This window comes from Rutidosis leptorrhynchoides, chromosome 2 (assembly GCF_046630445.1).
Source record: "Rutidosis leptorrhynchoides isolate AG116_Rl617_1_P2 chromosome 2, CSIRO_AGI_Rlap_v1, whole genome shotgun sequence".
In the NCBI taxonomy this organism is placed as follows: domain Eukaryota; kingdom Viridiplantae; phylum Streptophyta; class Magnoliopsida; order Asterales; family Asteraceae; genus Rutidosis; species Rutidosis leptorrhynchoides.
Window position 1 is genome coordinate 506,623,035 of NC_092334.1, and position 72,089 is coordinate 506,695,123.

Sequence of the window (72,089 nt, forward strand, 5' to 3'; positions counted from 1 at the left end):
ATCTACAGATATCTAGGACTCTTTGAATGTCTATAACATTAACAACTTTTTTTTTCATCGTTTTGTAGAACAACAGCACTGCATATTTTCACAAAATGTACAGAGAATTTAATGGGAACTTTCAACTCTAATTAGGTTGTATTCTCGAGTTTTTCTTTTAGCGGAAAAGAGTGGAGAAGAAAGGGGATGAGAGTGTTTTACTATCCTTCCCAATCCGTCCAGATATGGGCGGAGAGTTTTGGTGACAAAATCTAAAGGTACTATCCTTCCTGATCATCTCCTCTCCTCTCATTTCCGCTGAAATTTAAAACTCGAGAATCGCTGTTATTTTTTAATCTATGTCTCCTCTCCTTTCCATCCTAAATAAATCTCGAGAATAGTAAAACGAGCACAGCAAAACAGGCAAACTTGGTCATTATGTAAGAAAGATGGTTAGAAAGCATACCCTTTGTGCATACGCATTAATCAAGGCATTATACATGGTCGTTGACGGCTTCATACCAGCAGATTTCATCACTTCCAAACACTCAATTGCATCAGTATACCTCCCAGACTTACCATACACATCAATCAACGTAGTATACGTAACAACATTAGGCAACAAACCTTCACCTTGCATCTTCCCCAACAATCCCTTCACTTCATCCCATTTCTGCTGCAACCCAAACGTATTAATCATTATATTATAAGTCGTCGTACAAGGCAAACATCCACTTTGCAACATTTCATCAAACAACTCCCCTGCTTTCTTATAATCCCCTGATTTACAGTAACAATCAATAAGCGTATTCCAAGTAACCGTATCAGGATCAATCCCTTCACTTTTCATCCTTTCTAACGTCGCAGTTACATGCTCAATAACATTATACTTCCCAAACGTATCAATCATAACATTATAAAACTGCCTATCTGGTTTCACACCACATTTTTGCATCTCTTTCAAAACCTTAAATGACTTCTGCCATTCACCCCTATCACGATAACTAGCTAAAATCCTACTAAAAACAAACGAATTAGGTTTCACACCTTTAACTTCCATCTCTTTCAGCACAATTCTCGCACTCTCCCACCTCCCAGCATTCCCATATGCATCGATCAAAAGACTATATGTATGCTCATCCGGCAAAACACCGTTCTTTTCCATCTCAGTTACTATCATCTCTGCATCTTTTAAACTACCATTTTTAACATAACCTTTCAATACAGCGTTATAAGCTCGAGTTCTAGGTATCCCTCCACCTTCTTTAATTTCTTCAAAAACTGCTTCCACTTCTTCCGCACGGCCTAAATTCCCTAACTGTGAAATCAAAGAAACTACAGTCGACGTTCGTGGATTCATTCCTTTACCTTGGATCACACCTAAAAAGTACATAGCTCTATCTACATTACCTGCTTTAGCAAAACCTAAAACTAAATCATTCAACAACTGTCCGTCTAATTCGATACTATCCGTTATCATTTCATCATACAGTTTCTCTAACAACACTGAATCAATGAGATTACTTCTAACTAACGACTGAATGATTAAACTATAATTAACAAAATCAGATTGATAACCGTCACACCTCATTTTATTCATTAGATTAATTGCTTTCTCGAATTCGTTATTACGTGCACACGCGCCAATTAACGCGTTATAAGTTAACGGAGTTAGGGTTTGTTTTTGCGATAAGAGGAAGGCATCGTATAGTTTCTCGGCGCGTCCGAGAGCGTGAATTAAAATTGAGTACAATAATTCGTATTTGAAGCATAAATTGTGTTTCTGAAGCCATGTAACGAGTGCGTATGCGGTTTCAAATGATGAATTTGAAGGCGAGGAAGTTAAGGCTTTGAGAAGTGAGTGCCATAACGGAGCTGGTACAACTCGGTATGACTCAGCGAGACGTAACTCGGTGAGGTCGAGTGAGTTGGATGAGGTTGATGATGAAATGGATGGTGACGTGGAGAGGAAGTGAAGGAGAGGGGAGAAATCGTAGAGGCGGTTAGGGAAGTGTGAAACGACGTCGGACTGAGTAATTGTGTCGTTTTCGGATAAGAAAGGGGAAGATGATGAATGGAGAGATGAGTGGGTAACGTGGAAGGTGTTGGTGGGAAAGAGTGGCGGTTGATGGTGGTTGTGGTGGCGGAGGAAACGGCTGGTGGTGGATAAGGGTGGAGGGAGAAGAAGAGTGTTCATTTTAATATTTTTCAGAAATTTTCAGGTTGTTTGAAAGCTGTTGTGTTTTGGTGGCTGGAAAAACAAGCAGAGAAGAAAAATCTATAGTAATATTTACATATATGGTTCCTATAGTATAGTTTATTAAGCTTAAAGATCCAAAATGTTAGAATTGCTTTTCAAACAAATGAAATAAAAAATCAAATGTTACTAATATGTTAGCAACTTTGAGAGGTTCCGTCATACTGTCGTAAATTTACTTTGTGAATTAACTTCGTCTATCGAATTTTTTGACGGGAAAACAAAGAGATAACCTAACAAAGGAATCTAAGAAACTGAAAAACTACATGACCAAGGCAACGCCCGACGGACAAGAAACAAAACTAAAACACTAGAAACAAGGATAAAAACAACCAACCCCGATCAAACAGAATAGCGTGAAAAACTAAAAAACTGGAACTGATTCCATAAAGAAAAGACCCCAAACGACACACGGGACAAAAAATGTGTATATTAAAAGATTAGGTGTTAGGAATATTGTCATAGTACCATTAAGCCATTAGAAAACAATAGTAAAATATGTATTATTTGGAGTGCATGATGAGTTTGTCACATGATATATTGCTTGATGATTGTAGTTCTTGTGGAGGCCGTTAAGAATATGAGAAAGAGGACGAAGTTGCGAAGTGTTGAATGAGCAAGATTGTGAAAAGAAGCAGTTGAAGGATGATCGGGAAAGATGCGTCAACAAGTGAGAGAAATATCACGAAGAACATAAATATCAGATGGCGGGAATGAATGAGTGATTTAGCATTTTTTTTATTTTATTTGTCCTTGGAGTCAAGATACCAATACTAATTTCTAACTTTTGAGATCAACTGCATACAAGTACTTTATAAAACACTCAAAAAAACACGCATTTTTTATTTATTTATCAAAAGTTACAAATGAACCCGCTCAATACTCATCAATTTATATCCAATGTCGTCTCACTGGAAGATTATCAAAGGAAAGTAATCCTCACACACTACTTTTTGATCCATACACACCTAATTGGCTATTATACCCTTACTTATGTTTAGAATAATAATAGAAGTTTAATTCCCTAGATAAATGTATGGATATAATTGTAAATTTATGGTATAAAAGTGTATATGGATCAAAAAGTGGTATGTGAGAATCACCTCTCATTATCAAATACGCCGCACAACCTTCGCCTTTCCACGAATTAGTTTTTCTTAATTTATTTAAAATTATATAAATACATAGAATTGTTATGTTTTTCAATTTACTTTTGGCGTCGATGTTATTCATGATGTTATTCATGGTGCAAGGATGTGATTAAAGAATGATTGTTCTTGTTGTGATGAGTTCCGAATGAATTTCCGTGCTCATAAGGCTTCACGAATTTTTATGAAGACAAAAATATGGCTGTCAACAGTAAGACGACCGCTAAGCCGACTAGCTCTCTATGACCTCTTTAGACTCTTGTATTGGGAAAAGAACTAAAGATGATTGAAGATAGACATAAATGTCGTGTGAATCAAATCAAATCAAATTAAAACTAAAATACAAATAATAAGGTAACTCAAATTGTCTAGTGCGCAAATTATTGTTAAATTAATGAGATATACCGGTTTTGATTGGTCGTAGTGAAAGATGTTATTTGTAACGACCCGACTTTTTCGACTTGCTTTTGTGCTTTGTGCTTTCACGAAACTGCGTATATGTGCTTACTGAGCTAGTTTATGCTCTGGGATCTTATTTAACGATTAATTACTTTCATTAATACCTTACAACGTGCTAGTAAGTGTGTAATCACTTAACTTGATCCCCGAAAGCTTTTACGACCGTTGGTGTCACTTGACGTTTGAAACGAGCTATGTATTTCGGTACACGTTTAACTTTGGTCATAATCGGAATACGAAACACTAATTGTTATTTTATAATAACAATTACTTGGGTTTTTGGATGCTTAATTACGCTTAGTAATTTACTAGAGCACACCAATTAGTCTTGTTGGACTTTCTACCTTGTTGGACTTTAGCCCACCCTACACTAGCTAGTGGACTATTTAATTAGCCCAATTTAAATAGGTTAGTGACCCATATTAATGAAAGACAAATGCCCATTTATTAGAGGGAACATACTAGCATTTTTGTTAAGCATTATCCTTAATGTTGCATGGGATCCTAACATAAGCACCTACTTTAGACAACCATTAACCAAAAAGCAAAAGTTTGTCCCCCTTGTCCCCCCCCCCACCAACCCACGACCACCATCACCCTCCCACCTCCTCACCACCTATAAATACAAGCCTTATTTCACTCATTTTACACTTGATCTCATTTGCAATTTACATACACTTACTCTCTAATTCTCTCTCTAGTCTTTCTCACTCTAAAAAGTGTAAGTTTTTGATTTTTCTTCTTCTTCTTCTTCCCTTCATCTACACGACATCATCATCATCGTTTTATGGATCTAGCTTTTAGCTTTTGATCTTGTTATATCTTATAGATTCAAACTTGGGTTTGAATCCTTCAAGAACATGAAAGATTCAAGCTTTCTAGCTTGGAATCTTCATTTACTTGTTAGATCTAGTTGTAATTTATTTGTTTTGTTATAAAGATCAAAACTTGTGTTTATGGTCTTCATGTATCTTAAAGATCCAAGCTTTATGCTTCAAGATCTTCAAGAACACTAAAGATTCAAGCTTTTTAGCTTAGGGTTTCATTATTATGTTAAAGATCTTAGCTTTCTAGCTTATGGTCTCATTAATCTTGTAAAGATCCAAGCTTTCTAGCTTAGGGTTTTCTTAATACTTGGGATCTAAGTTATTATTGTAGATATCACTTACTTGAAACCTTTTTGTGTTTGTTGTGATGATAAAGATCAAGTCTTCATCATCACATATTGTAACGACCCTGAATTTTCCAGCGTTTAATTATTAATAATTTATTATTAATGCTTGTGTTTTAATAAACGTGTTCTTATACGTGTTACTTGTTACCGTATTTAACTTTTCATGGTCCGACTCGTCTTTGTGACACACGTACTTTACACGAATAATATTTCGAATATTATTTACGTTCATGATTATTTATTATTAATCATTTTAATTAACTAATGTTACTAGTTAATTACTTGGGCTTTGTTTAATTATTTATTACATACTTACATACTTGGGCTTTATAAATGTACATGGACTTGGAAGCCCACCCTACTCCTCTTAATGGATTAATTAGGAGCCCATTTGTTACTAGTAACTTATTAAGGCTTAACTTAGATTAATTAGTAAATGGAATCTAGTTACATGTATACTTACATCATTTTCTAACACCATTTAACTTTAATACCACTTCAAGCTTACACCATTCTCCCATGTTTGAAAGTTTGCTTTTGACCTTGCCCCATTTGGCACTCTTGGCCGTGAACTTCAATGTGGAGGAGGGAGGTTTTGTTTTCAATTTTTGGTTACTTATTACTAGTGTATTACTTCACTTTTACACACACTTCATTTTACTTCTCATTTTCTCTCATCTTTTCTCTCTACTTTGTAAGTAACAAGCTTGCTTTTCTTTCTTTTTTCTCCACCAAAACCGAACCACATCATCATCATTTACTTGTCTTTGTTTGTTGTTTAATTACTTGTTGTTGTTTGTTGTTGTTAAAGATCAAGTTCTCTAACTTGTATCTTCATGTAATCTTGGTTACTTCCATCTTTTCTTTGATGAAGAACCAAGAACAAGAATCTAAACTTTCTAGTTTATGGTTCTACTCTTAAATGTTGTAAAGATTTGAAGTTCATAAGTTTTCATAATCATACATGTGTTCATGTTTTGTAGACTTAAATCCTAAGATCCAAACTTTGATTTGAATCTTCCTAAGTATGAAACAAACATGAACATAATACTTGTACTTTAGTTTATTTCTTTCTTTTGTAAGTACTTTAAAGTTGTGATGTTGTTAATTTGGTCAAGTATTACTAGTTAATCTTGATCTCATATTTCTTGAAACTAAAAGTTAACTTTATAAGTTCAAGAACATGGAAGTATAACTTTCTAGTTATAACTTCATATACTTATGTTGGATTTAAGTTTCTATAGCTTATGGTCTTCTAAATTTGTTGTAAATAAGAGCTTACAAGCTTACATACATTTTACAAGTTGAAAATCTAAGTTTCATAACTTATGGTTTCATTAAAGTGTAGATCCAAGTTTTGTAACATAGGATCTAACTTAAGAACACTAGATCTAGACTTTCTAGTCTAGGATCTTTAAGATCTAGCTAAGATCTAAGTTCTACAACTTATGATCTTGATTATTTATTTTACTTTCAAGTTTGTAGCTTAATATTACTAGTAGAACTCATGTATGTATTGGATCTAAGATCTTGATGTAACTTTGGTTCATCAAACTACATACAACTCTTAAGTGAGTTGTGCTACATATCATAGACTTAAACTAGTGTTATGATGGTCAAACCTTGGTTAAAATGATGCAAACCTATCAACGAGTTGTACACTTGAAGCTATACGCATCAAGGATGAGAACCGTGATGAGCATCAAGTACCAAGAACCTACCGGAACACCTTTACTTACTGTTTTTGGAACTGATCAGACCACTTGGGATACTGGAAAGTTTATTTTCAGTTAGTTCGGTTCGATTAGATAATTTTCCGTTTAGACCTCGTCTTAATCCGAGTTACGGTTTAGGATCTATGGCCTCCCGAAAGTCACTACACCCTATTAACGTTGTGCTAAAATTTCTGACCTACTCGCACTTAAACCGGCACCACGGTCAAAGGAAGACGATTTTGGTTCTGGAAATTGGTCAGTACCTAGGGGACTCATATCCGGAGCCATGGCCACTGGTCTCACCTCATTTCAGTTTGTATAGAGGCCGTGGCGACTGAACGAAGTCAGCCTTTATTTCAAACCCTAGTCTTGACTTAAAACTTACTTTACACTTTATGTTTAATGATGAATGATGATGGCACTTAAGACCTAATTTACATACTTTTAAACCTTTGGGAACGATTTACTGACTTAGTAACTTTTGACTTAGGTTGAGGACCTTCCGGACCAACCACTTGCTTACTATTCCCGCGTATCGACTTTTACTACTTTTCACTGTGAGTTATAGCATCCCTTTTTACTTTAACTATTTTGGGAACTGAGAATACATGCGCATTTTACGTTTTACATACTAGGCATGAGTACTTAAACTTTATATATGTGTGGGTTATACAATGGCATAAACTTTCCCCTTAGCTCGGTAACGTTTAGTCATCGGTCTTTGGAACCGGTGAAAGCGAATCTTAGATATGGATCCATAGGGTTTGACATCCCCACTCGGGCTTGTAGCGCTAGCATTTAACGGGTGTTTAATACTTCATAAATTTACGCACTCGCCAAGTGTACTTTTAGGGGGTGTTATTTATGTTAAGTTAGTTACCAAGTGCCCACGGTTATACATATACTTTTCATACTGTTTTGAAACGCTGTTGAAGCACTGAAATCTCGTGGCCTACCTTACATTACTGTTATACTTAAACTATAGGTCACCAACCTTTGTATTGACGTTTTTAAGCATGTTTTTCTCAGGTGCTTAAGGTTTGCTTGCTTACGCTGTAGTTGTCATGCTTCGTAGACTCACGCTGCGCTTATTAGAGATGTCACCGCATGAAACGTTTAACTTGCACTCAAACAATGTTAATTTTGAAACAATGTATTTGTAACGACCTATGGGTCACGCACTATTATTCTTTCTTGCTATTCGTAGAAGCATACTTTCGGATGTTAAACACTTGACGTTGGTTAAAACGTCACCTTTTATCATGAATGCAAACTCTTTTTGAAACAGCATATAGTATTTGACCTTGTAATGATCCTGTTGTTGATGATTCGTACACGATGGTTTTGTACGAGGCGTCACATTTGGTATCAGAGCATTGGTTGTAGGGAATTAGGTTGCATTAGTGAGTCTGGACCGACCCGAGTAGGATTCACTAATAGGACTAATCTACAACTTGCTTGTTTACTTGTTTCTGCGGAACTTGCTGCATGCTGCTGCTTACTTTTACTGCTATATGCCGTATGCTACTACATGATTTCACTACTGCATGCTATTATCTGCTTTCAATTGCATGATACTTGTCGTTATTGTCATGCTACTTACTGCTATAGATGATCTAGACTGTCGTAGTTACTTTGCCTAATACGTGCTTGCTTTATGACTTACTGACATGGAAAAAGTTATTTTTCCTTGTTCAGATATCGGATATTCCACCTGTTATCATTTTGAAGAGCGACTCAGACTCATCCGCCACCTCGCCTGCCATGGTTGCTGATTCTCAGATCCCGTCGTCGACACCCTTTACTGACTCTGGCGCTTCGTCCTCTGGAGCCAGTAGCCATGCACCCGACCCAGTGGTCACCCCAGACGGAGCCGAGGACCTACAGGAGATTCCAGCTCCACTTGTCCCAGGACCCTCGGATCCACAGCACCATTCCGGTGGTGATGTGATTCCCGTGAAACTTGGGGAAGGTCCGTTCCGTAATGAGCATAACCATTGGTGTCGACGCCTTCCTGATGGACGTCTCGTGCCGATCCCGCCTTTCAGATACCGACTGATGATGGCTGGCCGAGCAGAGCCACCCGTGCAGCCACCCCCAGATGATTCCGACGACTCATCATCCGACGACTCGTCCTCTGATGACTCCAGTGATGATGATTCCAACGAGGATCCCGAGGAAGCACTCGTGCAGCCACCCTCTACCCCATCGAAGAAGCGGTATCATTTCGACGGTACTGTTACTCCTAGGGTTAACAGAGGGAGATCGTCTGTTAACGCACATGGACTGAGGACTAGAGTTACCGCCTTTAAGCGGCTTGTGCCGTATCCTACAGATCCATTCATACGTAAGGCTCCCTGATACGCAGCATCTACTTCTGGTGCCGGACCGTCTGCACCACCCGCACCACCAGCACCACCTGCACCATCAGCACCACATGTCCCACCATCTCCCTCTGTCGAGGAACTGACGAGGGAAGTGGAGATCCTCCGTGCTCGGGTCACTGAGCTCGAGGACCAGATGTCCCACGTAATGGACATCCTACACCCACCCTCACCATAGGACATTTGTATTAGATTTCATTATGTAATCTCATTTGTAGTTTCATGTATTACTTATGTATTGTACGAAGTATGCAACTTATTATTAATGAATGGAACTTTGTGTTGTTTAATTCTTGCACGGTGTTCTATTTACGTTACTGTATGATGATTTTGTGGTATCTATATCTAGTTTCATTACTTAATAAACATGTGATGTGTTGATTCCATGTTGGTTACCATATACTGTATTATTATTTATTGAATACTGGATTTTGACTTGAGTTAAAATTTTTGTTTAGAACATCAATGGCCAACGGAAGATCAACACCCACAGCAGCCCAAATCGAGGAAATGATCACTGAACGAGTCGCCGCAACTTTAGCAGAAATGAACCCACAAGCTCCACCAGTTAACCCGCCCATTCGTAATGGGTGCACATACAAAGAGTTTCAAAGCTGCAAGCCCCACAACTTTAGTGGAACTGAGGGGCCAGTTGGGCTCACTAGGTGGTTTGAGAAATTAGAATCTGTGTTCCGCGTTAGTAACTGCTCAGAGACGAACAAAATCAAGTATGCCTCATGTACGCTGTCAGACGGCGCACTAACCTGGTGTAACACACTGGCTCAAGCAAAGGGTATTGATGAGGCGTATGCTACCCCATGGGAGGAATTCAAAGGGGCCATGATTGAAGAGTATTGCCCTAGGACAGAGATCCAAAAAATGAAGATTGAGTTTGGGCAGTTGAAGGTTGTGGGAAACGATCTCGATGGTTACAACCGTAGGTATCTAGAATTAGCCCTGATGTGTCCTACCATGGTTACCCCAGAGTTTAAGCGCATGGAAAGGTACTTGTGGGGACTTCCCAAGTCCATTAAGGGAAATGTCACCTCGTCTAAGCCACCTAACGTCCCGGAAGCAATGCGCATGGCGCACACCTTAATGAACTAAATTATCAGCGATGAATAGGAAAAGGCAAAATCCGAATCGGGTAGTAGTGATAAGCATAAGTGGGACAACAACAAGGGGAGAACCTATGATTAAACCCCCGCTAAAAGGCACAATGATGGAAGGAACCCCAATCCGAACCCTAGCTCGAACTCCAACTACAAGGGAAGTCTGCCACAGTGCAAGAGGTACTACAAGCACCATACCAGGTACTGTAATGTTTTCTGTGAAAAGTGTAAAAGGACCGGGCATATCGGCAAGGACTGCAAGATCACCACCGTGACTGGGAAGCCGAACCCTACTGGACTGAGAAAGTGCTATGAATGCGGACAAACGGGCCACTTCAGAAATGAGTGTCCCAATAAGCGAAAGGATGGTGGACCACCGCGTGGCAGAGCTTTCAACGTAAACGCAAGGGATGCCCGTGAGAACCCCGACTTGGTCACAGGTATTTTCACTATCAACAATCTATTAGCTTCTGTCCTATTTGATACTGGTGCCGATAGAAGTTATGTATGTAGACACTTTTGCTCTAAGATAAATTGGTCGTTAGTTCCTTTAAAGGAGAGTATGCTTGTAGAGGTAGCCAATGGAAAACTTGAGAAAGTTGACCAAATTAGCCGAGGAGCTATTATCAACATAGCTGGTGTGGATTTCGAGATTGACTTGATACCCATTAAATTGGGAAGCTTTGATGTTATTGTCGGTATGGACTGGTTGACCAAGATAAGGGCTGACATTATCTGTGGAGATAAAGCTCTTCGTATACCCCACGGAGACGGTGAGCCACTGATTATTTACGGAGAGAGATGTAGCTCGAAACTGAATCTCATTAGTTGCATGAAAGCGCAAAAGATCATGAAGAAAGGACGTCTTGCTGTTTTGGCACATGTGAAAATGTTAGAAACCGAAGAGAAGAGCGTGGATGATGTACGAATTGTGAACGAATTTTCCGATGTCTTTCCAGAAGAATTGCCTGGATTACCACCACCGAGAGCAGTGGAGTTTTAGATCGATATAGTGTCAGGAGCTGCACCTGTAGCTCGCACCTTATCGACTCGCACCTTCCGAAATACAAGAGTTGCAGAGCCAATTACAAGAACTGCTAGACTGTAGATTTATCCAACCAAGTTTCTCGCCTTGGGGCGCACCTGTTTTATTTGTGAAGAAGAAGGACGGATCCTTCCGCATGTGTATCGCCTACCGTGAACTCAACAAATTGACGATCAAGAATCGGTATCCCCTTCCCAGAATTGACGATCTTTTTGATCAACTGCAAGGATCAAGCGTTTACTCTAAGATCGATTTGCGATCCGGTTATCAGCAGTTGAGGGTGAAAGAGAGCGACGTGATGAAGACTGCATTCAGAACTCGTTATGGTCATTATGAGTTTCTCGTGATGTCATTCGGTTTAACCAACTCACCTGCCGTATTTATGGATCTCATGAATCGTGTATACAAGCCATACCTGGATAAGTTCATTATCGTCTTCATAGATGATATCCTTATCTACTCCAAAAGCGAAGAAGAACATGAGCAACATCTTCGTCTAGTGTTGGAACTCTTGAGACAAGAGCAACTTTATGCAAAATTCTCCAAGTGTGAGTTTTGGTTAAAGGAAGTCCAATTTCTGGGTCACGTTGTGAGTGATTAAGGTATCAAAGTTGATCCCGCAAAGATTGAAGCTATCAGCATGTGGGAAACCCCCACTACTCCGACACATATTCGCCAATTTTTAGGTCTCGCCGGTTACTACCGAAGATTTATTGAAGGTTTTTCTCTGATTGCGCGTCCTTTGACCGCGCTGACTCACAAAGGGAAGAAGTTCATTTGGGAACCCGAACAGGAATCAGCATTTCAAACCTTGAAAAAGAAGTTAACCACCGCACCTATCTTATCACTTCCTGAAGGTTGTGACAATTTCGTCGTTTATTGCGATGCATCGAAAAGTGGTTTTGGTTGTGTACTGATGCAACGCACAAAGGTTATCGCTTACGCCTCCCGACAACTGAAGATTTACGAGCGAAATCACACTACGCACGATCTTGAGCTTGGAGCCGTTGTCTTTGCATTAAAACTGTGGAGACACTACCTTTATGGAACAAAGAGCACTATTTTCACCGATCATAAAAGCCTCCAACACATCTTTGATCAGAAGCAACTGAATATGAGACAGCGTTGATGGATCGAGACACTGAACGACTATGATTGTGAACTTCATTATCACCCTGGCAAGGCCAATGTCGTAGCTGACGCTTTGAGCCGAAAGGAGAGGATGATACCTCTTCGTGTTCGGGCACTGAACATCACCATTCATTCAAACCTCAATAGCCAGATCCGAGCAGCCCAAGATGAGGCTCTCAAGGAGGAGAATATATCTCATGAATACTTGAACATTCTCGTCTCTCGATTCGAAGTTAAGGAGACTGGACTCCGATGCTATGCCGAAAGAATTTGGGTACCTCGTTATGGAGATCTACGGAGTCTTATTTTAGATGAAGCTCACAAGTCTAGATATTCGATTCATCCCGGAGCGGGTAAAATGTACCACGATCTTAAGGAACAGTATTGGTGGCCTAATCTTAAGAAGGACGTTGCAACTTATGTTGGGAAGTGTTTGACTTGCTTGAAAGTCAAGGCCGAAGATCAGAGGCCTTCTGGGTTACTTCAACAACCGAAAATCCCGCAATGGAAGTGGGAAAGGATAACAATGGATTTCATTACGAAGCTACCAAATACGGTGGGCGGATACGATACCATTTGGGTTATTGTTGACCGTCTTACCAAATCTGCATATTTCTTAGCCATGAAGGAAACTGATACGATGGAGAGACTTACTCAACTATACATCAAAGAGGTTGTATCTCGTCATGGTGTGCCCTTATCGATCATCTCAGATCGCGATCCCCGTTTTACTTCCAGATTTTGGCGTTCTTTGTAAGAAACCATGGGAACTTGTCTCGACATGAGTACTCGCATCACCCACAGACTGACGGGCAAAGGGAACGCACGATTCAGACTTAAGAGGACATGTTGCGTGCATGTGTCATTGATTTCGGAAAGGCTTGGGAAAGGCATTTACCGCTAGCCGAATTCTCTTACAACAACAGTTATCATTCGAGTATTAATGCCGCACCTATTGAAGCGTTGTATGACCGTAAATGCCGATCTCCTATTTGTTGGGCCAAAGTAGGCGAAACTCAAATCACCGGACCCGAGATAGTCCATGAAACAACTGAGAAGATTGTCCAAATTCAAGCGAGACTCAATACGACCCGTGATCGTCAAAAGAGTTATGCCGACCTTAAACGAAAAGACTTTGAATTCAACGTGGGTGACCGTGTAATGTTGAAGGTCGCACCTTAGAAAGGTGTCATCCGTTTTGGAAAACGTGGGAAGTTAAACCCGCGATACATTGGTCCTTTTGAAATCTTGGAATGTGTTGGACCCGTTGCTTACCGTTTGGATCTTCCAACTCAATTGAGCTCCGTTCATCCTACTTTTCATGTATCGATTTTGAAGAAGTGTCTTGCTGAACTGGAACATGTCATACCATTGGAGGAACTTACAATTGATGACAAACTCCACTTCGTAGAAGAGCCTGTCAAAATTATGGACCGTGAGGTCAAAACTTTGAAACACAACAAGATTCCAATCGTCCGAGTACGATGGAATGCCAAACGAGGACCTGAGTTTACCTGGGAGCGAGAGGATCAAATGATGCAGAAGTATCCTCACCTTTTTCCAACTCCTCCATCTACCTCAGCTTAAAATTTTGGGACAAAATTTTCTTTAACAGGTGGGTAATGTAACGACCCTGGATTTTCCAACTTTTAATTATTAATAATTTATTATTAATGCTTGTGTTTTAATAAACGTGTTCTTATACGTGTTACTTGTTACCGTATTTAACTTTTCATGGCCCGACTCGTCTTTGTGACACACGTACTTTACACGAATAATATTTTGAATATTATTTGAAATGTCCCGTTCTTATTGATTAAAAACGTTCCATATTAATTGATTTCGTTGCGAGGTTTTGACCTCTATATGAGACGTTTTTCAAAGACTGCATTCATTTTAAAACAAACCATAACCTTTATTTCATAGATAAAGGTTTTAAAAAGCTTTACGTAGATTATCAAATAATGATAATCTAAAATATCCTGTTTACACACGACCATTACATAATGGTTTACAATACAAATATGTTACAACAAAATAAGTTTCTTGAATGCAGTTTTTACACAATATCAAACAAGCATGGACTCCAAATCTCGTCCTTATTTAAGTATGCGACAGCAGAAGCTCTTAATAATCACCTGAGAATAAACATGCTTAAAACGTCAACAAAAATGTTGGTGAGTTATAGGTTTAACCTATATATATCAAATCATAATAATAGACCACAAGATTTCATATTTCAATACACATCCCATACATAGAGATAAAAATCATTCATATGGTGAACACCTGGTAACCGACATTAACAAGATGCATATATAAGAATATCCCCATCATTCCGGGACACCCTTCGGATATGATATAAATTTCGAAGTACTAAAGCATCCGGTTCTTTGGATGGGGTTTGTTAGGCCCAATAGATCTATCTTTAGGATTCGCGTCAATTAGGGTGTCTGTTCCCTAATTCTTAGATTACCAGACTTAATAAAAAGGGGCATATTCGATTTCGATAATTCAACCATAGAATGTAGTTTCACGTACTTGTGTCTATTTTGTAAATCATTTATAAAACCTGCATGTATTCTCATCCCAAAAATATTAGATTTTAAAAGTGGGACTATAACTCACTTTCACAGATTTTTACTTCGTCGGGAAGTAAGACTTGGCCACTGGTTAATTCACGAACCTATAACAATATATACATATATATCAAAGTATGTTCAAAATATATTTACAACACTTTTAATATATTTTGATGTTTTAAGTTTATTAAGTCAGATGTCCTCGTTAGTAACCTACAACTAGTTGTCCACAGTTAGATGTACAGAAATAAATTGATAAATATTATCTTGAATCAATCCACGACCCAGTGTATACGTATCTCAGTATTGATCACAACTCAAACTATATATATTTTGGAATCAACCTCAACCCTGTATAGCTAACTCCAACATTCACATATAGAGTGTCTATGGTTGTTCCGAAATATATATAGATGTGTCGACATGATAGGTCGAAACATTGTATACGTGTCTATGGTATCTCAAGATTACATAATATACAATACAAGTTGATTAAGTTATGGTTGGAATAGATTTGTTACCAATTTTCACGTAGCTAAAATGAGAAAAATTATCCAATCTTGTTTTACCCATAACTTCTTCATTTTAAATCCGTTTTGAGTGAATCAAATTGCTATGGTTTCATATTGAACTCTATTTTATGAATCTAAACAGAAAAAGTATAGGTTTATAGTCGGAAAAATAAGTTACAAGTCGTTTTTGTAAAGGTAGTCATTTCAGTCGAAAGAACGACGTCTAGATGACCATTTTAGAAAACATACTTTCACTTTGAGTTTAACCATAATTTTTGGATATAGTTTCATGTTCATAATAAAAATCATTTTCTCAGAATAACAACTTTTAAATCAAAGTTTATCATAGTTTTTAATTAACTAACCCAAAACAGCCCGCGGTGTTACTACGACGGCGTAAATCCAGTTTTACGGTGTTTTTCGTGTTTCCAGGTTTTAAATCATTAAGTTAGCATATCATATAGATATATAACATGTGTTTAGTTGATTTTAAAAGTCAAGTTAGAAGGATTAACTTTTGTTTGCGAACAAGTTTAGAATTAACTAAACTATGTTCTAGTGATTACAAGTTTAAACCTTCGAATAAGATAGCTTTATATGTATGAATTGAATGATGTTATGAACATCATTACTACCTTAAGTTCCTTGGATAAACCTACTGGAAAATAGAAAAATGGATCTAGCTTCAATGGATCCTTGGATGGCTCGAAGTTCTTGAAGCAAAATCATGACACGAAAACAAGTTCAAGTAAGATCATCACTTGAAATAAGATTGTTATAGTTATAGAAATTGAACCAAAGTTTGAATATGATTATTACCTTGTATTAGAATGATAACCTACTGTAAGAAACAAAGATTTCTTGAGGTTGGATGATCACCTTACAAGATTGGAAGTGAGCTAGCAAACTTGAAAGTATTCTTGATTTTATGAAACTAGAACTTTTGGAATTTATGAAGAACACTTAGAACTTGAAGATAGAACTTGAGAGAGATCAATTAGATGAAGAAAATTGAAGAATGAAAGTGTTTGTAGGTGTTTTTGGTCGTTGGTGTATGGATTAGATATAAAGGATATGTAATTTTGTTTTCATGTAAATAAGTCATGAATGATTACTAATATTTTTGTAATTTTATGAGATATTTCATGCTAGTTGCCAAATAATGGTTCCCACATGAGTTAGGTGACTCACATGGGCTGATAAGAGCTGATCATTGGAGTGTATATACCAGTAGTACATACATCTAAAAGCTGTGTATTGTACGAGTACGAATACGGGTGCATACGAGTAGAATTGTTGATGAAACTGAACGAGGATGTAATTGTAAGCATTTTTGTTAAGTAGAAGTATTTTGATAAGTGTCTTAAAGTCTTTCAAAAGTGTATGAATACATATTAAAACACTACATGTATATACATTTTAACTGAGTCGTTAAGTCATCGTTAGTCGTTACATGTAAATGTTGTTTTGAAACCTTTAGGTTAACGATCTTGTTAAATGTTGTTAACCCAATGTTTATAATATCAAAAGAGATTTTAAATTATTATATTATCATGATATTATGATGTACGAATATCTCTTAATATGATATATATACATTAAATGTCGTTACAACGATAATCGTTACATATATGTCTCGTTTCAAAATCATTAAGTTAGTAGTCTTGTTTTTACATATGTAGTTCATTGTTAATATACTTAATGATATGTTTACTTATCATAATATCATGTTAACTATATATATAACCATATATATGTCATCATATAGTTTTTACAAGTTTTAACGTTCGTGAATCACCGGTCAACTTGGGTGGTCAATTGTCTACATGAAACCTATTTCAATTAATTAAGTCTTAACAAGTTTGATTGCTTAACATGTTGGAAACATTTAATCATGTAAATATCAATCTCAATTAATATATATAAACATGGAAAAGTTCGGGTCACTACAGTACCTACCCGTTAAATAAATTTCGTCCCGAAATTTTAAGCTGTTGAAGGTGTTGACGAATCTTCTGAAAATAGATGCGGGTATTTCTTCTTCATCTGATCTTCATGCTCCCAGGTGAACTCAGGTCCTCTACGAGCATTCCATCGAACCTTAACAATTGGTATCTTGTTTTGCTTAAGTCTTTTAACCTCACGATCCATTATTTCGACGGGTTCTTCGATGAATTGAAGTTTTTCGTTGATTTGGATTTCATCTAACGGAATAGTGACATCTTCTTTAGCAAAACATTTCTTCAAATTCGAGACGTGGAAAGTGTTATGTACAGCCGCGAGTTGTTGAGGTAACTCAAGTCGGTAAGCTACTGGTCCGACACGATCAATAATCTTGAATGGTCCAATATACCTTGGATTTAATTTCCCTCGTTTACCAAATCGAACAACGCCTTTCCAAGGTGCAACTTTAAGCATGACCATCTCTCCAATTTCAAATTCTATATCTTTTCTTTTAATGTCAGCGTAGCTCTTTTGTCGACTTTGGGCGGTTTTCAACCGTTGTTGAATTTGGATGATCTTCTCGGTAGTTTCTTGTATAATCTCTGGACCCGTAATCTGTCTATCCCCCACTTCACTCCAACAAATCGGAGACCTGAACTTTCTACCATAAAGTGCTTCAAACAGCGCCATCTCAATGCTTGAATGGTAGCTGTTGTTGTAGGAAAATTCTGCTAACGGTAGATGTCGATCCCAACTGTTTCCGAAATCAATAACACATGCTCGTAGCATGTCTTCAAGCGTTTGTATCGTCCTTTCGCTCTGCCCATCAGTTTGTGGATGATAGGCAGTACTCATGTCTAGACGAGTTCCTAATGCTTGCTGTAATGTCTGCCAGAATCTTGAAATAAATCTGCCATCCCTATCAGAGATAATAGAGATTGGTATTCCATGTCTGGAGACGACTTCCTTCAAATACAGTCGTGCTAACTTCTCCATCTTGTCATCTTCTCTTATTGGCAGGAAGTGTGCTGATTTGGTGAGACGATCAACTATTACCCAAATAGTATCAAAACCACTTGCAGTCCTTGGCAATTTAGTGATTAAATCCATGGTAATGTTTTCCCATTTCCATTCCGGGATTTCGGGTTGTGAAGTAGACCTGATGGTTTCTGATGCTCAGCTTTGACCTTAGAACACGTCAAACATTCTCCTACGTATTTAGCAACATCGGCTTTCATACCCGGCCACCAAAAATATTTCCTGAGATCCTTGTACATCTTCCCCGTTCCAGGATGTATTGAGTATCTAGTTTTATGAGCTTCTCTAAGTACCATTTCTCTCATATCTCCAAATTTTGGTACCCAAATCCTTTCAGCCCTATACCGGGTTCCGTCTTCCCGAATATTAAGATGCTTCTCCGATCCTTTGGGTATTTCATCCTTTAAATTTCCCTCTTTTAAAACTCCTTGTTGCGCCTCCTTTATTTGAGTAGTAAGGTTATTATGAATCATTATATTCATAGATTTTACTCGAATGGGTTCTCTGTCCTTCCTGCTCAAGGCATCGGCTACCACATTTGCCTTCCCCGGGTGGTAACGAATCTCAAAGTCGTAATCATTCAACAATTCAATCCACCTACGCTGCCTCATATTCAGTTGTTTCTGATTAAATATGTGTTGAAGACTTTTGTGGTCGGTATATATAATACTTTTGACCCCATATAAGTAGTGCCTCCAAGTCTTTAATGCAAAAACAACCGCGCCTAATTCCAAATCATGCGTCGTATAATTTTGTTCGTGAATCTTCAATTGTCTAGACGCATAAGCAATCACCTTCGTTCGTTGCATTAATACACAACCGAGACCTTGCTTTGATGCGTCACAATAAATCACAAAATCATCATTCCCTTCAGGCAATGACAATATAGGTGCCGTAGTTAGCTTTTTCTTCAATAACTGAAACGCTTTCTCTTGTTCATCATTCCATTCAAATTTCTTCCCTTTATGCGTTAATGCAGTCAAGGGTTTTGCTATTCTGGAAAAGTCTTGTATGAACCTTCTGTAGTAACCAGCTAGTCCTAAAAACTGGCGTATGTGTTTCGGAGTTTTCGGGGTTTCCCACTTTTCAACAGTTTCTATCTTTGCCGGATCCACCTTAATACCTTCTTTGTTCACTATGTGACCGAGGAATTGAACTTCTTCCAACCAAAATGCACACTTTGAAAACTTAGCGTACAATTCTTCCTTCCTAAATACTTCTAACACCTTTCTCAAATGTTCACCGTGTTCTTGGTCATTCTTTGAGTAAATAAGTATGTCATCAATGAAAACAATGACAAACTTGTCAAGGTATGGTCCACACACTCGGTTCATAAGGTCCATGAACACAGCTGGTGCATTAGTTAAACCAAACGGCATGACCATAAACTCGTAATGACCGTAACGTGTTCTGAAAGCAGTCTTTGGAATATCATCTTCTTTCACCCGCATTTGATGATACCCGGAACGTAAGTCAATCTTTGAATAAACAGACGAGCCTTGTAGTTGATCAAATAAGTCGTCGATTCTCGGTAGTGGGTAGCGGTTCTTGATGGTAAGTTTGTTCAACTCTCGGTAGTCGATACACAACCTGAATGTACCATCTTTCTTCTTGACAAACAAAACAGGAGCTCCCCACGGTGATGTGCTTGGTCGAATGAAACCACGCTCTAAAAGTTCTTGTAATTGGCTTTGCAGTTCTTTCATCTCGCTGGGTGCGAGTCTGTAAGGAGCACGAGCTATTGGTGCAGCTCCTGGTACAAGATCTATTTGAAATTCAACGGATCGATGTGGGGGTAATCCCGGTAATTCTTTCGGAAATACATCGGGAAATTCTTTTGCAATGGGAACATCATTGATGCTCTTTTCTTCAGTTTGTACTTTCTCGACGTGTGCTAGAACAGCATAGCAACCTTTTCTTATTAGTTTTTGTGCCTTCAAATTACTAATAAGATGTAGCTTCGTGTTGCCCTTTTCTCCGTACACCATTAAGGGTTTTCCTTTTTCTCGTATAATGCGAATTGCATTTTTGTAACAGACAATCTCTGCTTTCACTTCTTTCAACCAGTCCATACCGATTATCACATCAAAACTCCCTAACTCTACTAGTATCAAATCAATCTTAAATGTTTCGCTAACCAGTTTAATTTCTCGATTCTGACATATATTATCTGCTGAAATTAATTTACCATTTGCTAATTCGAGTAAAAATTTACTATCCAAAGGCGTCAATGGGCAACTTAATTTAGCACAAAAATCTCTACTCATATAGCTTCTATCCGCACCCGAATCAAATAAAACGTAAGCAGATTTATTGTCAATAAGAAACGTACCCGTAACAAGCTCCGGGTCTTCCTGTGCCTCTGCCGCATTAATATTGAAAACTCTTCCGCGGCCTTGTCCATTCGTGTTCTCCTGGTTCGGGCAATTTCTAATAATGTGGCCCGGTTTTCCACATTTATAACAAACTACATTGGCATAGCTTGCTCCGACACTACTTGCTCCGCCATTACTCGTTCCGACACCATTTGTTCCTTTCGTTCTATTAACCCCTGGTCCGTAGACCTCACACTTCGCCTCGCTATGACCATTTCTTTTACACTTATTGCAAAATTTGGTGCAGAACCCCGAGTGATACTTTTCACACCTTTGGCATAGCTGCTTCTGATTGTTGTTGTTGTTGTTGTTGCGGTTATTATTGTTGTTGGAATGATTGTTGTAGTTGCTGTTGTTGTTATTGTTGTTGTTGTTGTTGTTGTTGGGCCGTTTGTTGTAGTAGCGATTGATGTTGCGATTGTTGGGATAATTGTTGCGATTGCTGTTGTTGTTGTATTGGTGATTCTTATCACCATTTTCCTCCCACTTTCTTTTGACTTGCTTCACATTGGCCTCTTCAGCAGTCTGTTCTTTAATTCTTTCTTCAATCTGGTTCACTAGTTTGTGAGCCATTCTACATGCCTGTTGTATGGAGGCGGGCTCGTGTGAACTTATATCTTCTTGGATTCTTTCCGGTAATCCTTTCACAAACGCGTCGATCTTCTCTTCCTCATCTTCGAATGCTCCCGGACACAATAGGCACAATTCTGTGAATCGTCTTTCGTACGTGGTAATATCAAATCCTTGGGTTCGTAACCCTCTAAGTTCTGTCTTGAGCTTATTGACCTCGGTTCTGGGACGGTACTTCTCGTTCATCAAGTGCTTGAATGCTGACCACGGTAGTGCGTACGCATCGTCTTGTCCCACTTGCTCTAGATAGGTATTCCACCATGTTAACGCAGAACCTGTGAAGGTATGCGTAGCGTACTTCACTTTGTCCTCTTCAGTACACTTACTTATGGCAAACACCGATTCGACCTTCTCGGTCCACCGTTTCAATCCGATCGGTCCTTCGGTTCCATCAAATTCCAAAGGTTTGTAGGCAGTGAATTCTTTGTAGGTGCATCCTACACGATTTCCTGTACTGCTAGATCCAAGGTTATTGTTGGTATGTAGCGCAGCCTGTACTGCGGCTATGTTTGAAGCAAGAAAGGCACGAAATTCCTCTTGGCTCATATTCAAGGTGTGTCGAGTAGTCGGTGCCATTTCCTTCAAAATAGTCAAATGAACAAGTTAATCATACAGAATATTAAGAGTAGTCAATAGTATTTCGTAGCATAATATGAACTCATTTATAAAAGCTTTTTCTTCATATTAGCGTTTTATAAGTTTAAATTCGGGTAGTACCTACCCGTTAAGTTCATACTTAGTAGCTAATATACAATTCAACTACTACAATTCTATATGAAAAACTGATTATAATAATATTTCACGTTCAAACTTTTACACAATATTTTACAAACTTACAATACCTCTTATTTTACATATAGCATGAAATATAGCACACAATAAATTTGATACAAGATGGTTGTGAAGATAATTCTAGCTAGTACACAAGTCATTCAGCAAAGGCAATAAAGACACGTAATTCATACGTCCAGAAACAAGTCATGCATTCTGGTTTTACTAGGATTACTTCCCATCCTTGGTCTTGTGGAACATAACCGTTATGGCCGTTGATAAGACAGCGTGTTGTAACGTTGTCAAAGGGACGAGGGTTACGTAATGTCCAACAGTCCCGTAACAATCTAAAAACCTCATTTCTTACCCCAATTACCGACTTCGTCACTTTTGGAAACGTTTTGTTTAATAGTTGTAGCCCGATGTTCTTGTTCTCACTTTGGTGAGAAGCGAATATTACTAATCCGTAAGCATAACATGCTTCTTTATGTTGCATGTTAGCCGCTTTTTCTAAATCACGAAGTCCAATATTCGGATATATTGAGTCAAAATAATTTCTTAACCCGTTGCGTAAAATAGCATTTGGGTTCCCCGCAATATATGCGTCAAAGTAAACACATCGTAACTTATGGGTTTCCAAATGTGATATCCCCCATCTTTCAAACGAAAGTCTCTTATAAACCAAGACATTCTTGGAACGTTCTTCGAATGTCTTACAAACTGATCTCGCCTTAAATAGTTATGCCGAGGAATTCTTGCCGACTCTAGACAAGATTTCATCAATCATGTCTCCGGGTAGGTCTCTTAAAATATTGGGTTGTCTATCCATTTTGTGTTTTTAAACTGTAAAATAGACAAGAGTTAGATTCATAAAAAAAATACTTATTAATACAAGCAATTTTTACATATATCATAAAGCATAAGAACACTATATTACATATATTACACCACACGAATACAACTATCTTATTCCGACTCGCTCGTTTCTTCTTCTTCGGTTTTGGTTCGTTTTGCCAAGTTTCTAGGGATATATGATGTTCCCCTAATACGAGCCGTCGTTGTCCACATTGGTTTAGAAAAACCTGGTGGTTTAGAGGTTCCCGGGTCATTGTTACAACTTAAGGACTTCGGGGGTTGACGATACATATAAAGTTCATCGGGGTTAGAATTAGATTTCTCTATTTTTATGCCCTTTCCCTTATTATTTTCTTTTGCCTTTTTAAATTCAGTTGGGGTAATTTCTATAACATCATTGGAATTCTCGTCGGAATCCGATTCATCGGAGAATTGGTAATCCTCCCAATATTTTGCTTCCTTGGCGGAAACACCATTGACCATAATTAACCTTGGTCGGTTGGTTGAGGATTCTCTTTTACTTAACCGTTTTATTATTTCCCCCACCGGTTCCGATTCTTCTTCCGGTTCCGATTCTTCTTCCGGTTCCGATTCTTCTTCCGGTTCCGACTCTTCTTCCGGTTCCTCTTCGGGAACTTGTGAATCAGTCCACGAATCATTCCAATTTACATTTGACTCTTCATTATTATTAGGTGAGTCAATGGGACTTGTTCTAGAGGTAGACATCTATCACATAATATCAAACACATTAAGAGATTAATATATCACATAATATTCATATGTTAAAAATATATAGTTTCCAACAAAAATGTTAAGCAATCATTTTTAAAGAAAACACGGTCGAAGTCCAGAATCACTAATGCATCCTAACAAACTCGATAAGACACACTAATGCAAATTTTCTGGTTCTCTAAGACCAACGCTCTGATACCAACTGAAATGTCCCGTTCTTATTGATTAAAAGCGTTCCATATTAATTGATTTCGTTGCGAGGTTTTGACCTCTATATGAGACGTTTTTCAAAGACTGCATTCATTTTAAAACAAACCATAACCTTTATTTCATAGATAAAGGTTTTAAAAAGCTTTACGTAGATTATCAAATAATGATAATCTAAAATATCCTGTTTACACACGACCATTACATAATGGTTTACAATACAAATATGTTACAACAAAATAAGTTTCTTGAATGCAGTTTTTACACAATATCAAACAAGCATGGACTCCAAATCTCGTCCTTATTTAAGTATGCGACAGCAGAAGCTCTTAATAATCACCTGAGAATAAACATGCTTAAAACGTCAACAAAAATGTTGGTGAGTTATAGGTTTAACCTATATATATCAAATCATAATAATAGACCACAAGATTTCATATTTCAATACACATCCCATACATAGAGATAAAAATCATTCATATGGTGAACACCTGGTAACCGACATTAACAAGATGCATATATAAGAATATCCCCATCATTCCGGGACACCCTTCGGATATGATATAAATTTCGAAGTACTAAAGCATCCGGTTCTTTGGATGGGGTTTGTTAGGCCCAATAGATCTATCTTTAGGATTCGCGTCAATTAGGGTGTCTGTTCCCTAATTCTTAGATTACCAGACTTAATAAAAAGGGGCATATTCGATTTCGATAATTCAACCATAGAATGTAGTTTCACGTACTTGTGTCTATTTTGTAAATCATTTATAAAGTCTGCATGTATTCTCATCCCAAAAATATTAGATTTTAAAAGTGGGACTATAACTCACTTTCACATATTTTTACTTCGTCGGGAAGTAAGACTTGGCCACTGGTTGATTCACGAACCTATAACAATATATACATATATATCAAAGTATGTTCAAAATATATTTACAACACTTTTAATATATTTTGATGTTTTAAGTTTATTAAGTCAGCTGTCCTCGTTAGTAACCTACAACTAGTTGTCCACAGTTAGATGTACAGAAATAAATCGATAAATATTATCTTGAATCAATCCACGACCCAGTGTATACGTATCTCAGTATTGATCACAACTCAAACTATATATATTTTGGAATCAACCTCAACCCTGTATAGCTAACTCCAACATTCACATATAGAGTGTCTATGGTTGTTCCGAAATATATATAGATGTGTCGACATGATAGGTCGAAATATTGTATACGTGTCTATGGTATCTCAAGATTACATAATATACAATACAAGTTGATTAAGTTATGGTTGGAATAGATTTGTTACCAATTTTCACGTAGCTAAAATGAGAAAAATTATCCAATCTTGTTTTACCCATAACTTCTTCATTTTAAATCCGTTTTGAGTGAATCAAATTGCTATGGTTTCATATTGAACTATATTTTATGAATCTAAACAGAAAAAGTATATGTTTATAGTCTGAAAAATAAGTTACAAGTCATTTTTGTAAAGGTAGTCATTTCAGTCGAAAGAACGACGTCTAGATGACCATTTTAGAAAACATACTTCCACTTTGAGTTTAACCATAATTTTTGGATATAGTTTCATGTTCATAATAAAAATCATTTTCTCAGAATAACAACTTTTAAATCAAAGTTTATCATAGTTTTTAATTAACTAACCCAAAACAGCCCGCGGTGTTACTACGACGGCGTAAATCCAGTTTTACGGTATTTTTCGTGTTTCCAGGTTTTAAATCATTAAGTTAGCATATCATATAGATATAGAACATGTTTTTAGTTGATTTTAAAAGTCAAGTTAGAAGGATTAACTTTTGTTTGCGAACAAGTTTAGAATTAACTAAACTATGTTCTAGTGATTACAAGTTTAAACCTTCGAATAAGATAGCTTTATATGTATGAATCGAATGATGTTATGAACATCATTACTACCTTAAGTTCCTTGGATAAACCTACTGGAAAAGAGAAAACTGGATCTAGCTTCAATGGATCCTTGGATGGCTCGAAGTTCTTGAAGCAAAATCATGACACGAAAACAAGTTCAAGTAAGATCATCACTTGAAATAAGATTGTTATAGTTATAGAAATTGAACCAAAGTTTGAATATGATTATTACCTTGTATTAGAATGATAACCTACTGTAAGAAACAAAGATTTCTTGAGGTTGGATGATCACCTTACAAGATTGGAAGTGAGCTAGCAAACTTGAAAGTATTCTTGATTTTATGAAACTAGAACTTTTGGAATTTATGAAGAACACTTAGAACTTGAAGATAGAACTTGAGAGAGATCAATTAGATGAAGAAAATTAAAGAATTAAAGTGTTTGTAGGTGTTTTTGGTCGTTGGTGTATGGATTAGATATAAAGGATATGTAATTTTGTTTTCATGTAAATAAGTCATGAATGATTACTCATATTTTTGTAATTTTATGAGATATTTCATGCTAGTTGCCAAATGATGGTTCCCACATGTGTTAGGTGACTCACATGGGCTGCTAAGAGCTGATCATTGGAGTGTATATACCAATAGTACATACATCTAAAAGTTGTGTATTGTACGAGTACGAATACGGGTGCATACGAGTAGAATTGTTGATGAAACTGAACGAGGATGTAATTGTAAGCATTTTTGTTAAGTAGAAGTATTTTGATAAGTGTCTTGAAGTCTTTCAAAAGTGTATGAATACATATTAAAACACTACATGTATATACATTTTAACTGAGTCGTTAAGTCATCGTTAGTCGTTTTGAAACCTTTAGGTTAACGATCTTGTTAAATGTTGTTAACCCAATGTTTATAATATCAAAAGAGATTTTAAATTATTATATTATCATGATATTATGATGTACGAATATCTCTTAATATGATATATATACATTAAATGTCGTTACAACGATAATCGTTACATATATGTCTCGTTTCAAAATCATTAAGTTAGTAGTCTTGTTTTTACATATGTAGTTCATTGTTAATATACTTAATGATATGTTTACTTATCATAATATCATGTTAACTATATATATAACCATATATATGTCATCATATAGTTTTTACAAGTTTTAACGTTCGTGAATCACCGGTCAACTTGGGTGGTCAATTGTCTACATGAAACCTATTTCAATTAATTAAGTCTTAACAAGTTTGATTGCTTAACATGTTGGAAACATTTAATCATGTAAATATCAATCTCAATTAATATATATAAACATGGAAAAGTTCGGGTCACTACATTATTTACGTTCATGATTATTTATTATTAATCATTTTAATTAACTAATGTTACTAGTTAATTACTTGGGCTTTGTTTAATTATTTGTTACATACTTACATACTTGGGCTTTATAAATGTACATGGACTTGGAAGCCCACCCTACTCCTCTTAATGGATTAATTAGGAGCCCATTTGTTACTAGTAACTTATTAAGGCTTAACTTAGATTAATTAGTAAATGGAATCTAGTTACATGTATACTTAAACCATTTTCCAACACCATTTAACTTTAATACCACTTCAAGCTTACACCATTCTCCCATGTTGGAAAGTTTGCTTTTGACCTTGCCCCATTTGGCACTCTTGGCCGTGAACTTCAATGGGGAGGAGGGAGGTTTTGTTTTCAATTTTTGGTTACTTATTACTAGTGTATTACTTCAATTTTACACACACTTCATTTTACTTCTCATTTTCTCTCATCTTTTCTCTCTACTTTGTAAGTAACAAGCTTGCTTTTCTTTCTTTTTTCTCCACCAAAACCGAACCACATCATCATCATTTACTTGTCTTTGTTTGTTGTTTAATTACTTGTTGTTGTTTGTTGTTGTTAAAGATCAAGTTCTCTAACTTGTATTTTCATGTAATCTTGGTTACTTCCATCTTTTCTTTGATGAAGAACCAAGAACAAGAATCTAAACTTTCTAGTTTATGGTTCTACTCTTAAATGTTGTAAAGATTTGAAGTTCATAAGTTTTCATAATCATACATGTGTTCATGTTTTGTAGACTTAAATCCTAAGATCCAAACTTTGATTTGAATCTTCCTAAGTATGAAACAAACATGAACATAATACTTGTACTTTAGTTTATTTCTTTCTTTTGTAAGTACTTTAAAGTTGTGATGTTATTAATTTGGTCAAGTATTACTAGTTAATCTTGATCTCATATTTCTTGAAACTAAAAGTTAACTTTATAAGTTCAAGAACATGGAAGTATAACTTTCTAGTTATAACTTCATATACTTATGTTGGATCTAAGTTTCTATAGCTTATGGTCTTCTAAATTTTTTGTAAATAAGAGCTTACAAGCTTACATACATTTTACAAGTTGGAAATCTAAGTTTCATAACTTATGGTTTCATTAAAGTGTAGATCCAAGTTTTGTAACTTAGGATCTAACTTAAGAACACTAGATCTAGACTTTCTAGTCTAGGATCTTTAAGATCTAGCTAAGATCTAAGTTCTACAACTTATGATCTTGATTATTTAGTTTACTTTCAAGTTTGTAGCTTAATATAACTAGTAGAACTCATGTATGTGTCTGATCTAAGATCTTGATGTAACTTTGGTTCATCAAACTACATACAACTCTTAAGTGAGTTGTGCTACATATCTTAGACTTATACTAGTGTTATGATGGTCAAACCTTGGTTAAAATGATGCAAACCTGCTGTGCGTAGGGGTGTAGTAAAAAATACTTATTATTTTTATTGCGAAATACTACAAAATATGATACAAATTACACAAGTTTTTTTTATTTATATAGATGGGATATACCGAAACCTTGCTACAACACTTATAGGTAGTGTACCTAATCGTAGAGTAGTATAGTTTTCAGTAAGTCCTGTTCGTTCCACAGGGAGCTGGCTAAGTTTAACACTATATTTTAAAAACTATATATATATATATATATATATATATATATATATATATATATATATATATATATATATATATATATATATATATATATAAGTAATATTATTATAAAAGGGGGTTTTTACCGTTTAATGACTGGTTTGTCGATTTTAAATAAAGCGTAAAGATAAATGACGATGATAGAATTTAAATTGCGATAAAGTAAATTGCAGTAATTAAAATGACAGTAAATAAAGGTACGATGAAATAAAAAATATAACAATTTTACTTATTTAAACTTCCGTAACCATGATGTTTGACGTTTTGATTTTAATTTATTACTCTGGGTTAATTGTCCTTTGTCCTGGATTATTTGAAACCTATCTGGTTTTTGTCCATAATAGTTCATCAGTCATAATTATAAAATGCTCGTCAAATTAACCTTATTCCCGAAGTCAAATATTCCAACTAATTAGGGATTCGAACTGTAACAAGGTTTTAATACTTTGTTTAATGATTACACCAGGTTATCGACTACGTATAATCCAAGGTTTTAATACTTTGTTAACAATTACACCAATTACCCTTGTATGTAATCCACCCCTGTTATATTTAGTCCATGATACATTAATTTATTCACTTGGCCATAATGAATAATAAATTACCCAATCCAATTGATTAAATTAAATGATTTGTAAAAGATGTCGTATAAACTTCACTGAATAGGACATGCATAATCATTTAATAATTATTAGATTAACTAATTTGAAGATAGGTTCGATAGGCTCCTAAGATTTGTCATTCGATTAGACAATACCCCCCATCTATTAATGGTCCATGGTCCAATGTCCACAAGTGTCGGTCTTTTGTCCATACCCTAATTATGGTACAAAGTTTAATAACCCAATCTTAATTTTTAGTCTAACATCATAATTACTTCGGCTCAAATAAGCATAATAATAACTTAGTTACGAGACATTAATTTAAAAAGGAAGAACATAGCTTACAGTGATTATTTATCGCATAGCGTTACACGGACAGAGTTCCGACTTAAAACCCGTAAAACATTTCTTACAATAACCCAATTATTATTAAACTTAAATTAAAATTAAAATTATAAATATAAATAAATATTACATATCAGAAAAGAAAGAAGTAATATGGTGTATCTAAAACTCTCGAGCAAACTGCCTTTTTATAGGATGTTGGTCTGCTACAGTAACTCATGCGGTCGTATGAGATTTTAGTGCAAATCTCATGCACTCGCATGGGCTCATGCACTCGCATGAGTTTTATGCCTATTTCCCATGCGATCGCATGGCCGTAAGATCCAGCTCACATATTTTTTGTTTACTAGTTTGTCGACGTTATTTAATATAATATATAATATATAAATAATTTATATAATTATTTAAATATTATATTATATTCTTGTGCATAGTTGACTTGTAATTTTAGCTCCGTTGCGTCGCGCGTTGATAGTTGGTTCATGTCCCGGTTCCGGATTTTTGAACGTCCTTGCGTACTATTTAATATCTTGTACTTTGCGTTTTGCGGCTTGTACTCTTATCATTTTTAGACGTTTCTCATCAATTAATTGAACCACTTGGATTGTACTTTGTACTTTTGAGCTTTTTGGTCATTTGCGTCTTCAAATCGTCGTTTTCTTCTTTTGTCTTCGCACTTATTTATTTAAACGAATATTACATAATAATAGAACAATTGCAACTAAAAGCTTTACATATTGGAAGGATATTGTGCCTAAATATATGTTTATTTGGAGCACTATCAAATATCCCCACATTTGAGCGTTATTTGTCCTCAAGCAATACATAACTTTGAAATAAAATCACACTTCACTCGAATCACTTTTTTTTATTCTCACACTTTATACATAAGTGATTTTGATACAATGGTATACACAATGATAGTAACGATGTGGTTTACAGTCCCACATGACTATGAAAATGTAGATCCTTTAAGGAAATTGGATCTTTATAAAAACATTTGATCTTTTGAAAATTCATTCTAGCTTTTACCCTAGATAAGTTTTCCGGAATAACCCTTCACCGGTGTTCGCAATTTGCTTTTGTGGGTTTTGTGGGTTTCAGATTTTAAAATTTTAGCTCAAAACTTATGGTTTTGTGTCACCCACTTGCTAACCTTGTATTAGGAAAACAACACGTCCAGTATACTTGCTCCGTATATTACCTTTCGGTAAACTACCGTCTGGTTGTAAAGGAAAGCGTTGAACAAGCAACTATTAAGGCGATGTCTAATGACATGCAGATGTTCATGGTCTAAAACGTGTCAGATACAGTTACTATCCTTTGTAGGAGCAATTGTAAAGATCACCCTATGATTTTTCGGTCTGGCACAAGGTCCTATCTTCGACCATGCTATGCAACCATCGTTCTTACGGTTGACACCCGATTTGGTTCAGGTGACCTAATGAATTCCAGGTGAATTCCTAGGATTTTACGTTCAATGGTAATGAACGCATTGAAAATAGGGTTTCAGAAAACAAATCGGTTTTAATTTTGATCAAAATATTTTCTCGTTCAAGCTCGAGTTTAGATATCATCGAATTCCATGAGTTTGTAATTCTCAATCTTTAAGGTCAATCTCAAGGATTGAGTAATATCAGGCTTAAAAGCTGATTTTTAATCTTTAAGGAGATTATCCTTTCTGGGGGTCTGATTCATTAGTCTTATCAAGCTAATTTGCACGACGCCCTCCCCATTTTACGAGATAAATCCTTCTCATGGTTAGGATAAATCTGACCACTTGGCGACCCTGTTTGATGCTGAGGTCCGTGGATTTCCTGCTGATTTTATAGATGACTTTTCTAGATTTTTCGTCAACCTACAGCTGGTCTGGACGACAACTTCCTGATCTAAATCAAGAAGCGCGTGTCTTTTTCTGAAGACTTTACTTCATTTTAATGATGGAATTGATTCATCGTGTAGATTCATCTTTTTTTTCAAATGTATTACAGTAAATCGGGTAAAACTGATTAGTTTAGTCCAAAGCAAAAGTACCTGCAATAATCTGTACCAAATATGTGATATGTGTTTTAAAGAAATTGGTAAATTCTTCCCACACTTAGCTTTTATTTATTCTTTTCTTTGCCTTTTTATTCTCTTCTATTCCATTTTAAATGAATTCAAGCGTTTTGGGTTGTTTCTCCATTTATGTTCTCTCCGATGTAACAATAATTTCGGCATTAACACCTAGTTTTATCGTTCATAAATATGTATAAACATGATTTTGAATTCATTTAGTTGAAAATTTGAAAAAATTTGGCAATTGCAATTTAACTAAGTGTAAACCCGAGAGAATTTATAACCCTTTCCCACACTTGAGATCATGCAATGCCCTCATTTGCATGAAATCAGACTATAATTATAAATTCATGAGGGTGATTAGTGTAGAAAAATGATTAAAAATACCGAGTTTGCAACATATTATTTTATATCACATTTGATAATTTGCGTCTTGTCGTCAAAATTAGTAGCTTTTGCTGAACTTAATGTCAGTCTTTGAAAGTGCGCTGTTTTACCCTGTTTTGTATATAAGATAAACTACAAACATATATATAATATATATAAAAATATATTTTTTTTTATAAAACCTTTATTTATTAAAACAATTTAAATGAATAATTTTTTTAAAATTTTGTTTCCTTTTACTTTAGGTAGTTTTTGTATGTTTACCTAGTACGTCCCTTGACAAAATTTAAAATTTGTCATTTTTAAAGCGATTGTTTTAAATGCAAAGGTTTTTTTTTGGGTTTTTTTAATTTTTCTTGTTATACTTTAGATCAATAATATTAAAAATAATGATAACAAAATTTTTCGCCCCGCCCTCGGGTAAAGCAATTTCGGTTCCATGACCTAGTCTTCAACTTACGATGAATTTTAGAAATCATTTTTTTAAACTTAATGAAATAAAGTAAATTTTGTTTTTAAATTCACACAAAACTTAAAACAAAAACATATTAATTTTATACAAAACCTACAAAACAAAAAATTCGGATTGGGGAGAGAAAACTAGTTCTTTAGTGTCTGCTAGTGGAAAAGACCAATCGGATTCCATTCTCGGAACTATACGAGAACAGAACAACTAACCCTAGACAGCATTATTTCTTTTTAGAACATTTGAATCTCCCCACACTTAGGTAGATGTGGTGTCGAAATTGCGATTAACTTCATCGTCAATTTCTTTTGGACCATAATCAACTTGCATATCTGTGACTTTTGCTTTAAGCCATTGTTCTGATTCCTGTGTAACATCCACAAATTCAACTAGTTTCGCCTTTTCTTTAGGCGATAGATTGGATACTAACCTGTTACATAACTTAAAGTTCCCCTTGGTTCTAGCATCGCGAATCCGTTTAATAAGTTTCTTCATTGAACTGTTAATAACGGAGTCATTTAATTTCGTATCAACAATGGGGTACTTTGTTATCAAGTCATCATTAGGTGTTACTTCATCTTCCCCACAATTAGGCGTTTTATTATTGTTAAGCACTACCGTTGGAGTTGGTAAAAAACATGGTTCTTACCAATCGTTTTTGTTGGTTCAACGGTTTTGGTTGGTGGAGATTTAGACTTTCGACTCACAAAGGTGATCGATTTTTCATTATTACTAAGTGTCATTCTACCCTCTCTTACATCAAATAACGCCCTGGTGGATGCTGAGAATGGTCGAACTGAAATTAGAGGAATGTTTGAGTCCTCTTCTATGTCAATGACAATAAATTCGACTAAAAAGGTTAAATTACCCACTTGAACGAATAGGTTGTCAGCAATTCCAACTGGGTGCCTAATGGTTTGATCAAAGAGTCGAACACTCATTTCCGTTGGACTTAACTCACCTACTCCTAATCTCTTATATAATGAAAGAGGCATAACACTCACACTCACACCTAAATCTGCCAGTGCATCATACATGACACAATCACTAAGTAGACAAGGAACAATAAATTCACCCGGATTACCCAACCTGGGTGGAACTTTTGGTGGAACTGTCTTCACCGGATTTATTTTTACGGTTTTTGTTTCTTGTACTTTCTTATTCTTCTTCTTCTTTCCAGAGGTATCACAAACTTTATAACCTATCACTTGCTCATACTCAACTCCTTTTCTTGGAAACGGGATGGGTGGTCTGTATGGTGCCACCACTGGCTTTACATACTCGGGTGGTGGTGGTGGTGTAACTTCTTCAATGTTACTCACATCAAAAACCTTCCTATCTTCTGGAGCTGGTTTTTCAGAATTTGTTGACACCATATTAACATTCTCATTCCGAGGATTTACTTCAGTATTACTTGGTAGCTTTCCTTGTTCCCTCTCACTCATCATGCTAGCAAGAGTACCTACGTGTTTTTCTAGATTTAAAATGGAAGCTTGTTGAGTTCTTAATGACTGATCAAACCTCTCATTTGTTTGGGTTTGATATGTTATAAATTGTATTTGAGATTCCATTAGCTTTGCCATCATTTCTTCTAGATTTGACTTTTTCTCTTCGGTTTGTTGTGGTGATTTATACAAGACAGGTCTTTGTTGATTGAAAGTGTTGTTTTGAGTTGGTTGGTTATTCGGACCTTGTTGGTTATACGAGTTATTGTTGGGTCCATTTGGATTGTAAAGAATGTTTTGATTTCGATTGAAGTTTGGCCTTGGCGGTTGATAATTATTTTGATAATTATTTCCCGACCTTTGGTTCATGTAGGAAACATTCTCACGTTGTTCCATCGTTTTCTCAATGTGACAATCTTTCGTTAAGTGTGGTCCACCGCATTGCTCACAACTGATTCGTATTGCGTGAATATGTTTATTCATCTTTTCCATTCGTCTCTCGAAAGCATCTATTTTTGCGGAAACGGAATCAAAGTCATGGCTAGAATCGGCTCTAGCCGCTTTAGATGAACGAAAGATATCTTTTTCCTGGTGCCACTCATGCGAGTGGGAGGCTGTGTTATCAATGATTTTGTAAGCTTCAGTTGTGGTTTTCTTCATAATGGAACCACCAGCTGTTATGTCGATGTCTTTTCGTGTAGCAACGTTGACACCTTGGTAGAATATTTGTACTATTTGATAAGTGTCTAAACCGTGTTGAGGACATCCTCTCAACAACTTTCCGAATCTTGTCCATGCTTCATATAAAGTTTCATTTGGCTTTTGTGTGAACGTAACAATTTCTCCTTGAAGTCTCACGGCTTTAGATGCCGAAAAGAATTGTTTAAGAAATTTTTCAACTAAAACATCCCATGTATCAATCGCCCCTTCAGGTAACGATTCTAACCAATCTTTGGCTTCTCCCTTTAAAGTCCAGGGAAACAACATGAGATAGATCTGTTCATCCTCAACTTCTCTGATTTTGAATAGAGTACAAATCCTATTAAAGGTTCGAAGATGTTCATTTGGATCTTCTTTTGGCGTACCACTATATTGGCATTGATTAGTTACCATGTGTAGAATTTGTCCTTTGATTTCATAACTGGCTCATTAATGTCTGGCTTAATAATGGCGTGACCTTGGCCCGTGCGTTTAGCTCTCATTCGGTCTTCCATACTTAGAGGTTCCAGATTTTCCATGATTGAATTTGTTGAATCTGAATCACTAGAGGATTCTGATTTAATGGTTTGTTCCTCAACAATCTCTGTTTGAATGATTGGTGATTCCGGAGGAAAGATTAATGGTTCAGGATCTCTGAATTGTCCCTGAATATCCTCCGGATTCTCAATTGTGAGGTCGGGTTCAAAAAATGGATTATCGGAAATTTCAATTTGAGTACTTGGTCGACTAAATGACGATTCTAAAGAAAAATCAACGGCGACAATATTGGCTAGATGTCTTGATCGAGTTACAGGTGGTGAACGTATGAAAGGTGGTGAACGTTTTGCTCGGTGCATTCACTGAATATCCTATTAGTTATAAAAGATAAAAATTATATAAGTTATCAAATTAATAGACTTTTCTGATTTTGCCCACGTTTCGAATAGCCAATAGATGCAGCAGGTAGCCAGGACCCTTTAAATCGGAAGCCCACAACTCGCCACTAACAAATCCAACTATTACTACGAACCAGAAAATTTTGGATGTCTATCAATTTAACCGCTTAAAATAATTTTTCGTTTTGAAATTTTAGAGATAAAAATCTATGTCCTAAAAACTAGAGCGTCGAGAAATAAGAAAGAAAAAGAGTGCGTCGAAAAATGTCGAAAAATAAAAATCGAGAAAGAAAAACGTCGAAACTTAAAATTTTAAAAACTAAATCTAAAAAGTTGCGCCTAAAGGTATTAAAGCTTAAAAGGAAATCTATATCCAAAACGACAATAACTTAAAAGGCACTAAAATATATGAACGGCGTCGCAAAATGCTAAAGGGCCCAAATCTTAATCTAAAGAAAAAGCACTTAAGAAATTTTACGGCAAAGTCTTAAAAAGTAAAAATCTACGGCAAATCTATAACTATGAAACTAATATTACGAACGATAAATATACAAATTACGATTAAATGATAAAAAGACAATTTTTAACTAAAATGATAAAAATACAATTTTTTTTATTTTTTTTATTATAAAAACTTTTTGATTAACACTTTTATATATATTTATAGATATATATATATATATATATATATATAGTATTTTTCTATGTTTTTATATAAATACAAAATATTTTTACAAAATTAGAGATAAGAAATATAGCGTAAAAATATAGCGTTTCGCCGGTTCCCCGGCAGCGGCGCCAAAAACTTGATGTGCGTAGGGGTGTAGTACAAAATACTTATTATTTTTACTGCGAAATACTACAAAATATGATACAAATTACACAGGTTTTTTTATTTATATAGATGGGATATACCTAAACCTTGCTACAACACTTATAGGCAGTGTACCTAATCGTAGAGTAGTGTAGTTTTCAGTAAGTCCGGTTCGTTCCACAGGGAGCTGGCTAAGTTTAACACTATATTTTTAAAACTATATTTGTGTATATATATATATATATATATATATATATATATATATATATATATATATATATATATATATATATATATATATATATATATATATATATAAGTAATATTATTATAAAAGGGGGTTTTTACCGTTTAATGACCGGTTTGTCGATTTTAAATAAAGCGTAAAGATAAATGACGATGATAGAATTTAAATTGCGATAAAGTAAATTGCAGTAATTAAAATGACAGTAAATAAAGGTACGATGAAATAAAAAATATAACAATTATGCTTATTTAAAATTCCGTAACCATGATGTTTGACGTTTTGATTTTAATTTATTACTCTGGGTTAATTGTCCTTTGTCCTGGATTATTTGAAACCTATCTGGTTTTTGTCCATAATAGTTCATCAGTCATAATTATAAAATGCTCGTCAAATTAACCTTATTCCCGAAGTCAAATATTCCAACTAATTAGGGATTCGAACTGTAACAAGGTTTTAATACTTTGTTTAATGATTACACCAGGTTATCGACTACGTATAATCCAAGGTTTTAATACTTTGTTAACAATTACACCAATTACCCTTGTATGTAATCCACCCCTGTTATAATTAGTCCATGATACATTAATTTATTCACTTGGCCATAATGAATAATAAATTACCCAATCCAATTGATTAAATTAAATGATTTGTAAAAGATATCATATAAACGTCACTGAATAGGACATGCATAATCATTTAATAATTATTAGATTAACTAATTTGAAGATAGGTTCGACAGGCTCCAAAGAATTGTCATTCGATTAGACAATACCCCCCATCTATTAATGGTCCATGGTCCAATGTCCACAAGTGTCGGTCTTTTGTCCATACCCTAATTATGGTACAAAGTTTAATAACCCAATCTTAATTTTTAGTCTAACATCACAATTACTTTGGCTCAAATAAGCATAATAATAACTTAGTTACGAGACATTAATTTAAAAAGAAAGAACATAGCTTACAGTGATTATTTATCGCGTAGCGTTACACGGACAGAGTTCCGACTTAAAACCCGTAAAACATTTCTTACAATAACCCAATTATTATTAAACTTAAATTAAAATTAAAATTAAAATTATAAATATATATTACATATCAGAGAAGAAAGAAGTAATATGGTGTACCTAAAACTCTCGAGCAAACTGCCTTTTTATAGGATGTTGGCCTGCTACAGTAACTCATGCGGTCGCATGAGATTTTAGTGCAAATCTCATGCACTCGCATGGGCTCATGCACTCGCATGAGTTTTATGCATATTTCCCATGCGATCGCATGGCCGTCAGATCCAGCTCACATATTTTTTGTTTGCTAGTTTGTCGACGTTATTTAATATAATATATAATATATAAATAATTTATATAATTATTTAAATATTATATTATATTCTTGTGCATAGTTGACTTGTAATTTTAGCTCCGTTGCGTCGCGCGTTGATAGTTGGTTCATGTCCCGGTTCCGAATTTTCGAACGTCCTTGCGTACTATTTAATATCTTGTACTTTGCGTTTTGCGGCTTGTACTCTTATCATTTTTGGACATTTCTCATCAATTAATTGAACCACTTGGATTGTACTTTGTACTTTTGAGCTTTTTGGTCATTTACGTCTTCAAATCGTCGTTTTCTTCTTTTGTCTTCGCACTTATTTATTTAAACGAACATTACATAAAAATAGAACAATTGCAACTAAAAGCTTTACATATTGGAAGGATATTGTGCCTAAATATATGTTCATTTGGAGCACTATCAAAACCCATCAACGAGTTGTACACTTGAAGCTATACGCATCAAGGATGAGAACCGTGATGAGCATTAAGTACCAAGAACCCACCGGAACACCTTTACTTACTGTTTCTGGAACTGATCAGACTACCTGGGCTACTGGAAAGTTGATTTTCAGTTATTTCGGTTCGAGTAGATGATTTTCCGTTTAGACCTCGTCTTAATCTGAGTTACGGTTTAGGATCTATGGCCTCCCGAAAGTCACTACACCCTATTAACGTTGTGCTAAAATTTCTGACCTACTCGCACTTAAACCGTCACCACAGTCAAACGAAGACGAGTTTGGTTCTGGAAATTGGTCAGTACCTAAAGGACTCATATACGGATCCATGGACACTGGTCTCACCTCATTTCAGTTTGTATAGAGGCCGTGGCGACTGAACGAAGTCCGCCTTTATTTCAAACCCTAGTCTTGACTTAAAACTTACTTTACACTTTATGTTTAATGATGAATAATGATGGTACTTAAGACCTAATTTGCATACTTTTAAACCTTTGGGAACGATTTACTGACTTAGTAACTTTTGACTTAGGTTGAGGACCTTCCGGACTAACCACTTGCTTACTATTCCCGCGTATCGACTTTTACTACTTTTCACTGTGAGTTATAGCATCCCTTTTTACTTTAACTATTTTGGGAACTGAGAATACATGCGTATTTTACGTTTTACATACTAGGCACGAGTACTTAAACTTTATATATGTGTGGGTTATACAACGGCATAAACTTTCCCCTTAGCTCGGTAACGTTTAGTCATCGGTCTTTGGAACCGGTGAACGCGAATCTTAGATATGGATCCATAGGGTTTGACATCCCCACTCGGGCTAGTAGCGCTAGCATTTAACGGGTATTTAATACTTCGTAAACTTACGCACTCGCCAAGTGTACTTTTAGGGGGTGTTATTTACGTTAAGTTAGTTACCAAGTGCCCACGGTTATACATATACTTTTCATACTGTTTTGAAACGCTGTTGAAGCACTGAAATCTCGTGGCCTACCTTACATTACTGTTATACTTAAACTATAGCTCACCAACCTCTGTGTTGACGTTTTTAAGCATGTTTTTCTCAGGTGCTTAAGGTTTGCTTGCTTCCGCTGTAGTTGTCATGCTTCGTAGACTCCCGCTGCGCTTATTAGAGATGTCACCGCATGAAACGTTTAACTTGCTTTCAAACAATGTTAATTTTGAAACAATGTATTTGTAACGACCTATGGGTCACGCACTATTATTCTTGCTTGCTATTCGTAGAAGCATACTTTCGGATGTTAAACATTTGATGTTGGTTAAAACGTCACCTTTTATCATGAATGCAAACTCTTTTTGAAACAGCATATAGTATTTGACCTTGTGATGATCCTGTTGTTGATGATTCATACACGATGGTTTTGTACGGGGCGTCACACATATGATATAGATGCATAAACTTGTGTAAAATGGACAAAGGTTGAAGCTTTATTGGATTTATGAAATAAATAGGCAATCTTGATGTTCAAAACTTGTAGAATGATAGATTTTACTCTTAGTTGTGTGATAATGGTTGAAACTTGGTCAAAGTGATACTAAAATATCAAAGAGTTGTACACTTGAAGCTTACAAGCATCAAGGATGAGAACCGTGATAAGCATCAAGCACCAAGAACCTCACCGGAGCACTTGTTTGCTGTTTTTCGGGGTCTGATCCAACTCCTGGGCTTCTGGAAATTGATTTTCAGATAGTTCGTTTCGAGTAGATGAATTTTCGCTTAGGCCTCAACTTAATCCGATATACGGTTTAGGATTTATAGCCTTCCAAAAGTCACTACGCCTTTGTAACGTTGTGCTGAAATTTCTGACCTACTCGCACTTAAACCATCTCCACGGTCAAATAAAGACAAATTAGGTTCTGAAAATTGGTCAGCGGTTAGAGGACTCACATACGGAGCCATAGCCACTGACTACGCATCTTTTCGATTTGTATAGAGGTCGTAACAGCTGTCCGAAGTCAGCCTTTTGTTTCGATCTCTATTCTTGTTAATCTTACCTTAGTGTTGATGAATGATGATGATAATGATGATGTTGATGATGACACTTAAACTTAATTTATTCACTTTTAACCTTTTGGGACAACATACTGACCTAGTGACCTTTTACTTAGGTTGACGACCTTTCGGACCGACTTACTACCTGCATACGTTTCGTATCGACTTTTACTGCTTATTCACTGTGAGTTATAGCTTCCCTTTACTACTTTTTACTATTTTTGGGATTGAGAATACATGTGATTTTTACGTTTTACATACTAGACACGAGTACTTAAACTTTACATATGTGTGGGTGATATAACGGCACAAAGATTCCCCTTTAGCACGGTAACGTTTAATCATTGGTTTCCTAACCATGAACGCGAATCTTAGATATGGATCCATAGGGTTTGACATCCCCACTCGGGCTAGTCGCGCTAGCATTTAACGGGTGTTTAATACTTCGAGGACGTACGCACTCGCCAAGTGTACTTTTAGGGGGTATTACTATTACGTTAAGTTAGTTACCGGGTGCCCACGGATAAGCATATACTTTATCATACTGTTTTGAAACGCTGGTTGAAGCACTGAAATCTCGTGGTCTACAATACTTTACTGATTACAAACTATAGCTCACCAACATTCGTGTTGACTTTTAAGCGTGTATTTCTCAGGTGTTTAGACGATGTTGCTTCCGCTGTTAGACTTGCTGTCTTGGTGTTATAGACTTGCTGTTATGGACCTGCTGTGTTAGATTTCCGCTGCATTACTTAGAGATGTCTCAATCATGGAAACTTTTATCTTGCATTCGTAACTTATGTTATTTTCAAATAATGACTTTGTAACGACCTTTGTGTCACGTTATCCTTTGTGTCACGTTATTTTCAAATAATGACTTTGTAACGACCTTTGCGATTGTGAGATTCCCACTTGTGACGGTTTTTGTAAAGTGTGGTATGTTATGTATAGAGATGTTCCAAAATGTCTACTTAGTGATGCTAACCCAAGGTCAAGAAAGAAGGGGAATGAGGCTTCCACTTCTAGAGATTATAAGCTTAAAGATAACATTGACGATTTGGATTACGGGGACAAAACTTGTTTATGGGTCCTCAAGGCGGAAGAGATGGCGGCTTATCGGCAATTGGGAGAGGAAATATGTCCGTGGAGGCAAGGTTGGAGATCTCGGATCTCGGGGAGATCTCGTTTGGACATTTTTTGGGAGATCTCGGCATCTCGAAAAAATCTCGGGGAAATCTCAGACGTTGACTTACGTTGACTTTTTAGTTTTTATAATATAAATATATACAAATAAATCAATATATGTATATTTATATACATTATTTAAGATTTTACAAGAAAATTCAAGAAATGAGCGAGAAAATCTGAAAAATTATGAGATTTTATGAGAAAATTCGAGAAATGAGCGAGAAATTTCGAGAAATCGTAGCTTCGACCAAGTTTGACCCCGTTGACCAAGAAATCTCAGGAGATGAATATCTCGTCTCGGCGGCCTTCCAAAAAGGAGATCTCGGAGAGATCTCGGGGAGAAATAAGGAGATTTACAACACTGCGTGGAGGCATTCGCGGCATTCAATGATATGATGACACGTTTGGCCGGGGAGAGCATGTCGGGCGATGGATCCGCTAATGTATTATCTTACAAGTTTGAGAATCGATCTGGGAAGAATTATCTAAAAGAGACGGTTAATGGAAAACTGAAAAGGGCGGGTGCTCGAGGTTGATTGTTGTGGTCCATATTATGTTCTTCGTTTGGTTTCATTGCTTGTAGTGTAACATCCCGCGTTTTTCCGTTAAATTTAATTTTAACACCGTTTTTTTTTTTTTAAACATAATCTTTCGTATTTAAATTAATAGTTTTCGTGAGTAACGTTCATTATATTCCCGCTATTTAATTTTGACATCACCCGTTTACTCGAGCGTTTTAAAAAAAATATTCGTTTGGTTAATTCCCGCACCCGCTTTGAAACATGAGGGACTTAAGTTGACAAGTGGGCAAAGTGGTGACTAGGTCAACTAGTCAACCACTTCACCTCCTCCATTCATTTCCACCAACACCTTCCACATTTCTTCCTCTTTTTCTCTCTACTTCTCTTTTATGAACATAAACACCAAAATCACAAATTCATCATCTAAATTCGGATCGGGAAGCAAACTTCAAAACAAATTACATATTCGTGATCCTCTCTTCATCCTCTACATTTTGATACCAATTTCATCAAGTTTGGGTAACATTTCTAAAACACTAAATTTCTCTAAATTCGTTTTATATACTTGAAATTGTGTTAGTTAGTGTCTATGGCTCGTGTGTAACATGAATATATGTTTTGTTTGCTCGATTTGTGGTTTGGAGTAACTAGTTTGAGTTTTTGAAATGGGTTTGCTTAATCCTTGATTTTGGATGAGTTAATGTTGTTAGATTGTTAAAGTGCATGTTTTAATTGTGTTACTAGTATCATTAGTCACGTTTTGATGTGTAGGTTGATTAAGAAAACTTCAAAAACCCGATTAATGATTTTGTGATGTTTGACTAGGGTTTGATAGTTCTTGACATGAACTTTTGATGCTTGAATGCCATGAAATGTTAATTGTTAGTGTTTAGTAGTAATGTATGCTTCATTACCCTCAAAACGGCATATCATATGTGTGAATTGGATTCCCGAAACTTAAAATGCGATTGATGAACTTGAAACTTTGAAAATGGACTTTTATTGATCACTTGATGAGATTTCGGCTATTGTAAATGATGTTTGTGATTGATGAATTGTGTTTAGTTGTATTCCTTGTAAAAATACCTTTCCGATGATATAAGATACATGTTCTAATTGTTTGCGGATCATAAAATGTGATTGTTTGTATTTTGGTTCGTGACTTGGACCATTTTTCTGCAAACTGCATGATTCCCAGGTATTGCGCGCCGCGCATTTACCCGCGCGCCGCGCAGAATCAGAGATCCCAGATGTTTGCCTTCTTGGTTGAGTTCTGACCAGAAATTGCACTTGGGTGCGCGCCGCGCAACCCAGTGCGCGCCGCGCAAAAGCCCCAGGCCACTCTCTTTTGTTTTTAAACGTCACAAAAATGTTTCCGCTTAACTAAAACTCCGTTTAACATGAAACTTGACTATTAGGCTCTTATATGACTTCTCGTCTTGGGAAAATTGTCGGATACCCGACCCGACCCCGTTGACTTTGACTTTGACCAAGTTTGACTTTTAGTCAAACTTAACCAAACGATTATACAATCGTTCTAACATACTTAACTACTTGTATCGTGCATGAAACTTGACAAATTGATTCACATGCTATATTAATCGAGTCGTAACGAGCCATAGGACTAATTGAACACATTTCACCCGACCTTGTGTCGTAACCGGTTAATTGATATAACTTACTTGTTTAGGTCAAGGCTAAGCAACTTTCATGCACACGTTTACTTTGTGAAGTACTTTTATACTCGTGCACTCGAGATGAGATCATAGTCCCACTTTCTACTCTTTTGAACTTACTTTTGGGATGAGAAAACATAAACGATTCTTTTGAACTAAGTGAACACAAGAACGGGAAAACAAACATTCTACATACGAGTTTAGAACGAAAATCCTCAATCCGATTATCATTAGTTACATCAGATGGTGTAAGCGAGAACTTATGTTATATGGCCATATGGGTTTGACAACCCTCATCTTTGACGGTTCGCTACCGTCTACGGATGAAATATATTTTCGAGAATCAGTGTTTGTTCTAGCACTATGGATGGGGTATACAACGGACGGAATGTTAAGCTTTGATAATTGGGTGCTCGTGAATATTAACTTTTAGAATGTACTATTATTCAACTTTGCAAATCTTGTGGTTCGACTTACTTTACTTTTACTCACTTACTCAAACCTATGATTTCACCAACGTTTTTGCGTTGACAGATTCTTCTATGTTTTCTCAGGTTTTCACATGGCTATTTGTTACACGCTTCCGCACTCTTTGATTACTTGATTGGAGTCTACCATGCATGCATACGCTAGGGATGGCATTTTTTTTGGATTCAAACTTTTGTCTACTTACTTACGCTATTTATAGCAACTGTGGTTTCAAACTAATTATGTCGCAAGTTATTTCATTCATACTTTATAACTTTGTAAACTTAAACTTATTGTCGATCCGTTTGTTAAACTAAACTTTGTACCTTTCAAATGAACGCGACATAATTTTGGTCAAACGAGTCTCATATAGGGACTACGACCACGCAACGGGACCTAAGTTAACGACGCCGTCAATAACGGTTTTGGTCGGGTCGTTACAAGTGGTATCAGAGCGTTGGTTGTAGGGAACTAGGGCGTGCATTAGTGTGTCTGACAGAGTCGTTAGGACGCATTAGTGAGTCTAGACTACAGCCGGATAGTTAGCCATTGCATTCTGACATACATTTGCTATAGATAGCACTTACTTGACTACCTGTGCATTATACTTGAATCATTCTTAGGAAGAATTTTTAATGGTACCCAACCTTCATCATACGAGCTCGTGTTCTGCCACCTTGGTTCGGGAACTCTGACTCCATGGTTGTTATTCACCCCGTCTCATCTTACTATTCATAAGTATTGTAAAGTCACCGTCACTACTCTAGATGAGTATCGTCATCACTGTTTATCGCTACGGTTGCGTACTACTCGTTATCATGACTCGTTACTCTTTTCGTACCTAAATACATTATTGTTTGAATCGAACCGATTTGACGTGAACAATCATTTATACACTTCCCACGGGGAAACGCTTCTTTAGAGTTGTAGAAACTCTTTCGATTTAATACGAGTCACGTTTGAAACGTCGTTACATTTTGTTCATTTTAGATTTTCGCGATGACACGAACTTGAAACTATGGAGTGATGTGGGAATGGAAGTATGAGTTAGCGTAATATAACTACACTCGATCAACGTAGTTATATTACGGTAAGACATACCAAAGTTCTAGTGACGCGTGATGGTGGTTAGACTCGATCAACCTAAACACCACCATGTGCCATGTACATGACTTCACCTTTTCAGGTTTGGACATCCGAAAACTCCGAGAATATTTATAACAACCATACCGGGGACACACCTTCAATTATTGTCAAATTATATTTATGCTTCCGAATGAATTACCGATTCCATTCGACTTCAACCGTATGTCGCACGGGTATACTAGCTCGTCCTCGCGCAGTCTTATTGACTAACTACAATTTACTCGTTATGCTCACATCGGGGCGGAAACTTCTCTTGCATCACCCTCGTACTTCCGGTTCAGGAGGTCCTTATTCTAAATTCTCAATGGAGAGCGACTCTTCACGTCATACAAGTATTCGCCGCGAGGGTGGATAGTCCTAACAATCGTTTTCAAAACCCGATAAGAACTTGCCCCGACGAACGTTTTTGAAAACCGATAAATCTTCCGCGACGCGAATTTTCTTGAGAAACTTGTCCTAGCTAACGTTTTCAATTCCTAGCAAACTTGTTCAATATGCCTTAGGGAAATGTACCCCGTTTCGGATCGAGATCCTCGTTTCACTTCTAGATTTTGGAGTACCTTACAAAAAGCCTCGGGACCGCGTTTAGACATGAGTACCGCGTACCATCCACAACCCGACGGACCGAACAAACATACGATTTAAGTCTTGAAAACCATAATACGAATTTGTATTACCAACTTCAAATTTACTTGAGAAAAGTATTTTCCTTTAACCGAATCCTCGTACTACAATGATTTTCATTCGAGTTTTAACGTCACTCCTTTTGAAACCACATGTGACCGGAAACGTCATTCTCCTTTGTCGAACCAAGTAAACGATGATCAATTCACCGGGGCCGAGGTTATTCATGAGCAACCGAGAAAATTTATTCATATTCAGGTAAAACCCTACGCGACTCGTAATCACCAAGAGCTACGCCGATGTTAGACGTAAACATTTCAAATTCCACGTGGGAAACCGCGTCACGTTAAGAGTCGCACCTTGGAAAGGTGCAATCCGTTTCGGGAAACGTAGGAAGCTAAATCCGCTATATTTCGATCCTTTAAATTCTTGGGGTGTTTTGGACCCGTCGCTAGCCGTTTAGATTTTTCCGACTCATTTTGGGTCTCCGTTTATCCTACATTCGATGTATCAACTCAAAGATGTGTTTTGCGAAACGAGAACTTGTTATCTCCTTTGATGAACTCACTATCGACGATAACCCTCACTTCCTAGGAGGACCGGTTGAAACCATAAATCGTGAAGCCAAACCTTAAAACAACATATGATCCCGACCGTCAAAATTCGTTGAAATACCCTAGGACGTACTTCTCCCTCACTCGTAGAATTGGCAACGCAAGATCTCGAGGAAGATTCAACAACTACTACTTCCAACTAAATTTCGGGACGAAATTTCTTTTGAGGCGTGGATAATGTAACATCCCGCGTTTTTCCGTTAAATTTAATTTTAACACCGTTTTTTTTTTTAAAACATAATCTTTCGTATTTAAATTAATAGTTTCCGTGAGTAACGTTCATTATATTCCCGCTATTTAATTTTGACATCACCCGTTTACTCGAGCGTTTTAAAAAAAAATATTCGTTTGGTTAATTCCCGCACCCGCTTTGAAACATGAGGGACTTAAGTTGACAAGTGGGCAAAGTGGTGACTAGGTCAACTAGTCAACCACTTCACCTCCTCCATTCATTTCCACCAACACCTTCCACATTTCTTCCTCTTTTTCTCTCTACTTCTCTTTTATGAACATAAACACCAAAATCACAAATTCATCATCTAAATTCGGATCGGGAAGCAAACTTCAAAACAAATTACATATTCGTGATCCTCTCTTCATCCTCTACATTTTGATACCAATTTCATCAAGTTTGGGTAACATTTCTAAAACACTAAATTTCTCTAAATTCGTTTTATATACTTGAAATTGTGTTAGTTAGTGTCTATGGCTCGTGTGTAACATGAATATATGTTTTGTTTGCTCGATTTGTGGTTTGGAGTAACTAGTTTGAGTTTTTGAAATGGGTTTGCTTAATCCTTGATTTTGGATGAGTTAATGTTGTTAGATTGTTAAAGTGCATGTTTTAATTGTGTTACTAGTATCATTAGTCACGTTTTGATGTGTAGGTTGATTAAGAAAACTTCAAAAACCCGATTAATGATTTTGTGATGTTTGACTAGGGTTTGATAGTTCTTGACATGAACTTTTGATGCTTGAATGCCATGAAATGTTAATTGTTAGTGTTTAGTAGTAATGTATGCTTCATTACCCTCAAAACGGCATATCATATGTGTGAATTGGATTCCCGAAACTTAAAATGCGATTGATGAACTTGAAACTTTGAAAATGGACTTTTATTGATCACTTGATGAGATTTCGGCTATTGTAAATGATGTTTGTGATTGATGAATTGTGTTTAGTTGTATTCCTTGTAAAAATACCTTTCCGATGATATAAGATACATGTTCTAATTGTTTGCGGATCATAAAATGTGATTGTTTGTATTTTGGTTCGTGACTTGGACCATTTTTCTGCAAACTGCATGATTCCCAGGTATTGCGCGCCGCGCATTTACCCGCGCGCCGCGCAGAATCAGAGATCCCAGATGTTTGCCTTCTTGGTTGAGTTCTGACCAGAAATTGCACTTGGGTGCGCGCCGCGCAACCCAGTGCGCGCCGCGCAAAAGCCCAGGCCACTCTCTTTTGTTTTTAAACGTCACAAAAATGTTTCCGCTTAACTAAAACTCCGTTTAACATGAAACTTGACTATTAGGCTCTTATATGACTTCTCGTCTTGGGAAAATTGTCGGATACCCGACCCGACCCCGTTGACTTTGACTTTGACCAAGTTTGACTTTTAGTCAAACTTAACCAAACGATTATACAATCGTTCTAACATACTTAACTACTTGTATCGTGCATGAAACTTGACAAATTGATTCACATGCTATATTAATCGAGTCGTAACGAGCCATAGGACTAATTGAACACATTTCACCCGACCTTGTGTCGTAACCGGTTAATTGATATAACTTACTTGTTTAGGTCAAGGCTAAGCAACTTTCATGCACACGTTTACTTTGTGAAGTACTTTTATACTCGTGCACTCGAGGTGAGATCATAGTCCCACTTTCTACTCTTTTGAACTTACTTTTGGGATGAGAAAACATAAACGATTCTTTTGAACTAAGTGAACACAAGAACGGGAAAACAAACATTCTACATACGAGTTTAGAACGAAAATCCTCAATCCGATTATCATTAGTTACATCAGATGGTGTAAGCGAGAACTTATGTTATATGGCCATATGGGTTTGACAACCCTCATCTTTGACGGTTCGCTACCGTCTACGGATGAAATATATTTTCGAGAATCAGTGTTTGTTCTAGCACTATGGATGGGGTATACAACGGACGGAATGTTAAGCTTTGATAATTGGGTGCTCGTGAATATTAACTTTTAGAATGTACTATTATTCAACTTTGCAAATCTTGTGGTTCGACTTACTTTACTTTTACTCACTTACTCAAACCTATGATTTCACCAACGTTTTTGCGTTGACAGATTCTTCTATGTTTTCTCAGGTTTTCACATGGCTATTTGTTACACGCTTCCGCACTCTTTGATTACTTGATTGGAGTCTACCATGCATGCATACGCTAGGGATAGCATTTTTTTTTGGATTCAAACTTTTGTCTACTTACTTACGCTATTTATAGCAACTGTGGTTTCAAACTAATTATGTCGCAAGTTATTTCATTCATACTTTATAACTTTGTAAACTTAAACTTATTGTCGATCCGTTTGCTAAACTAAACTTTGTACCTTTCAAATGAACGCGACATAATTTTGGTCAAACGAGTCTCATATAGGGACTACGACCACGCAACGGGACCTAAGTTAACGACGCCGTCAATAACGGTTTTGGTCGGGTCGTTACATGTAGTTTCATGTTATTCTCAGTTTTTGTTTGATTTGTTTGTTTGTAGTTTTTCGGGATGTTAGTGAGGCTCGTTTTTAGATAGCTTTTGTTTAGATAGTTGCTTTCTATGTGCGAGCTTCCCCATTTTCCCATGTCCTTTTGTATCTTCTGTTGAGGGCGTTTTCTTTTGGAAAACGACCTCATTTCTACATGAGTATTCGTTATTTCGCAAAAAAAAAAAAAAAAAAAAAAAAAAAAAAAAAATTAATCTCCAACTTCCCAGCCTAAAAATATTCTAATTTTCATATCCTTTTTTGTTAATGGGTTTCTGACTAGTGTCAAAACTTAATAATTCATAACTTCTACCTTATTAATATATAGAATTTACAGGCCACATATTTTTCATTAGTGTCAATTGACCCATAGCATAAGTTGTGGCTCCACCATTGGCATGACTCATAATATATGGATTATATATCGTGAAGCAACATAATACCTACGGTCCCCTAAAGCACTTCTTAAAAGCTGGATGCACAGTAACCTAAAGTATTGTGTAGCACCATAATATTGTGCATCATAAACATAATATTGTGCATCAACATTAGTAACATGCAGTTTCTATTATATGTAGCAAAATGATATTAAAAATAACATTAAACTAACAAAGTAGCATCATAACAATATCCAATCTTCAAGTACATCAAAATAACCAACATTTTACAGTCAAACATTCAATTGCATCAAAATGACAACTTTATGACCAAAGAATCAATATTGACCCAAAGAAGCAAGCTTGAACCAAACAAAATAAGAATTTGGTACAAATGGAATGTGAATTCGATATACAGAGAAGCAAAATATAAAAATATACGAGTATCATATACGAAGAGATTGACCTACGCATTTATGCGGAGTGTGATTTCGATCTATTATTGGTTGTAGAGATGACTCGCGCATTGCGGTGGGAAATCGTTTGTAGTAATACAAAGTTTGTATTGAGTATATGCTTATCGAAATTGCTACAAACCTTTTTATAAAATAAATATACTTTATAAAAGTTTAAAAATGGAGAGATGTTCTGCACGTAATCGAGATAAAAATAAGAGTATTAGCAACACTGATATCGAGTTGTAATATCATAGTACATAGCATATAAGTTGTAATGTATATATAAATCAATATATAAATCGATATATAAATCAAACTACAGTTGCAAATCAAATTATTAAACTCCATGATGAAACAAATGAAGCTGGAGTTGCAGTCAAATTGTTAAATTAAACTGCAGTTGTAATCGAAAGATTAAATCAAACTACAGTTGCTCGATTTGTTTCAAATCAATATATTAATCAGTATACTAAAACAAACTCTAATGTGAAACAAATCAAACTGCAACATCGATATATAGTTGCAGTCATATCCAAGCTTTAAACAAATCAAACAGTTGGCGTAAATAAAATACGAAGTAATAAATCAAGAAAGTCAATGACATCTTACGATATAGTTGATTCAACTTATGTGTATCCAAGCTTGCATATTTAGTTAGTATAGTGTATTTCCGAACCGTCATGAGTTAATCCATATTGGATTGGAGATATTAGAGTTTTGCTTGATACGGTTTGTTTTACGTGAATATGGAAAATTCACGATGCAACTGCAGACTTTGGTTTGGGTGCGAATTAGGCGACATGTTAGGATGAAATTATTTAACATACATTGACCAATATGCCCTACTATCATTCAAAGTAACGATATGAATTTAACGGCAGTTAACCACGGGACATAAATGAAACTAGATAATAACTTTAAGAGTCAAAATGAAAAAAAAAACTGTAGGGCTTGAGATGTAAAAAGGTTAAATTTTAAGGACCTTTGTCGTAATTAAGTCTAGTAAATAAACTAAAATAAAATTGTTTATCTGTGTGTATCGGTGGACAGTCATAGATTAGATCTTAAATTGGTCACCGCTGCGGCGCCACCACCACCACTAACGTTATTCATGGACGGTCACCGGCGGCGCCACAATCACAAACACAAGCATTTCCGTCATCTAATTCCGGCTATCTTATCTATCTCCGGCGCCATTCTCTTACTCTTTTGTTTCCTTTCACTTCTCGCCCCTTCACCTGATCACCTTCACCACTTTCCACAACACACTTCTGTAAGTCCTATTTATTCTATTTTTCACATTAAATTGAATTTACATTTTTACTTGTCTGATTGATTTTTAATTTCAGTTCAATGATAAAAATGCAACAGTTACTCCAGTCTTCAAAGTTTCGGTTAGAGTTTGAACAAATACTTTTGTTATAATAGTTGATTAATGGAGTATTAACTATTAAGTACGGATAATTTATGATTTATTTGTCCTTTTTATTTTTTATTGGATTGGATGTAGCCTAGTAGCAAGATGCTCAGTGACAGAAACTTATGGAAGACAAGTATGTCAAAATATTATTTTGGATGTAGTAATGCTAGCACTCAGTTTCCAAGTAAGTTTTTAATGTAATAATTTCAATAAAAATGTAATTTTTTTTGTATTAGTTTGGTTAAATTGGGTGTGTTGTTTGATAACAGAAGCTCAGGTAGTGACAAAGCCTAATCGATACTTGCTGATTGCTACTAGTGGAGGTTTAAACCAACAAAGAACTGGGGTGAGTCTTGATGTATATTTCAAATTGTTAGAATCGAGTAAATTATAGAACGTGTGTCGTGTCTGTTCTTGTTATTGTTGGTTGCCATTGTAACAATAGGATAACTAGACGTGCGAGTGTTTAGCAAAATCGGATATTTCAAGGAGTTAATAGTTATATAATGACCAAAGATGACATTTTTTTTTGTGAATAAATAATTCTAGAGAAGTTTTTATGAAATGGGAGTAAAAGTTTCTTAAGTTATGTTAAGAAAAAAGGTACATAAATAATGCTATATTAATCTTAGATAATTATAATTATATTGTTGGAACTGCTATTAAGTCGCATTTCCGAAAGTGTTCAATTAAAGCACTTAGATTATCAGGATATAACTAATAGAATCTGTATGGCCTAACATAGACAACGGATAGTTGAGTAAATAATTCCAAAAGGCGAGTCAATACACTGTGTAATAAGTTAAATTGATTGTTATTAAGTGTATTTTTTTTTTTTTGAAAGGCAAGCTTGCATCAACGTATCATTTATTTCAACGACACTCATCATTTGCACACACACACGCGCTTTCGGGCAGGAAACCCGAACCACACCCTGAGGATCCGACCCTTAAACCATCCCGAGGGGCAGGCGGGCCGGACCTTAGTCTCGGAGCGGGTCGGTAAAACCTTCCCTTTGGGCCACCTTCAAGGAATATATTTCAATTCCTAGAGCGGGTGACGAGGTTCGAACCCGAGACCTCTAGCCCTGCGAGTACACAAGTGTAACCGCGGTACCGCTGGACCGAAGATCCGTTGGGATTGTTATTAAGTGTATTAAGTATATCTTATTCCACAGATTACAGATGCTGTTGTTGCTGCGCGTATTCTGAATGCTACTCTTGTTGTCCCTAAGCTTGATAAGAAGTCTTTCTGGAAGGATGCAAGGTTAGTTGACGATGAATCATTCGAACATAAATAGACATTTATTAGTTGAATCATAGATGATAATGGTCTTTTATTATATTTTATTTTATTTTTTATAGTACTTTCTCAGAGATATTTGACGTCGATTGGTTTATATCATATCTATCAAAAGATGTAAAAATTATTCGAGAACTTCCTCACAAAGGAGGCAAGAAATGGTCTCCATACAGTACACGTGTGCCTAGAAAGTGTAACGAGAGATGCTATCACATTCGTGTACTCCCTTTGTTTTCCAAGAGGCGTGTACGTGTATTTTAATTTTTATTTAATTTAATTTTTATCGGTAATTATTACATATATGCCACTGACTTATCATACTTATTATTTTGGCAGGCTGTTCATCTGAGCAAGTTTGATTACAGACTTGCTAACAATTTAGAAACTGATTTTCAAAAACTTAGATGCAGAGTAAACTACCATGCATTAAAATTTACCGATCCTATAATTGATATGGGCAAAAAGTTGGTCAATCGAATGAGGAAGATGAGCAAACACTTTATTGCGCTACACCTGAGGTATGCCTTTAATGTTTCCTTACATCATCTTTTATGCGAGTAAGCATTTTATTTCATTACTTGTTGTTTTCCACGTCACTTAAAGATAATTGAATAGTTTAATTTTAATACATAACAAAGTGTATCCGAACCTCATGCCAAATTAAATTTTCATTAATACAGGTTTGAGCCTGACATGCTTGCCTTTTCGGGTTGCTATTATGGTGGAGGGGAGAAAGAAATAAAAGAACTCAGTAAAATTCGAAAAAGATGGAAAACGTTACATGTAAGTGTCTAGTTATCATGCTTGCATAAATTCTGGTCCAGGTTATGTCTTATTTCTAGTGGGGTCAAACATGTATCATCATAAATAATAAATAAGTTAGTTAAAAAAGTGTTCAAAAGTATCTCCTTTAGTTACAAAAGTGTTCAAAAGTATCCCCTTGTTGTATTATATAGCATAAAACCTCTTAAATTATACTGTTCACTATATTTGATTATATGTGAATTGGTATAACTCTTGTTAATTTGTGATCATAATTAAGACAAATTGTTTGGAAGTAATATACAATGTACATTATCCGGACAGGAAATGGGTTGCGTCAAAACTCAACCCTTCAACCATTTTGTCACCTCTTATTTTATGCATTAGTAAAGTAGTACGGAGTAGTATAGTATGTTCTTCTAAACTTGAATACGTTCTGATTCAAACGCAGTTAAAAAGGTCATAAACATCCTTAACGTCGGGACATGATGGTTTTATGATTTTGTTTGTAGATTACGGACCCAGAGAAAGAAAGGAGACAAGGGAGATGCCCATTAACCCCCGAAGAAGTTGGTTTGATGTTGAGAGCTCTCGGTTATGACAAAGATGTTCACATTTATGTGGCTTCTGGTGAAGTGTACGGTGGGGATGAGACGTTGAGTCCATTAAGGGCACTTTTCTCCAACATTCATACAAAAGACACGATAGCCAACAAACAAGAGCTTGAACCATTCTTGGCGTTCTCTTCTCGTATGGCCGCACTCGACTTTATGGTGTGTGATGAAAGTGATGTCTTTGTTACCAATAATAACGGCAACATGGCTAAAATATTGGCTGGACGGAGGTATGTTTTTCTCTCTTTTCAGTTTGCTATTTTACAAAAATTTAAATTTAAATTACTGGCTTTTGATTATAAAGTAATCCTGGAGTTCATTTGATTTACGTTTAAAGTTAAAAGGAGATTACAATAGAAATGAAAACTAGTAGATTGGAGAAAGCATATTATATTACAAAAGATGCTTAGGACACAAATTCTAACATTACGTCCGGTTTTATCAGTTATTTCCTATTTTTTTATTATACTAGTAATAACTACCAATAAGTAATCATTTTTAGTTGCATACAGGGCAGGTCCATAGTCTATTCATGCACGGGCTAACCATAAATTTTTGACGTTACAACTATCAAGTGTGACAACCAATTTAAGTTGATTTTTCCAAAATAACTGTAGTACTAAAGTTAGTGAATAATATACATATATGCGTAGACTTAATAGCACTCGTATAAGTTGATTTTCATAATATAAGTGCATATATAGATAGATATGGGTGGACTCAATAGCAGTCATTATCTTTTTGAAACATTAAAATAATTAAAATGTTTATCTTTGGTTTTCAGTAGAATTAATAATGTGTCATTGTCCAAAATGATAGTAGTATATCATAACAAACAATATATATAGCTACTTTAGTTGAAGTAATGTTCCCTGCACAAATTTTTTAGAATAGAAGATTAAAGATTCAAATGACTAGTATACAAAGTCTAGGCTTATCTTTTTTTAAATAAGAGGTTAAAAGTGATAAGCTATGCAAATTGCAAAGTATATGGTTATGAAAGTGACTTGTGCAGTGATAGGAGGTATCAAACGAAAATTTTGATTAAACCCAAGTTTGTTGCTCATCTTCTCTGCTACATCTCATTTGCAACTACCTGAACGTCAATCTAAAATATCTAAAACATGTATTTATGCATCGCACAAAATAAAGTAAGCGAGATCAGTCATCCAAAAATCAAGTTTTTGTACATAAAAAAAGTTAAATTCAGAACTCAGTGATGCCCCTTCTACATTGATGCCAAGGGCCGTCGCATGGTGGGCCCATAGCTAAGGCCGGCCATGGTTTCATACTATTTGTAACCAAGCTGATTATTGATGAGTAGTGTAAATTTACTTAAGCCTATGTATACCTTTATTTTGCTTTACTGCCAATTTTGTGATTTTGGATTATTAAATACTTCATATGTTACGTTTTACAGGAGATACTTTGGACATAAACCTACGATACGCCCAAATGCAAAGAAGCTGGCTCACTTGTTCTTGGACCGAGGCAACATGACTTTTGAAGAATTCTCGTCAAGAGTTCGAGTGCATCAAATAGGTTTCATGGGGGAACCGAACGAGGTAAGGCCCGGACGAGGTGAATTTCACGAGAACCCTACGTCTTGTATATGTCAACAAACAAACGCAAAAGTCAAATCTTTATCATTCCCTCGAAAAATCGGAAACGGTATCACCGAGGCAGATGAAGGTATGGATGACGAATATAGTGATAATGATCCAGAATCATATAATGAAGATGAAGACGGAGACGGTATTGTTTCTAATCTTCAATATCTTCTCAACGACACAAATGTGGACGATCTATCTTTGTTATCCGAGGAAAATGAGTTGGAAGAGTTGCTTTCTGATTAAAAACTTGATGTAATAACAAACGGAGTTGCATAAATTTGTACAGAAGACGAAATAAATTCAATGAGGGGCGACTACAATGACATCATCACAAGATTGTGCAAAGCGCATTCTTTATCGGGTCTTTTGGAAGTAAATATTGTAGATATAGTCTGGACTCGTTCTTTGTTGGTAGCTTGGCGCGTTAGTGTTTGTATACATCGATCACGGGTCTGGAAAATTGTAGGTAAAATGGACATGATGCAGTTTGTACCATAAACTGATGAGTTTTGCTTCTGTAAATTATTAAAATTGCAAACATTAGTTTAGGTAGATGATAAGATAAATAACTTTTTTGTTAGCTTCTTAATATTTGTGTGCATGTATCTTGATTATGAATTAGTATGGGTTTATTTGGATTACTCAATTGGTATAATCTTTTTGAAGCTTTCCCAAGCAATTTTTAACTAGTTTTGTTGTAGTTGGCATTGTGATTTACGGAGGTGGTCGGGTATAAGAATTGGAAGTCTAGATATCCCAATCTTCCGGCTCTCAAGCAGTTCAGAAGATTCATCCCTCATTCAATTCTCTTTGCTTCTGCTTTCATCTACCCTTATGCTTCTGCTTTCTTCGTCTATGCCTATGCCTTCAAAACCAAAAAACCATTTTTAATGGTGATAGTGTGATAGGATGTAAATGAGGTTTTTGCAAGGTATAGTGCTGATGTGGCAATTGTGATGATTAGAGATGGCAATGGATCGAATATGGATTCGGTGAGGCCGTATCTATATCCATATCCATTTTTATTTTTTAATCCATATCCATATCCATTTATGAAAAATTTCATCCATCCATATCCATATCTATATCCGTCGGGTAAAGCGGGTTAATGGATAATCATCCGTATCCATTTAAATCTATTTTATTTTTAATAAATACGATCAAAAGAAATAATTATTAATATTTTATGCGGATCGAAAGTCACATTTTTACTAATCTATATAACAAATAGTCAACAAATAGCCTATTAAACGTGTAAAGATATCGATTACCTGTAAGTTGGTTACTTTTTAATTACATGGAATCACTTTTAAACAACCAAAGTACGACAAATTCATTTAATGATTTAAACAAAACAAAATATAAGAAAAAATTTATATTTTTAGAGAAAATATAAAGAAAGATGAATATAATTAATGAAATATCACTACATAAATGATATTAATTCGAGTGATAAATTTATATACTTAGTTATTTCGGGTGAAAGCGGGTTCATCCATGGATGAAAGCTTTCATCCAAATCCATATCCATATCCATTTTCGGTTCATCCATATCCGTATCCACATCCATTTAGATCGTCCATATCCACGAATAATCGGGTGGATATCCACTGGATCCGGTATCCATTGTCATCCCTAGTGATGATGTGATAGTGTGATGGAATTTGTAACGTTAATAAGGTGATGAAGTGCGATAGATAGTAGGTCTCACCATCTTTATTTTCTTTTTAATTTTTTTGTCAAGTTATTATGTTGTTTAGTTTTGTTTTATTAATTAATTAATAAAAAACTTTATTTATTAAATAATAATTACTGATTTTTATAGTTTTTGTTATAAAAGTAATAATTGGATGATAATTTTATTATTATTATAGATATTGCATAGTATATTTTTTTGAGTATAAATAGGTGTGTTGAGTTAGAGTTTATTGTATGTATTTTTTGGTTAACAAAAACACTCTCTCTCTCTAGATTCCAACTGCCACCAAACTCTCATTGTACATTTTTCTATAAATAAAAAACCAATTACTCATACCTTTTGTTCAACCTTTGTTTTCTCCGTTTTACAGTATCTCTATCTCTATATACCTTCTACAGTCAAGAACCACTAAAGGTAGTTATAAGCCTACTGAATTATAACACGTTATCAGCACGATTATCTCAACATTTATACTAAATATGGTTGGCTCTGCCACCTAACTAATATATGGTCGGTTATACCACCTAAATGATATATGGTCGACACTGTCGCCTAATTTACATTTATGTTATCTAACATTTATTTATGTATACTAACATTTACATTTATGTTATCTAACATTTATTTATGTATACTAACATTTACAGTTATGTTCACTAACATTTATATTTATGTTATTTAAGTTATATATGGTCGGTTATACCACCTGAATTATATTTTCTGTAATCTAACTCTTATTAACTTCACTAACATTTATATTTATGTTATTTAAGTTATATATGGTCGGTTATACCACCTGAATTATATTTTCTGTAATCTAACTCTTATTAACTTCACTAACATTTATATTTATGTTAATAAGACCTCATGATTGTACGCAACACGTCATTTGACAACACGGTACTTTATGTACGCAACACGTCATTTGACAACACGGTACCATGGGTCGAGATTAATTCCGATCAATACGAATACGATGGGGTCTTTATATGTTATCCAACATTTATGATTACTTATGCAATTAATCATTATTTATTTCATGCATACTAATGTTTATTCTTAAATTTATAATCTTAAAAGTTAAAATAAAAAAAGTAGTTTGTATTTTTATTAAAAGTAAATCTTAAAAGTTAAAATAAAAAAGTAGTTTGTATTTTTATTAAAAGTAAATCTTAAAAGTTAAAATAGAAAAAATAGTTTGTATTTTTATTAAAAGTAAATCTTAAAAGTTAAAATAAAAAAAGTAGTTTGTATTTTTATTAAAAGTAAATCTTAAAAGTTAAAATAGAAAAAATAGTTTGTATTTTTATTAAAAGTAAATCTTAAAAGTTAAAATAAAAAAAGTAGTTTGTATTTTTATTAAAAGTAAATCTTAAAAGTTAAAATAAGAAAAGTAGTTTGTATTTTTATTAAAAGTAAATCTTAAAGGTTAAAATAAGAAAAATATATTATAATAATATATATTATAACTTAATATATATTATAATAATATCATTAATAATATAATATAATATGAACTTATATTCCCTTATGATTTTATTATTTGTAATCATACCATTATTCCTTTGTTTACTACTTATAAATCTAAACTAATTCTAATTGCATGTTGTTATTTATCTACGAAAAAAAAAATATTATGATTATGATTATGATTATGATTTATGTTGTTCATCTTTCTGAAAATAGAAAATGTCAAACTTATCAAAGCTTGAGTTTGATGCCTTAGACGTATCGGGAACAAACTACACATCATGGGTTATGGACGTAGAAATAAATCTTGGATCATTGGGTATTCTAGAAACTTTAAAAGAAAATAATACTTGTTCCGATCAAGATAAATTAAAATCAATTGCTTTTATTCGCAAACATATTGATACCACCTTAAAACATATGTTTCTCACTATCAAAGATCCACATGTTTTATGGAAAAGTATCAAGAGTAGATTCGATAATCAACAGGAAATATTACTTCCAGCTGCGAGGGAAGAATGGAGAAATCTAAGGTTCCAAGATTTCAAAAAGGTAAGTGAATACAGCTCGGCCATGTTCAAGATCCGTTCAAAGCTTCAATTCTGTGGTCAAGAAATAAGTGATGCTGATATGATGGAGAAAACTTTCTCCACAATGCATTCTGCAAATATAACTGTGCAAGAAAATTTAAGATTGCAGAATTATAAAACTTTTTCCAAACTTCAAACTTATCTCTTAGTTGCAGAAGTTAATAAAGAATTACTGATGAAAAATCAAGAATCTCGTCCTACCGGTGCGCTAGCATTTCCTGAAGCTAATGCTATTAACAATAATAATAATAATAATAAAAGAAGAAATGCACATGGACGAGGGCGTGGAAGAGGTCGTAGCCATATTGGCCAAAACCATCATCATGGAAATTACCATAACAATAATAAAAATCATAACTATGTTCGAAATCACCCTTATGGTAATGGTCGTGGTGGTCGTGGACAAAGAAATAATAATCCACAAAATTATAAAATCCAAACACCATACAATCCCACAAATCACAATGTTGAAGAAGGCTCTTCAAAGAATGTTGAAGATTCTTGTTACCGATGTGGTAAAATTGGCCACTGGTCTAAAAACTGCCGAACAAATCAGCATTCTGTTAATCGGTATCAAGAATCCCTAAAGGGAAAAGGAAAAGAAGCAAATCTTGTGGATGACCTTGATACAAAAATCACTGAGCCAACTTGTGACTACTTTAATGAATAAATTTCTAATATCTATATATATATATATAGATATCCTATTATATGTTCTCGTTAAATAAATGGTTGTAGATTTTCAATCTACACCATATCTAGTTTACTACATATTTCCTTATTATGTGCTATCGTTTGCAACATGTTTTGAATGTAATATATTGATGAATTATATACTCATTATTTGTTTCTCATATTTTTTTTTTTGAAGTTCATGATGTATACTGCTGGAGTAAAAAATCAGTCAAATGGTGGAGATATTTGTATTGCAGACAGTGGTGCCACTCACACCATACTCAAATCTAAAAAATATTTCACAGACTTGAAAGCAACGGAAGGAACTATACATACTATATCAGGTCCTGTGGACTTAATAAAAGGAATGGGAAAGGCAAAATTCATGTTACCAAATGGTACGAATTTTCTGATAAATAATGCCTTATTTTCTCCCATGTCAAAGAGAAATTTGTTAAGTTTCTCTGACATATACCAAAATGGATATGATTATCAGTCAGTAACAACAGAAAATGAAAAATATTTAAGTATCACTGATAAGAATCGTGTAATGGAAAAACTACCAAGACTTTATTCTGGTTTACATTATACACATATAAATGTACCTGAAGTAAATGTGGTAGTTAAAGAAAAATTATGTGATCCTGTAATGATCAGTTTGTGGCATGAGAGATTAGGTCACCCAGGATCAACAATGATGAAAAGAATAATACAAAATACACATGGACATCCATTAGCGGATCAAAGGATCCCTCATGATGCACTTATCCCATGTACATCATGCTCACTTGGAAAGTTGATAATAAGACCATCACCTCTTAAGGTTGAAAAAGAATCACCAATGTTTCTTGAAAGAATTCAAGGTGATATATGTGGACCAATTCATCCACCATGTGGACCATTTAGATATTTTATGGTTCTAATAGACGCATCTAGTAGATGGTCTCATGTTTGTCTATTATCAAGTCGAAATATGGCATTTGCAAAATTTCTTGCTCAAATTATTAAATTGAGAGCACATTTCCCTGATTATACTATTAAAAGGGTGAGACTAGATAATGCCGGTGAGTTTACGTCTCAAGCATTTAATAACTTTTGCATGTCTATTGGGATTATTGTTGAACATCCCGTTGCCCATGTGCATACACAAAATGGTTTAGCTGAATCATTAATTAAACGATTGCAGCTAATAGCTAGACCATTGATAATGCGAACAAAACTCCCAGTATCTGTATGGGGCCATGCAATTTTGCATGCTGCATCATTGATTCACATTAGACCAAGCGCAAGTCATACATATTCTCCTTTGCAACTTGCTTTTGGTCATCAGCCAAATATTTCCCACCTTAGAACATTTGATTGTGCGGTTTATGTCCCTATCGCACCACCACAACGCACTAAAATGGGTCCTCAAAGAAGGATGGGAATATATGTTGGATATGAAACATCTTCAATAATAAGATATATTGAACCCGTGACGGGTGATGTTTTTACAGCACGTTTTGCTGATTGTCACTTTAATGAAACATTATTCCCTAGATTAGGGGGAGAAATAAAAAATAAAGAAAATGATGTTTCATGGTGTGAACCTCAATTAATGTATCTTGATCCTCGCACAAAAGAATGCGAGATCGAAGTTCAAAAAATAATGCATATGCAAGAACTTGCAAATAAATTGCCTGATGCATTTACAGATACAAAAAGAGTGACTAAATCATATATACCAGCAGCAAATGCTCCAGCTCGAATTGAAATTCCAAAAACTGGCAATAATGTTATTCTTGAGTCTTTGCCACGCCAGAAACGTGGGAGACCAATTGGTTCCAAAGATAAAAATCCTCGGAAAAGAAAATCAGCTGATAATGAGGTAAAAGAAAGTGTTCAAGAAGAACTACAAATCAATACTCCTTCTGCAGAGGAGATTGATGATGTCAATACGGAATTTTCAATCAATTACGCACATTCAAAAATATTATGGAACCGAAATGAAATGAAAAATCTTGATGAGATATTTTCATATAATGTTGCATATGACATCATGAATGATGATGATGATCCAGAACCAAAATCTGTCATGGAATGTCAAAATAGACATGATTGGGATCATTGGAAAGGAGCAATACGAGCTGAATTTGAATCACTCAATAAAAGAAAAGTTTTCGGATCTATCATTCTCACACCTAAAGATGTGAAACCTGTGGGATATAGATGGGTTTTTGTGCGAAAAAGAAATGAGAAAAATGAAGTTACAAGGTATAAAGCTAGACTTGTAGCTCAAGGTTTTTCTCAAAGACCGGGAATTGATTATGAAGAAACTTATTCTCCTGTTATGGATGCAATTACTTTTAGATACTTAATCAGCCTGGCAGTTTCTGAAAATTTAGAAATGCATCTCATGGATGTTGTGACTGCTTATCTTTATGGATCACTTGATAGTGATATATATATGAAGATACCTGAAGGATTTAAGGTATCAGAAGCAACCAATGCAAAACCCAAAGAAATGTACTCAATCAAGTTACAAAGGTCTTTATATGGGTTGAAACAATCGGGTCGCATGTGGTATAAACGATTAAGTGATTACTTGGTAAGCAAAGGGTATACCAATAATCTTATTTGCCCATGTGTTTTCATTAAGAAAACAACATCCGGATATGTGATCATAGCTGTTTATGTTGATGATCTTAATATCATAGGTACAAATAAAGAGATCCATGAAGCCATTCAACTTCTAAAGAAAGAATTTGAAATGAAAGATCTCGGAAAAACCAAGTATTGCCTTGGTTTACAAATTGAACATATGCCTAATGGTTTACTTGTACATCAAACAACATATACTGAAAAGATTTTAAAACGTTTTAATATGGACAAGGCAAAACCATTAAGTACTCATATGGTTGTTAGATCACTTAATGTTGACACTGATCCATTTCGTCCCTGTGAAGATTATGAAGATATCCTGGGACCAGAAGTACCATATCTTAGTGCAATTGGAGCTCTTATGTATCTTACAAATTGTACAAGACCTGACATTTCTTTTGCAGTTAATTTGTTGGCAAGGTTCAGCTCAGCTCCTACCAAAAGACACTGGAATGGGATCAAACACATATTTCGATACCTTCGAGGAACTACTGATTTAGGATTATTTTATTCTAACGAATCAAAACAAGATTTGGTTGGTTATGCAGATGCAGGTTATTTATCTGATCCACATAAAGCTAAATCTCAAAATGGATATGTATTCCTAAATGGAGGTACCGCAATATCATGGCGTTCTCAAAAACAAACACTTGTTGCAACATCATCAAATCATGCCGAAGTAATTGCATTACATGAAGCCAGTCGGGAATGTTTTTGGTTGAGATCAATGACACAACTCATTACTGATTCTTGTGGACTAGAACGCAATAAAAGTTCAACAACTATCTATGAAGATAATGTAGCTTGCATAACACAGATGAAAGAAGGGTATATCAAAAGTGACCGAACAAAACACATACCCCCTAGATTCTTCTCATACACTCAAAATCTCATTAAGGACAACCAGATTGAAATGAGATATGTTCAGTCCAGCAAAAACTCTGCTGACCTTTTCACCAAAGCACTTCCAACTGCTATTTTCAGAACACACGTTCATAATATTGGCATGAGGCATGTTCAGAAGATGTAACAACTCAGGCGTTGCCTACTTGAGGGGGAGTCAACTCTATGCTGCACTCTTTTTCCCTTAGCTAAAGTTTTATCCCAAAGGGTTTTCTTTAGCAAGGTTTTTAACGAGGCAGTACTAGTTATTCACTAATAAAATTATCATCCAAGGGGGAGTGTTATAAAAGTAATAATTGGATGATAATTTTATTATTATTATAGATATTGCATAGTATATTTTTTTGAGTATAAATAGGTGTGTTGAGTTAGAGTTTATTGTATGTATTTTTTGGTTAACAAAAACACACTCTCTCTCTAGATTCCAAATGCCACCAAACTCTCATTGTACATTTTTCTATAAATAAAAAACCAATTACTCATACCTTTTGTTCAACCTTTGTTTTCTCCGTTTTACAGTATCTCTATCTCTATATACCTTCTACAGTCAAGAACCACTAAAGGTAGTTATAAGCCTACTGAATTATAACAGTTTTATATTTTTTTAGATTTATATTGTTTAGGGTTCAAATTGTATTTTTGTACTTTATTTAACTATTTTGTAAATTCATACAAAGTTTGGGTACTTAATGATTAAATTTCTTATTTCTATATCCCTTTATTTAAGGGAGGTGATACTCACACACCAGTTTTTGATCCATACACATTTTTTATCACAAAACTTACAATTATATCCTTAAATTTATCTAGAGAGTTGAACCACTATTATTGCAACTAAAGATATATTAGTAAATTATGTGCGTGTGGATCAAAAATTAGTGTGTGAGTATCACCTCCCTTTATTTAATCATCATCTTCATTGTTAACCTGAAACAAATGATATAAAAAAACCCCGAGCACAATACACTATCACACACTATCAAAAATCAAAATCAAAGTAGAAAATGTAACAAATCTTGACACGTAGCTCTCCTCAATTCGTTCCCACCAACCAACACACTTCATTTCTTTGTGTGATGCAACCATCACGTCCATCACACCGTGTTGTGGCTCCATAATGGCGTGATAGTGGTGATATTTACCCTATCACGTTGTCAAATATGATTTACGACCAAATATTCTAAAGATAATAGTTTAAGCATTAAAAAATAAAATTGTGGAAGACTTGTAATAGTTCATCACATATAGTCGAAGTTTAAGCATTCAACAACAAAATTTTAGAGTTCAATAATGATCAAGCCAAAGCGGTGGTGATATTTTAATCACAAGTATAATACGATAAATTCAATGTGCTCATTGGAATCATGCATTGTGATGAAGTTGTATTGTGTATACATATATAACATATATTTGCAGTAGATTTATAAAATTATTGCGGATATAAGAGAGTATCTTTTTTGGTTAACTTGATTATTCAACCCACTTTGCATACCGATAAATCCCAAGGTGAGTGGGTGATCATTAACTTTACGAGTAGTCTGGAGTTATCACTGATGAACACCGTGGTCACAAATGAATACTATTCTGTATTCTTGAGATTCAAACTTGGACTCATAGATATTTTTACCCTCATATACCAAGTATTATTTATATATCTAATAGACAAAATCATGTAACACTATTCATCAATAGTAATCAGGGGTATTTTCGTCATTTCAATTTTTTTTTGTCTCCGACGATAAAAGAAGCAACTCTCATAAAAGAACCAACCCTTCAATGTTACCAAAAGTTGTCGAAAAAAATTCATTTTTATCAAAAAAATCAACTAACCCTTTTTTTCTTCTTTCTTTTCTTCCTCAACCCCCAAATTTTGTCCAACTTTCAAATCCAGTCCCCATCTCAGGGGTGCAAAATGAAACTTATTATTTTAATTAAAAATCTTAACTAAACTTCACCCATATTTTCAACGGGACATATCTTTCCGCCCGCCTCGCGTTAAATTTTTTCGAACACACCTTTCAACTCAAAAAAATCTTATGAACACAACGGGACTAACTATACGCAAATCGGACTTGAATCATCAATTTAGGTTTTTAGATTGTGTTTGGTTTTTTTCCGATAGAATCAATTGCGGTTTAATGGGGAAAGAGACGACGAAGATAGGGATTTAGGGATAAAGGAGGCAACTTTTATAAAAAGGAACAACCCTTCAATGCTATCAAAAGATGTCGAAAAACATTTTTTTTACAAAATAGATCAACTAACTTAAAAAAAAAAAAACATAAACGAACGCTAAACGAAACAACTTTCACAAAAGGAACAACCCTTCAATGTTAGATGTCGAAAAAAATTCTTTTTTACAAAATAGATCAAGACTTTTTTTTAACTCGCATTCAAAACGGAGCCCCGGCGCGAAGCAAGGGCTCCACAACTAGTTAAAATTAAAAGTAGACAAAACTGCCAAATTAGTCCCTGTGTTTTACCCTTTTATCCCAAAGCGTCCATGTGTTAAGGGATCTGCTAAAATCGTCCTTAATAGCCCAAAATGGTCCCAAAATAGTCCCTGTGCTAAACACTGTTACCTGACAATAATTGATATTTATATTTATTAATTAAAATTGATATTTATATTTATTAATTAATGATATACTTGTTCACCACTAATTCACCACACTCATAGTTGGATATATGTGAATATTCACTATGAGAAACTCAAAAAACATAAAGAATTGGCTTAGATTGTTCCCAACGCTATCTCGCTCAAGTCCCACCCACGTCTCCCTCTAGAGCGCGACGTTAGAATTGCCTCCGCCCAGGTCGCTCTCGGGAGCACCGCCCTTAGGGATGTCATATTAACCCGTACCCGATGGGGAAACCCGCAACCCGTTATAATTGGGCCGGGTCTCACCCGAGTCTGTCGGGTCATGGGCCGGGTATGAGGATGGTTACAAAAAAAAAAATTTGGGTTCGGGTTCGGGTTCAGGTATGGTTTTGGATACAAACCCGTTTACCCGACCCGTATACCCGACCCGCATACCCCGCCCGAGGAATTTTAATAATAATTTTTATTTAAAATTTTAGTATTTGTATTATATTGTTATTGTATGAAAGATTTCTCTTATTTGTTTTGAAAACGAGTATAATTTTATTCAATATAATCATACACAACAAGTTTTCGAGATGTGATATTTTATATACTTTGTGTATTTGAGTATTTTAGAAACTTTTCAATCAACTTTTTGTATGTGATATTTTATAATACTTTAAACATGAAGTAGTTAAGTTATTTTTCGATATTTTGATTTGGTAACTTATTGAAAAATATATACAGAATGACTAATCGAGTATGTCCGTTTACCCGTGTAAGACCCGAATATTTTATTGTACAGACGTGTAAATAGGATACTTGAAGTGTGGGATGCATTGTGTAATTAAACAGAGGTCAGATTCTGCCCATACCCTTGTGCGCGCCGCACAAGTGTATGTGTGCGCGCCGCGCACTGCTGCTGTTGGCAGATTCCTGCTTTTTAAATTAAAGTTTAATGAAGGGTATTCTTGTCTTTTCATATGGGGACGAGTTAGGGCATTAGAGGCCAGATTGGATGGTGGTTGAAACACTCTTAACTTTATCACCAACCACATCATCTCTTCCAAATTCAATTTCTAGAGTGAGAAACCCTTTGAGAGAGAGAAAGCTTAAATCAAGGAGGAAGAAGTTGATTTCGGGCCAAACCGGGTGTGTTAAAGTTGTTCATCTAATCACTAGCTACGTTGTGATTGTGGTGGTAAGCTCTAACTTTGATTTCCTTATTTTAATTTGTTTAAGGGTTAGGGTTTGGGTTAGTGATGAACATAAAACCCATATTTGGTGATTTTGGGTGATCTTGGGTAAGATTGGGTCATGAGGACCTAAGGATGACTAACCTAGGGTTTTGGAAATGTTAAATGGACTTATGAGTCATAATTGGTTAGTTAATTACTAACACACCTAATTATTAAGCAAATGGGTGTTAATGGGGTTAGTGGATGACCCGAAATGGGTGTGTGACTTTAAAATGGTTAAATGGGTGATAATTGACCTAGTTGGGAAAGATGGGTATGAAATACCCTAATTGTGTATTAGTTAGTGTTGTTGGACCTTAGTCACTAGCTTTTAGTGGTATGTGATGATCTTGACATAACTTCTCTTTTCTAAAATCGCTTCTCCTTTGACAAAGTTAACGAGAAAGAACGCGAGATTTAATTGGGAAAACGAGCAAGAAATTGCTTTTCAATTGTTAAAAGAGAAGTTATGTCAAGCTCCGGTTTTAGTGTTGCCGGAAGGTGTAGAAGGCATGACTGTTTATTGTGATGCTTCTTTAAATGGGATCGGTTGTGTTCTAATGCAACGAGGTAAAGTCATCGCGTATGCCTCTCGACAATTAAAGGAACACGAAACGAGATATCCGACTCATGATCTTGAGTTGGCGGCAGTGGTTCATGCGTTGAAAATTTGGCGCCATTACTTGTATGGTGTCAAGTGTACGATTTATTCGGATCACAAGAGCTTAAAACATCTTTTTGATCAACGAGATTTGAATTATCGTCAACGTAGATGGATGGATGTGGTGAAAAACTATGATTGTGAAATACTTTATCATCCGGGTAAGGCGAATGTGGTCGCGGATGTGTTAAGTCGAAAGAGTCAACATCCGGCGATACAAGTAGGATCGTTACGCATGATTATTACTAACGATTTTCTTGTAAAGCTCGGTGAGATACAAATTGAGGCTTTTGTTAACAATAAGCACGAGGAATGAATCGTGGGGCAAACGGAGTTTATTACCTTAGGTCCGCATGGTTTGTTGTCCTTTCAAGGACGAGTGTGGGAGCCTAGAATGGGAGATTTCCGACGAGTGATCAAAATGGTTTATACCTTAGGTCCGCATGGTTTATACCTTAATGACCAAAATAAATAAATATAGTTAATTTAAAAATATGGGATTTTTCTGAACACTTTTATCCGTCACTGATCTCGCACGATTTAGCAATCCGTGAAAACTGTCGGTAGAGTTATTCAATCACTCAGCTGCTGAATTGTTAAAGAATGTGCACATGTTTTACTTTTATTATTATTATATTAATATTCCTAATTATTAGATTCATAATTGCAGTGATATGTATATGTTATATACATAACATAGATAGATAGATGATAAAACACAAACCATTTTCATCCTCATCACTACAACCATCGGGTATCACCACAACCCCAACCTCCGACATCCGCCATGGCCACCATTGTAAACCACCACCTTCTTCACCGTAACAACCATGAACACCCATCTTTTGTTTCTGTTTCTGTTTCGTTTCATCACTAACTTACCATAATCACGACCTTCCTTCTCGATGAATAAGACCATCGGTCACCAACATCATCTACAATGACCATGAACCACCACCTTGAACCCATTGTAGTACATCAACAAACCGATGTGTCTGTTTCCTATGTCAACCGAGAAAAACACCGAAAACTATCTAAACGACCATCACCATCTGCATGTTTGCTAGCTATTAATTTCTGATTTAGATTAGGTTATTATTACTCAAACACCACTTTCCAACATCACTGTTACCGGTCCCTGTTCCGATCAATAGAACCAAACCCGAAATTTTTGTTTGTTGATTACAACCCCAAAACTCATCACCATCGACAACCAACTTCTAGCCTGTTTCTGTTTACTATATCTTTCTGTCCCTTCTGCCTTCTTCTTCTACTACTTGATCAAACCCAACCTAAAACTCACTTACGTTTATCGAAACCACTTGCTGTCTACTATTTGAGAACCTGAAAATATTGAATGATGATGATGATATGATAATGGATGACGGTTGATGGTGAACAGGAGAAAACCGAAACCCTATATATATATAATTTTTTTTCTTTCGAACACCATACATAAACTTAGATGTCTTTGTTACTGTCACTATTTTACTGCACGCTGCTATACTCGAACTACAGTTACAGCAGCTCTCTCTCTCTCTTGTTTCTATATTACGAACAAATCTTGAAGACGATGAATAGTGATATTGAACAATAATGATACAGTGATGTATGATGATGATGATAATTAAGTGAAGTATAGGATTAATTCATATAAATAATAATACCTGTTGAGATGATAAAGATGAAGGTTAAACAACCACTGTATTAAATTGTTCGGTCGAGCATCATGTGGAGATCAAACAGGCCTTAAATAAAATAGAGTTTGCTGTTGGGCTACCCTGCTCTGTTGGGCCGAAGTCCTTTATTTTGTTGATGGGCCGAATCGACGTAGTAATGGGATATTTAGTTTTCCAGCGAGGTTTAGATCAGAAAAACAATAGCAGAGGGGTGGTTTGGGCGGTTGTTAGGGAAGCAAGAGGTCACAGGTTCGAGTCCCGTTCAGGGCATTTCTTTTTAGAAAAAGCTATCAAAGGGGTATACACTCTTATTTTTAATCCTATTATTATTATTATTATTATTATTAGTTATAGTTATTATTATTATTATTATTATTATTATTATTATTATTATTATTATTATTATTGTTGTTGTTGTTGTTATTATTCTAATTATTATTAATATTATGACTATTAATAGAATAAGTATTATTATTATTATAATTATGATTAAGAATATTGATATTATATATTCATTAATATTATTATTATTATTGTTAGCTAAATCAAAAACCAATAAATGTAGTTTTATTAAAATCTTATAATTATTAGTATTAACAATATAGGTATTACTATTATCAATATGAGTACGATTATTATTATTATTATCATAAGAATGATACAAAAATTATTATTATCTTCATTAATATTAGTACTTGTAACATTTTATAATTTTTAGTATTATCATTATCATTAACATAGGTATTATTATTAGTATTGTCATTATTATTGATAAAGTTAATATTAATACTAGTAAATCATTACCATCAAGAAACTATCATTTTAAAAGATAAATATTTTGTATGTAAAATATACTTATTCCATATGCTACAACTATATTAATATTTCATATAACTATATATCAGACATATTAGTGTTATTTAAATAAATACTTACATATAACAAACTTTCGGTTTTTAAATATAAATATATTAATATAACTAAATGAATAAATATTAATTATTTTAAACGTATATATATACAAAGTAAATATATATAACATATAATTTAAGAAATAATATGTAAAAACAAAGTATATGTTTTAAAATGGAATTTAGTAAACCACGTATAACTACAAATATATAAATAATATATAAATGAAATTATGTAATTTCAATTATATGTTTTAATAGAGATACAAATTGATATAGGTTCGTGAATCCGAGGCCAACCCTGCATTGTTCAATATCGTCATATGTATTTTTACTACAAAATACAGAATAGTGAGTTCATTTGATTCCCTTTTACTCTTTACATTTTTGGGACTGAGAATACATGCGCTGTTTTTACAACTGCTTTATTAAATGCTTTGAAAATATATTTTTGAACTGCCAATGCATGAAATGCTTTTATAAATGTTTGATGGAATAAACACAAGTACTTAAAAACATTCTACGAATGAGTTATGAGTACACCGGATATCACCCCTTTTAGTCTGGTAATCTGAGAATTTGGGAACATACACCCTAATTGACGTGAATTCTAAAGACAGATCTATGGGTACTAACAAGCCCCAGTCAGAGAATTTGAACTGCTTTAGTACTTCGAAATAGATATACAACCGCCAGCTTTAAAAGATATGATCTGTTTGTGAGGTGTACACAACCATCGTATTTAAAAGAGTGGCCTGATTGTATGCTTTTTGCATGACCGTGCGGAATGCCGGTATGCGGGGGAT

General features: G+C 35.2%; 2 protein-coding genes and 1 non-coding gene across 5 annotated transcripts in view; 2 read left to right on the forward strand and 1 right to left on the reverse strand.

Moving 5' to 3' along the window:
* Positions 1-2,200, reverse strand: part of LOC139892786 (uncharacterized) — a 4,160-nt gene extending 1,960 nt beyond the window's left edge. For all 3 annotated transcript variants that reach the window (XM_071875910.1, XM_071875911.1, XM_071875912.1), the window contains exon 1: positions 446-2,200. In XM_071875910.1, the coding sequence (XP_071732011.1) occupies positions 446-2,176 (1,731 nt within the window). In that variant the 5' untranslated portion in view covers positions 2,177-2,200. The remainder of the gene's footprint in view (positions 1-445) is intronic.
* A 32,808-nt stretch (positions 2,201-35,008) lies between these two features.
* Positions 35,009-35,115, forward strand: LOC139894824 (small nucleolar RNA R71). Its single transcript, XR_011775305.1, has one exon. It is a non-coding gene; the product is annotated as a small nucleolar RNA R71 (small nucleolar RNA).
* Positions 35,116-51,620: 16,505 nt separating this feature from the next.
* LOC139892787 (O-fucosyltransferase 6-like) lies at positions 51,621-56,822 on the forward strand. The gene is made up of 10 exons (XM_071875913.1): positions 51,621-51,795; positions 51,872-51,916; positions 52,033-52,126; positions 52,212-52,288; positions 53,120-53,208; positions 53,307-53,490; positions 53,581-53,762; positions 53,925-54,027; positions 54,519-54,850; positions 56,041-56,822. Exons 1-10 carry the CDS (start codon positions 51,634-51,636, stop codon positions 56,474-56,476), a joined length of 1,704 nt encoding a protein of 567 aa, XP_071732014.1. The 5' UTR covers positions 51,621-51,633; the 3' UTR covers positions 56,477-56,822.
* Positions 56,823-72,089: the final 15,267 nt, after the last annotated feature.

Bases quoted from the DNA above. Each gene is read 5' to 3' on its own strand.
- LOC139892787 (XM_071875913.1), top strand. From the start codon at position 51,634: ATGGACGGTCACCGGCGGCGCCACAATCACAAACACAAGCATTTCCGT. The intron at 52,127-52,211 runs GTAAGTTTTTAA...GTTTGATAACAG, and splicing joins TGCTAGCACTCAGTTTCCAA to AAGCTCAGGTAGTGACAAAG. The intron at 53,491-53,580 runs GTACGTGTATTT...TTATTTTGGCAG, and splicing joins CTTTGTTTTCCAAGAGGCGT to GCTGTTCATCTGAGCAAGTT.